At 44.7% G+C, this 71,876-nt stretch overlaps 2 protein-coding genes across 2 annotated transcripts in view; both read right to left on the bottom strand.

Moving 5' to 3' along the window:
• Nucleotides 1-32,962, bottom strand: part of LOC142560062 (vitellogenin-6-like) — a 50,095-nt gene extending 17,133 nt beyond the window's left edge. The window contains exons 1-17 of the mRNA XM_075671839.1: nt 32,887-32,962; nt 27,146-27,288; nt 26,351-26,485; nt 22,855-22,992; nt 21,826-21,993; nt 21,034-21,173; nt 18,387-18,570; nt 13,756-13,952; nt 13,295-13,463; nt 12,053-12,217; nt 10,756-10,956; nt 9,510-9,727; nt 7,143-7,249; nt 6,294-6,568; nt 3,675-3,795; nt 2,241-2,460; nt 287-590 (exon numbers count right to left, since the gene is read on the bottom strand). Coding sequence (XP_075527954.1) covers nt 287-590; nt 2,241-2,460; nt 3,675-3,795; nt 6,294-6,568; nt 7,143-7,249; nt 9,510-9,727; nt 10,756-10,956; nt 12,053-12,217; nt 13,295-13,463; nt 13,756-13,952; nt 18,387-18,570; nt 21,034-21,173; nt 21,826-21,993; nt 22,855-22,992; nt 26,351-26,485; nt 27,146-27,288; nt 32,887-32,929 — 2,928 coding nt within the window. The 5' untranslated portion in view covers nt 32,930-32,962. The remainder of the gene's footprint in view (nt 1-286; nt 591-2,240; nt 2,461-3,674; nt 3,796-6,293; nt 6,569-7,142; nt 7,250-9,509; nt 9,728-10,755; nt 10,957-12,052; nt 12,218-13,294; nt 13,464-13,755; nt 13,953-18,386; nt 18,571-21,033; nt 21,174-21,825; nt 21,994-22,854; nt 22,993-26,350; nt 26,486-27,145; nt 27,289-32,886) is intronic.
• A 12,022-nt stretch (nt 32,963-44,984) lies between these two features.
• On the bottom strand, nt 44,985-69,256 carry LOC142560061 (vitellogenin-6-like). Its single transcript, XM_075671838.1, has 25 exons — nt 69,119-69,256; nt 67,491-67,633; nt 65,669-65,803; nt 65,368-65,505; nt 63,888-64,055; nt 63,142-63,281; nt 61,255-61,441; nt 60,344-60,540; nt 59,854-60,022; nt 58,852-59,016; nt 58,107-58,307; nt 57,424-57,641; nt 56,880-56,986; nt 54,981-55,255; nt 54,233-54,353; nt 52,998-53,217; nt 52,013-52,316; nt 51,306-51,515; nt 50,277-50,540; nt 49,489-49,626; nt 48,706-48,945; nt 47,608-47,908; nt 47,012-47,169; nt 46,380-46,616; nt 44,985-45,396 (listed from the first exon to the last, which is right to left on the bottom strand). Exons 1-25 carry the CDS (start codon nt 69,159-69,161, stop codon nt 45,232-45,234), a joined length of 4,644 nt encoding a protein of 1,547 aa, XP_075527953.1. The 5' UTR covers nt 69,162-69,256; the 3' UTR covers nt 44,985-45,231.
• Nucleotides 69,257-71,876: the final 2,620 nt, after the last annotated feature.

The following is a 71,876-nucleotide window of genomic DNA, read 5'->3' as shown; positions in this document are numbered from 1 at the left end:
ATCTACAATTCACCTAACTGTCCATCATCTTGGAATTCGTTACAACATAGTTAGGTCCGATATATGCCGACACCGCGTTAAGTCAGCTAAGAAGACATTTGTGTTGAACAAAACCCTTCTCTTTCGTTGGTGGAAGCTCACGCGGCGTCGCATGCGCTTTCACCATCGGAACCATCTTCTGCAGCACCGCCAGCATCTGTGCTGCGGATGGTGACGGACGACATAAAACTGAGGAACGACCTGGGAAAGATCTAACGTTTTAAACTTATTTCAATTGCAGTTTCACCTCGGTCAGTTCTTCCGGTCGGTAGAGAGACTTCATCAGGTTGGGAAACTCGGCCAGCGCGTGTGCCGGGTCCGCGTTGATATCGTAGGGCATGGCGAACGTGAAGGGGTGGAAGTTGTGGTTGATCACGTTCCAGGGCAGGTGCAGGGGTCGGCGCAGGCTCAGCTTGCCCTCGAGCGGTGCCAGGGTCACCTTGAGATCGAGCGGCCAGGAGATGACGGTCCTCGCGGCGCAACCCGTTCCAAGCGCCAGCCTGGTGAACTCCGGCACGAAGCCGACCATCTGGTACGACGCGACGTCGTACCTATTCAGAGGGATGAGGAAATTCGAACAAAGCGGGATTAATGTTAGGTGTGGCTGCTCAACATATATCAATCCCTTTTCGTGAATAGAAGACTACTTGATATGTTCTCTGTGCGCTTTTCACTTGATTAGATTTAGCTGCAACCCGTGAGCGACTAACCTGAATGTAAGAGGGAACGCCACTGATCTGAAGTAAGGTGCAATTAGCCTTTCTACAGCTATATCAAGAAAAAGAGAATTCCACCGGATAAACACTCATCGCAAAAGCTGTTTGGTCTATAGATATTCAAGTTTAAGATTCGGGCCTCAAGTGACGAGTAATCGCTGCTCTGCAATACATTCGGCGTTTTCCCTTGTATTGGTGACTGGTATGCAGGGTGTCCCAGTTAACGTTAGCCAATTTCTGAAAAATAAAATACAGAATATACGAGGAAGCTTCCAGTGGTTTTCTGTCAGCAGTCACGTACCATACCAGGATTATTCTTTTTCGTAAATGAACCATCGATATTTAGACGATGTGAATGAACGATCCTTTAATTACTGATACGAGGGTACGAATTTTCATAGAAAATTAATAATTCTGTTTCGAGGCACCCGATTCATTTGTTGTCACTGTGCTATGTCCCGCGTAAATGTGCTTCCCGCATTATAAAGAAACGCTCAAAATAAGAAAATGGCCGCATGATTACGCCTCCGCGCGTCGGGACACCAGCGGTCCCAGGCGTTAATCGGAGGAATTAACCCTGCTCAATGCCTGGCTGGGCGGCCGCGTGAAAGTGGCGAGGCGTCGGTGTTCGCGTTGGCCACCGCGAACTGCGAGCTGCCTTTTCCGCTTGAAGCGCGAAGTCAGTGCAGTGCGCAGCGTCATTGAGGAGGAGGAGGAGGAGGAGGAGGAGGAGGAGGCATTGAGCAGAGCTAATTCCTTAGGGTAACGCCTGGGACCGCTTGTGTCACGGCTCACGGACGCATAATCATGCGGCTATCGCGCGTTTTCTTTATGACGCGGAAAAAAATAATTACGTGAGACATAGCGCACTTAAAGTGACTGAATAAGATGCTTTAAAACACACTTCTTACTTTTCTAAGAAAGTCCGCGCCCTTAATTCAGTAATTAGATATGTCCGTTAATTATTTTCATCAAATTATTTAAATTTCGGTTTTGAAAAAAATATCGTCCAGGCGCGGTTCGTCACTGCTGACCGAATGTCTTTGGTTGCTTCCTCGTGTATTCTGCATTTAATTTTCAGAGCTTGGCTAACATTAGCCGAGACACCCTGTATACTTCCCATCTTTGTGCACCACATTAATTTAAGACCCGTCAAGCTCTGCTCGCGGCTCACGCGTATGCTATGCATTTCCTGAAAGAAATCCAGCCGATGGTGGCATTCATGCTCAATGACCTGATTTTCTACCTGTACGCCACATTGCCGACAAAAGAATATAATGAAGAGAAACGTAGCCAACACGGACCCCGAGCGCATTCTTCAACGCCTTTATCGCACCGCCTTCCTGCAATACTATAGCACACTCAATTGTGGACGTCTAATCATTTAAAGTGCGTTGCATGGCCACACACGTTCACGCATTCCATACCCAACGTGGCGTGAATTCGGACCCGCTGCCCTGGGCTTAGTCGCGGAAGCGCACTTACAGGTAGTGGCGCTTGATGTCCAAGTGGAGTTCTGCGCTGTCGCCGTGAGTGAGACCCGTCTTCTCTCGCTTTGCGTAGATAAACTCGGCCTGCTTGAAGTCGAGCATGACCGGCACGCCCAACTCACTTGGCATCAGCAGTGATATGTCTGTGGTCATGTAGAAGTACTTCTTGTGGACTGCAAGGCCCAATAACTCCTGAATAGCCTGGTCTGGTTTATCTGAGGGAGCGCGCAGTGGGAAACAACGTGGCACGTATTAGATTCAACCCGCGGAGCATCGTGAAATTACCATATTCAAGTATGCTACACGCGTACTGCAGTCCCGGGACTACGCTCGACGTACAGCACGTGTTTTAAGTGCTGAATTTATGTGCTGTAGGTTGTATCCTGGTCTGGACTTCACGAAATTCTAAATTTGAACGCTGCTCGTTCGAACGTGGCAGGTATGGATCACTTTTCCCTATCACGGCGTGTTTAACATGATACGCACACATTGCTTTATTCTCATTGTGGGTTGATTGCCTGTACACTTTGGGACTGGTACTGGTTGCTTTAAGAGTTTTCAAGAACGTTGCTTGCGAAGCCGTTCATTTTAATTTTCTGAAAATCTGTATGGCTAATAATTACGTTTGACTCACACTTGTTGGACGTTGATATCAAAGTGCAAATGGTAGTTACAACAGTTGCTGAATGTTTTGCCCGTTCCTCTTCGCGAGCAAGACGATTTGACTCCTTCTATAGGAAGTCTATAGAAGTCTATAGATATTAGATTTTTTTCAGCCAGAATTCATTTTTGGCGTATTTACACCGGGTGCATGTTATATCCGGGGAAATATGCTGCTTGAAATAGTGGCAAAAATAAAAGGAATGTGCATTTCTTCTGGGGTGTAGCCGCGGAGAGCCTTAATATATGAACGTACTCGTGATAATTAATTGAGATCGCAGACATGGTAGCATTGACGGTCCCCATGCCGGGCTTCCGCATCCGTACCGTATTCTCACATGTTTATATCTCGGCGATATATCTAGTCATGGAACTATAGCTGTAACTATGATATAGATTAATCGTAGTGACCCACATTTCAAATGAAGCTGTCTGGCAGTGTTGTAATACTATAGGTTAGAGTTGGGCACCTGGCTAAACTTCGCTATACAAAGCCGCTGAACCCAAACTTCTGAAAGTATTTGTCAATGTACACCATTTTGCGCAAATATTTTATGCTTACATGGTCTCGCGAATTGATATGATAATCTAAGGTACCAACCAATTCAGTTTTCAAAAGATGAAGCGTTAACAGTGACAACACACTAAGAAGTTGGCGCTTCATCTTTTGAAAGCTATGCACCAACTAGCCCCACCACGTGTTTTACTCCGAACAATTCAGGTTTTATGCACACAAACATATTTCAATTTGATAGGTGAAACGGCCAACCTCTCTGCATCAGTGTGGCCAAGGTGCTCTCGTCCATGCTAAAAGTGTCCACGGTCTTTCCAAAGATGGACAGGCTGAGACGTGCAAACATTGGGTCGTACTCCCGGTCGGTGATGTGCAGCTGCGCATTGCAAATTATACAATAAGAACCACGTTTCACTGGGCCACGTGGGGAGGGGGATGGCACGGAAAGATTGGGAGTCAGCAGTCAACACAGTCAACATGCCTACATTTTTCCAGAGAAAAATGATGTTATCACAAATGGTCATTAACGCACGTAATTTCTACAGAAGTGAACGAATAAACGGGCCAATAAACGCGATGGACAGTGCTAATGCCCGATAATGTGTGCTAATTATTTGAACGTGTTTGCTGGAAGCCTGAAACAGTTCATTCTCCCAGTGAAGCCCGAATAGACGAAAGGTGGCTGCAGAGCACCTTAAACCTCTAGCACAGCTGTTGCCATTGCTCGGCGTAAACAGAACAGACTGGCAACACATGTACCATGTCTTGATGGACCACATTATAGAACAAAGTGGTGAATTTACAACGCTGTTCGTTATCAAGAATTTTATTTGCGTAAACTCCATGAATACAGAATAGCATTTTATTCGGCACTAGCTGCTTAAAGGAAGGCTTTGTGGGAAAATAACGAGTGTGAACTTAATGCATTTCGGAACAATTCTAAAGCCACATATATAAAAGCTGGTGCCACTATAATTGTGCGCATAAGGAAACATACCGTGAACAGCAACTGTGTTCATAACTGTTTCGGTTAGAGTTAATGAGTGATACACCACATTTGATATGGTCGCGTCAAAGAAAAAGTTGTATGTCTTTCCCTTCTTTTTTTGGAGCAACAATATTTTTGGTGGTCATAAAGAAAATGGCCTTGTTCCAACACATAGAAGTGTGCGCATACAAACAGAAATTTATCTTGAACACTGAAATCTCATCTGTTGTAATGATAGGACGACAGATCGCGGTGTGAGAAAGTCTTCCGTGTGGCAAAAAAAAATTGCCAGGAGGAATGCAACAGGTTCCAAAATACGCCAAACTTAATTTGTCATGACAAAACTGGATTTGCTTTAACAACCTGTCCACATTGCGACATAAACTTCTGTCGCTACGACAGAGAGCACATTGCTATGACGAAAGAAACAGGCAGATCACACCCTGAAACTTGTCTGTCGCTAAAGTTGGCCTATCGTTTTAACGCGAGAGCGTTAAGGTACCCGTGTCGCAGAAAATCCAATGTCGGATGTGGTTTCGGCAAAAATATTTTTGAACCACCCATACCCAGGCCCTCCACGTGGTGCAAGGAAGCTACTGAACTAATTGAATTTCTCATCAAGCTAAAATACGTAGAAAAATCGTAAAGTACGACTTACAGACAACCTGCAGACAGGATAGCGTCGGATTGTATTTTGACTATACGAGAAAACATAATTCTGTTACGCGAAAACTCAAGGAAACCCCTTTTCCCGTGTTTCTACCATACATAGACTAGCCACGCGTCCGCCATTTACACGCGCCGGCGTGTGAGTATCTTGGAGACCACGAAGCGGCGCACCCGGTTTCTTGCAACACCAACCAGATGGAGCTCGCACGCTAGAGGCCGTGCTCGCACGCTAGAGGCCGCAGACAGCGTTTCCCGGTAGACATTACGGCTACATACGCTTCAGTTGCCGGGAAGCGTGAGAAACAGCAAGGTTTCTTTGAATGCTATCGCGTTCCACTCTTAAACGGCAAAGCTTAAGCGTCCTTCATCTTATTAAATGTTCAGTTAAATAAAATTTTCATTTGTTTCCTTCTTAAGGTCCCCATGCTGCTCAAATAACGTGTAATACAGCAACTAGATAATTAAGCATTACTACTGAATCGAAGAGGCTCCACTGGCGATCATGATGCCAAATTGTCGGTGAAATACGCGCTTCTTCTATTCATACACCGTTAAAGCTGTCGATTAGGATCTTTGCGGCACTGCCAGATCACCGTGAAAGTGCCAGCAGTATATCCCATTAGTATGTTGCGATAACAATTATATGAATACTCATGGCAAATTTTAACCGACGGCGTCTCCGTGACGTTTCGTATAAAGACGAAGCACAATCCGTATGCTGTAGGTGAGAGGAAAATCATGCGAGTGCGAGCCAAGAAGGATGTTGGCTTGATCTCGGTCTTGGAGGTAACCTACGTGGGTACGAGAGCTACGCCACCCGAGAAGTCTGCTGGCATCGCGTTCGCTGTGTTCTCGCGCACCTAGGTCGCGTCGAAGCGAGAGGCAGGATGACGGGAACTTCGCTCGCCGCTGCTGCCGCTCTTTACCACGCCAGCGTTTTCACACCGAACATCCGCGCAAATCGAGTGAGATGAGCTCATGTTTGCCTGTGCTCACGCGACGAAACGTTTGCTAATTTATTTATTAGCGAAAGTTTACAGCAGTTTATACGACCAATAAAACCGCTAACATTACTTCGTACACTTGTCTAACAATTTGCAATCGCCATCAATGCTTCGTCTTACGGGCGTAACTGCGACTTTTTGCTGAAACCCCCCAGAGATGCAAGTAGTTTTTCCCTGCTCTCGTTCAGTTAGTCGGTGGCTTCAAACACTCACAGAATCCTCGATCTCCTTTCGCTCTTTGGCCGACGCATCGCGCGGTATGCGACGACGGCCCATGAAGTTCCAGAGGTTCTTCGTGGATCCCGGCTGTGGACCTAGGAGGTGACTAAGATGCTTGTCCATGCCCCAGCTCTCGAACGCAAGGGTGACTGTGTCGTACGAGTGGCCGGCCATGTAGTCCATGAGCTTGATGTACATGTTCCGGGGCAGGTAGCTGTCGTGCGAGCGGATCATCTCCGAGGCCGTCATGCTACCATAGTCATATTTGGCTGCATCGAAGAATGGCGTTATGGTCGTGTAACTATACACATACACTTTGGTCTTGTAGGCGACTAACACGTAACACAGAAAGACGTCTGTCCGGCAGTTACTTGTGCTTTTGTTACTTGTTCTTATTCAACGGAAATAAAAGTAATGCTTCTTGAAGCTGAGCGCTTAAAGACAAACAAAAAAAGTGATTTTCTAAAAAAAAAAAGACTGTACGCAGGCTCTATTAATCATAACGCTATGGTGAAATATTTCAGCGATCACAAGGAACGCGTGCTACATAGTATAACCGAATGTTACAAGGTAAATCTCTCTTGGCGAAGACTTTCCTGACCATGGTTGCCGCTTTCTTGCCGAATGGCACATGACGTACACCACGTAGCACGTGCGCGAACGACATTCACGCGAGAGCTGTCGACTCTGAGATTTAGGAGGGTAGGTGTAGCAGCGTAACTGCAGTCTTTAAACCGCAGCATGGTGGCACCAATTGTAGAATAGCAGTAGAAAAACGTCTACTGATATTGTCAGCGGTTTATCAGAAAGCAACAGCGTTGAGAGATGTGTAAGCGAACTAACGGTTGTATGTGGAAGAGATGATGAGGTGAGACGAAGCCTTGTCTATGGGCCTCCTGAACCTAGTATCGTGGTCCCACTCTGGCAGCACGTAGCGCATCTGCTGGGCACTGCGGAAAAGAAGGGAGAGCAAATCTTGAATTGAATGCGTCTTCATTCGTGCGAGGAGTCATTAGTAGGTTTATAAATGTAAGGCATGAGTGTGAGATCATATCTAAAAGCTCATTATTTGGAAGCTTCCTTATCGCGAATGATTCTGAAACACAGGCATGCGTTGGCGTTTGCTTGACGGTGCCCTGTGAGAACGTGATCATACACTGCCGCTTATGCAGGTAAGACAGTAAGACAAAGAATGAAGTGCCAATAAATGAATGTGAAAATAAACCACACCAGGTTATGCACGCAGCGTATAAGGGAAACTAGAACAATACAGCATTCCCAGTGTGTCATATATGATAGGAGGGTGCATATATAGAAATTTTTGAACAGGAATCTAATACAAACACTTAACACTTTGAATATAGATTTCCCTATTGAATAATATTATGCACACTTGTTTTTTACTACTTTTCGTTAATATAACATGTTGGAACATCGCAAATATGTCCAACAGTAAAAGCTAGAATAGTAAGCCTTTGCTGTAAGAACGTATTTATTCGGTCCTTCATGATAAGTTAAAAAATTCGCACTCTGTTTCCGCGGACACCGGTGGATTATGTAACATCAGATGTCCATTAAGTCGGAGGCATTTGGTCCTTTGTCAGTTATAAGTCGGGTCATTTGTTGGCAAGCAATACAATCGGGAGCGTGGGTGGCATTGAAAAAGTAATTAGTATCGCGAGAGGCAAAAGCTGCGGTTTTGCTGCGACGCACCCTAACATCGGGATTCACTGTAGTGGATTCGCTCAATGTAGCTAGAATTCCTTGAAAAGCATTGTTGTAGCGTTTGGACTTCTTTGCTTCATAGACACCTATACCCCGTGCAACGCAGTTGTTAGAGTTCTCGTATAGCTTTGTCGCCTTGCGGCTGCGCTTAGCCCACGCGCTAAATTTTGTCTTGATAGGAGCGTGTCAAGCTGCACAAAATAGGACCCATGGCTGCTATTTATAAAAAGTTGTTAGGCTAGAATTGTTCGCAGGAGAAAACTTCAGACGATCTTCGTGAGGGACATATCATCAGTCAAGGCGCTTGTTCAAAAGCGAAGAACACCTACGAAAAAACAAATCCGAGGAGACTTAAGCACTTATTATGAGTTGCGAATGCGAAAGCATTACTGTCCAATTGAACCCCCCTGAGCGGTCCTTCAAGTTTTGCTTTCCCAGCCAGCAGGCAGCAGCAGCCTGCTGTGGCCAACGCCGCATTCCACCGACGTCTTGCGCGACAGTACACCGAGGAAACAGTAGCGACCGCCAAGGCAGGTAGGCGATCGCAGTACATGCTGCCCGGGCCAGCCAACAGCAGCGAACTGCGGTTCTCGCTCGGGGACCACGCGCCAGCTTCCGAGCGCGACAAAAAGGCTGACGTGGCGTCGCGGCGATGCCCCCTCCTCTCACGCAACACCTGGCGCGCTTGCGCGGTAGAAGTGTTCCATTTGGCCCACTTCGCTCCGTCGAGGCAAGCTCGGGACATGGCGTCGCAGCTAGTGGGAATTTAGGTGCCGTTTTTCGCTTTTCCAATCGACAGACACCGGTGTTTTCGCTGAGTGGGCCATTTGATGGTTTCTAATCAGATAATAAATAAGCCATCGGCATTTATGCTTATGGGCTAGCCTACATTACCGACTTAATGGTGGGGTAAATCAGACGTGCAAATTGACAAGTGGAACGTCAAAAACATCGACTGTTTTCCTTCTTGTTCTTCTTGTGTCCGTGTTTACATGGCTGCCTCACCGCACCATGAGTTGCTACTGACTTGCTCAACTTTCATTCATTCTAAACATAAGGATTATTTACTTTTCGCTGAGTGACTCGTGGTTCTGGAAGACAGAGGTACTAAGACTTGGCTAAAGAACGAAATGGGTAGGGAATTCCTAATAGGAAAGGAAAGCAACTTAGACCATGACGATCTTGTATGCTTTCAACTAGGGAGGTAGAATGTTCAACAAATTTCTCAACTATCTCTCTTCCTTTGTACTTTTCATTTTCTGTTACAAGCTTCTCAATGATGAGTAGGTTGCCTTGCACATATTACAGCATGAAGCTTGCTCCGTATTTGTTTCGCCTCTGTAATATCATCAAACGTGGTATGACAACAATTTCGTTTTGCTTATCTCTCAGCATTAGTCCCGTTGTTTTGAGGTTTTCTGAAGGTCTTGTAAGCTTAAGGCTTGTATACGGAAAAAAATATACTGTTTTCTCCGTGCCACTCACAGTTCTCGATGGCAGGGGTACTTAGACTTGGCCAGGGAGCGGAAGGCACTTGACACGAACGCCACCAGCTGGTCGCTAGGCTCAGTTACCATTTCACGAGCGATGTGACGCAGTAAGTAAAGCTCTGGGTGGCTGAACAAGACGACAAGGAATGAGGCGATACGAATCTCGCTTGGTTCGCTTGTGTTGTAGAAGACGGGCAAGGCGATGGATTGAGCCTGCGAAGAAGGAAGGAAAAGGTCTTTGCTAAAAAAAAAACATATTTTATAAAACCGCGGGTAACAGAAAGTGAAAAACTGGGTATCGGTGTATGGTAAATTGAGGCATGGAATTGAACAGTCAGGAATTATCAGAACAATTCGACCTATTTCGTATAGACTCCGGGTATACGTTGCCTAGGCCCAAGAAAACGCCGTTAAGGTTCAGGCTTCAATTTGAACTTCGAAGACCTGCTGCCATATCAAATCAAGCATAAAATCAATGCAGCTTATTGTAGATGAAATGCGGTGCTTCTTTATGACCAGCCTTGTTAGCAAAACAACAGTGTTGGAGCAGGTGTATTTACCAAGAAGTTTCTTGAAGTATCTGCCAACTTAAATAAAGAAAGCAAAGTAGTCATAAGGCTCCGATTAGGCATAACGATATAACAATATCCATAAAACGGGCAAATCAGGTGGTATATGCGACTCCTAAGTGGTGAAGGGTCACGGTACACTAGATATCTCCTTTGGTTAGGTGATAAATCTGCTTGTCATTTGCGACATAATAGGAACGTTACTCTGTAAATTGTTATATCTTGAGGTCTGCATGTCACATTTTTGCGAATCAACGTGAATGTCATTGCGTTTTCAGAGTATAACTGTCGTTATCAGCCTTCCGACAGGAAACAAACGAACTTACAATGTCATCTGCCCTACAAAACATGATGCCGACTTTCTATGTGAAGTTAGACGAGTATGCGGTAGCTCGTGCTGACTTAGCTTCCGAAAGGTTCTCCGATATACGGACACACTGAGAACTATATCCGGTCACCAAAGAGGAGTGGTGTAGACACATATTCGGCAAAGTTTAGCCTTCACAATGTTTGCTAAAAACGACTGGCTTTCAAGCTAGTGATGAGTCTTTAAGGAACAAACTATCGTGTCCGCGTTGATTCTCAGCTGTCCTATGATGTGTTTATGACATGAAGAGCTTGCATCTTCAGCACGTGCAGTTCACGGAGAGAGGGAGTTTAGTAAATGCTAACCAATTCACGGTGGTGCTTGGAGGCCTGCTTCAGCGCCCACAGGGCGGCCATCCTCTTGTGCTCGCTCGCGTGCCACTTGGGGCAGATGAAGCGCTCCAGGTAGTGCATCGCTTTCCGCGTGCCCAGGTTGCCAGCCACCCGCAGATAGACGGTGCTCTCAAAATCTGGCTCGTTGTGCGTATCTGCTGGCGTCACGGAGTACTGCGCGGCATGAACCAGATGATTGTTAGGAAGATGGAGAGTTCAGAACACTCAATCAACTTGCAGAAACTAGTGGAAAAATGGGTTAAATATCCATAATTATACTCAGATTCAGATGAGATATACATTTTTATATACACCAAGGAAGGTACAGAACGACAAACCGTCGCATTAATTATTCGCGAAAAAATACAGATGCTAGGGGTACAGCAACGCCTGGCAGAAGCCTTTGTACCTATTATACGAAGAATATGACGCTGAAAACACAAATCAAATGCGTTGCGGCTCACGTAACTGGGAACCGCATTGCACAAGCAAGGTAAAGTTGTGGCATAGTTATGCTCAAAACGCCAGTGCTATTACCCGTAAGCTTCGCGAGGGTTGTCTACCACGCGGCGTCATTCTTAGGACTACCACTAGGATACAGAGTGGCCCAAAAAATTTACAAAATGTGTGCGCCGCGAAAAAGTTGATTATGAGCATAGATCTAGACTGCAGCCATTCAAACAAGAAAGCACAATCTTGGTCGCCTACACAAGTATAGGTTGTTGGCTCTGGCTCGAGAAATATTGCCTTTTTCCCCGATCTCCCATAGAGTCACGCATGTTTTATTAAGCAGGAGTAGGCTTTATTCGTCCTATTGAGGCATTTGCCTTTAAATGAAATAATAAAGGTTTAGCGAAACATTACGTCATTATTTCTTATTCAATATTACACATTGCCTATTGCCAGCACCTGCCAGTATGCATTGGCAAATACGCGGCATTATCTTCTGCAGTTCATTGGCTTTAAACGTAAACTCGGCCTGTTTCGGTAAACTGGCTAGCAAGCAGCCTCGCTCCTAAGCTTACCCACAAAACTCGACAATCTTGGTAGCGATGTCCATCCCCCCACACTTTCGGAGTGACTACACACATCAAACATATTTTGCTAGAAGTGAACTTGAGAAGCAGTACGACAAAGATCTGTAAGTTAAATCACACGGTGCAGCTTACCTTATGGGTGAAAGTTGGGACACCCATTTAAACAGCAAGCTGAAGCATAAAATATTGACTACCTGTGATGACATAAAGAGTGCAGATATGTAGCCGCTCACGTTAAAGATGTGCGAGACGATCTCGGGGTTGCAGGTGCCATGGTCCTCCTCATGGTCATCGTGTGCGTGCTTGCATCCCTTGCCGCTTGCGACTGTGCTGGCAGCGAATTTGCAGGCACTCCATGTTCCTCGGTGGATCTTGACGGCCACCGATTTGCACGAGTCCTGCAATATGGCGGTGTTCGCAAATGCGTTGTTAACGTTTCAGCTTTTGCTTACTTGAAAGTGTTCCTGCCAGCATTCACTCCGCGCGACTTACTCAGACAGACCTGAACACGTAAGCAAGCTCTCAGCACCAGCAAATATAACTCTGTGGAAACGGGGCAGAAAGAGAATCAGTCGGCTCAGTTAAATAAACGCAGTACGGAATTGAGAATACCGAATTTCTGCAAGAAACAAACACATCATGTTCTTTTGCTTTGCAGTGCTTTGCGGCGTAATGTTGTAGAGGTTGCGCATGAAATATAGACCGTGCTAGGAAAATTTTAAATAATGCTTTGGTGGAACTTGCGTCTCCATAGGAAGTCCTGAGGAGAGAAAAGCATGTGCATTTTGTAGTATCTTCACAGCCTTAATGTAAAAATAAAGCTTATCCTCAAACGGCTCTCTTCGTATTGCCGATTCAATTGGTGCATTTGGCGCGCAGTGGTTCAGGCAACAACGGGAGTCTAATTATAGATCTCCACAGACAAGTAATGGCGCTCACAAATTTGGGAACTCCTGAAAGCCGGTATTCGTTTGTGGCAAGTAAAGTGTAAATGTACTTATTAGTAACTAATGAAATTACTGCTTTGGAGAGCCGGTTTAGTTGCATAAGAGAGTTAACAGTGAACAGACACCACTTGTTTGTTTTTTTGTCCACTTGGATTTCAACTTTACCTAAAATTTCAGTATAGCAGCTGATTTGTAGCTTGTTCTCATAGAAACACACAAACCGTGGCTATAAATCAAACGCATATCGCCGTATGCAGCAACATGATGCCGTAGGCACAGAAACACGAATTCCTTAAAAGAAAACCTAAGTTTCCGGCACCAACATGTGGCTGCTATAATTCAGCAGTAAAAAAAACAGTATCGGGTACATAAATACACCGGTGTCCTTGCGATGACGTTACGCTTCCGTTTACTCATTCTTGACTTTGCTTCGGACGCAAGTATACAACTTATTATCAATAGAGAAATTGGAGTTAAACTGCATACAATGCTTTTTGTATGACTCCATTTGGGCGGGAAAACACTCACGGCAATTTCGCGGATCAAGGCGGAGTTGACTTGCTTCAGGTTCAGGTGGAGTTTCCCGTAGAAGCGATGGGCGTCCAGCGGGGTCAGCGCGTTATTCTTGATCAGGTTCAGTCCAAAGGTAACGTGAGGGTTCCTACCGACGGCGGCGAGGACTTCCAAGAATGCGTGGCTGCGAGGCACGATGGAGGCAGAACAGGCTCGCATCATCATGTCTATTTGTTATGTTTCCACGAAAATAATAATTAATACAAGTCAAGAAGAAAATAAGACCATCTCCTTGAGCCGCAGTTTGTGTCCGCGTGGGATAAATAATAAAACAAAAGCCTTCTGTTTTTGTTCGCTCGGTTTGCGAAACGTGTCTCTAATGCACTATATTTATTAATTAGACGGTCGTCACTGAAACGTTCTTCATAAGTATTCCGCGTGTTGAACAAAAGCAGGATTAGGCAGGGGTCACTCACCGGACGCGATCCTTGAGCTCGTCCGGTGCAGAGAGCACGTGATTCTGGTATACTTCGTTGATCTCGTCGTAGTCGAAGCTCGCGAAAGAGTTAAACAGCACCATGAATAGTTGGCTTCCGCTTGGCTTGTTGTCGATCTCCTTGATGTCGTCATCTGTGTACTCCAGTTCTGCCAGCTTGTGCAGGCCTTCCGCGAACTGCGCAATTGGGGTAGCCAATTGAGAGATTTGTGTTAGTCGATAATCGTTATTCTGAGTACTTTTCTTTTCAGGAACAATGACACAATTTATTGGTTGAGCAGCACTCTTCAAACCACAAGCGCCTTTGAACGATTTGGATTCCTAGTCAATCTCTCAGCTCCTTAACTCGCACGCTTCTTTTCTTTCAGAATAAAATAGTTCCTTCGCAGTTGTTTTTTAGCATAAAAATCGTCCCTGTTCCCTGATTACGGCTATCCTTCTATTTGATTAAAAGTTCAGGGTAAAAGAGAAATAGAGGTCTAAATTATTACATTTGCTAATGCTAAAATGAAATAGAAGCGCGTCAATGGACAAGAAGGGTTAAAGATTACCCGGAAAGGTTTGCATTGAAACAAAGTCCGTGATTGTTTTGCGCACGTAAATTGGTTTGGGGCACAGAAATGACGCAGTCGCAATGAAGCGCGAAGGTGACAATTACTGAGTCATAACCACTAGCGATTTAAAACGCTTCACAATACAAATACGAAGAGCATTCCAACGTTATGCACAGAGTCTGTGTAAGCTCACCAACTGTTAAACTATATTGGATGCCTTGTTTCATTATATGAACAGGCAGCTCCGTGCACTAAGTGTTTACAAGTTCACGAATTGCTAAACTAAGTTAGGGGCCCTTTACTTTCTTGAAAAGCAAACTGCCCTTCTGTTAAAGGCTCCACTGACTGCTTAGATGGATCTTTAATATTTCACTTGTAGGTCCAAGCAACGGACGGATTCATCCATACTTTAGAACGCGGTAACTTTCGCTTTGGTTCCCGACGCTGGACCTTGTGTTACTCTTGCAGGAATGCATTTGCGGAATAAAGTGGTCTGAGCACTAATTCGCCATACCGGGAAAAATACATTTACATCCAGAATTGTATTATCGTTTTTTTTGTTGTTAAGTTACATAGCTGTAAACTTGATAGTTTCGTTTTTCGAAAATGTTTGATTTTTGCCAACTTTTTTATGAAACGTTGAGCACCTAAATCAGAAATTTGAAACCAACAGCCACTAGATTTTATGTTTTTCTTTTAAATGCAACCAACCTCGCCAAATATGGTGCAGTGGTTGCCGAGAAAAACGAATTCTCCTTTTACATGTATTTAGATAGGAGCACCCGAGCTAAAGCTTCCTTTCACGGGAGTAAATAAATTATTTACGGCACTATAAGCAGCGGTGGTGTAGAGGTAGAGCATCCGCCTGGCGTGCAAGAGGACCGTGGTTCGAATCCCGGTGCCGCGCAATTTTCCACCGGATTTAAAAAGAACCAGAAAAATATCCGCGTGTTGATAAAATTGCACAAACAGGCCTGGAGTGCGACCTGATCCCAATGCCCTCAACCGGTAACGCACTCCCTCACCAGAGCAGGATTGGCCACCCTGGTGCAGTACTTGGCCACAACCTCCCATATGAACACAACAATCAAACCCCGGCCCTCAGTCCCCAGCAGCTGCGAAGCAACTGACCACGGCGGTGGTCAAACCTGCGACGCATCAGAGGGTGCTAAGAATCCCTGGATCCGGACAGGCCACCATTGGAATCTGAACGTGGCAACGTTTAACGCTAGAACGTTATCTAGTGAGGCGAGTCTAGCACTATTGGAGGAATTAGAGGGCAGTAAATGGGATATAATAGGGCTCAGTGATGTTAGGAGGACAAATGAAGCATATACAGTGCTAAAAAGCGTGCACGTTCTGTGTTACCGGGGCTTAGCGGAGAGGCAAGAACTAGGAGTCGGATTCCTGATTAATAAGAATATAGCTGGTAACGTGCAGGAATTCTATAGCATTAAGGACAGGGTGGCAGGTCTTGTTGTGAACCTTAATAAGAGGTAGAAACTGAAGATCGTACAGGTGTACGCCCCTACATCCAGTCGTGATGAACAGGAAGTCGAAAGCTTCTATGAAGACATGGAATCAGCGATGTGTAAGGTCAAAACAAAATACACTGTACTGATGGGCGACTTCAATGCCAAGGTAGGCAAGAGGCAGGCTTGAGACAAGGCAGTGGGGAAGTATGGCATAGGCACTAGGAATAACAGGGGGGAGTTATTAGTAGACTTTGCAGAACAGAATAAGATGCGGATAATCAATACCTTCTTCCGCAAGCGGGATAGCCGAAAGTGGACGTGGAGGAGCCCGAATGACGAGACTAGAAATGAAATAGACCGCATACTCTGCGCTAACCCTGGCATCATACACGATGTGGACGTGCTCGGTAAGGTGCGCTGCAGTGACCATAGGATGGTAAGAACTCGAATTAGCCTAGACTTAAGGAAGGAACAGAAGAAACTGGTACATAGAAGTCGATCAATGAGTTAGCGGTAAGAGGAGAAATAGAGGAATTCCGGATCAAGCTACAGAACAGGTATTCGGCTTTAACACAGGAAGAGGACCTTAGTGTTGAAGCAATGAACGACAATCTCATGGGCATCATTAAGGAGTGCGCAATAGAAGTCGGTGGTAACGCCGTTAGACAGGATACCAGTAACCTATCACAGGAGGAGAAAGATCTGATTAAGAAACGCCAATGTATGAAAGCCTCTAACCCTACAGCTAGAATAGAATTGGCTGAACTTTCCAAGTTAATCAACAAGCGTGAGACAGCTGACACAAGGAAGTATAATATGGATAGAATTGAAGCTGCTCTCAGGAACGGAGGAAGCCTAAAAGCAGTGAAGAAGAAACTAGGAATAGGCAAGAATCATATGTATGCGTTAAGAGACAAAGCCGGCAATATCATTACTGATATGGATGAGATCGTTCAAGTGACTGAGTTCTATAGAGATCTATACAGTACCAGTGGCACCCACGACGATCATGGAAGAGAGAATAGTCTAGAGGAATTTGAAATCCCACAAGTAACGCCGGAAGAAGTAAATAAAGCCTTGGGAGCTGTGCAAAGGGGGAAGGCAACTGGGGAGGATCAGGTAACAGCAGATTTGTTGAAGGATGGTGGGAAGATTGTTCTAGAAAAACTGGCCACCCTGTATACGCAATGCCTCATGATTTCGAGCATACCGGAATCTTGGAAAAACGCTAACATGATCCTAATCCATGAGAAACGGGACGCCAAAGACTTGAAAAATTATGGACCGATCAGCTTACTGTCCGTTGCCTACAAAGTATTTACTAAGGTAATTGCAAATAGAATCAGGAACACCTTAGACTTCGGTCAACCGAAGGACCAGGTAGGATTCCGTAAAGGCTACTCAACAATAGACCATATTCACACTATCAATCCGGTGATAGAGAAATGTGCGCAATATAACCAACCCTTATATATAGCTTTCATTGATTACGAGAAAGCGTTTGATTCAGTCGAAACCTCAGCAGTCATGGAGGCATTGCGGAATCGGGGTGTAGACGAGCCGTATGTAAAAATACTAAAAGATATCTATAGCGGCTCCACAGCCACCGCAGTCCTTCATAAAGAAATTAACAAAATCCCAATAAGGAAAGGCGTCAGGCAGGGAGATACGAACTCTCCAATGCTATTCACAGCGTGTTTACAGGAGGTATCCAGAGACCTGGATTGGGAAGTATTGGGGATAAGAGTTAATGGAGAATACCTTAGTAACTCGCGATTCGCTGATGATATTGCCTTGCTTAGTAACTCAGGGGACCAACTGCAATGCATGCTCACTGACCTGGAGAGGTAAAGCCGAAGGGTGGGTATAAAACTTAATCTGCAGAAAACTAAAGTGATGTTTAACAGGCTCGGAAGAGAACAGCAATTTACAATAGGCAGCGAGGCACTGGAAGTGGTAAGGGAATACATCTACTTAGGGCAGGTAGTGACGGCAGATCCGGATCATGAGACTGAAATAATCAGAAGAATAAGAATGTGCTGGGGTGCGTTTGGCAGGCATTCTCAGATCATGAACAGCTGGTTGCCTCAAGAGAAAAGTACATAACTGCTGTTTCTTACCAGTACTCACGTACGGGGCAGAAACCTAGAGGCTTACGAAAAGGGTTCTACTGAAATTGAGGACGACGCAACGAGCTATGGAAAGAAGAATGATAGGTGTAACGTTAAGGGATAAGAAAAGAGCAGATTGGCTGAGGGAACAAACGCGAGTTCATATCTTAGTTGAAATCAAGAAAAAGAACTGGGGGGGGGGGGGGGGCATGGGCAGGACATGTAATGAGGAGGGAAGATAACGGATTGTCATTAAGGGTTACGGACTGGATTCCAAGGGAAGGGAAGCGTAGCAGGGGGCGGCAGAAAGTTAGGTGGGCGGATGAGATTAAGAGGTTTCCAGGGACAACATGGCCACAATTAGTACATGACCGGGGTAGTTGGAGAAGTAGGGGAGATGCCTTTGCCCTGCAGTGGGTGTAACCAGGCTGATGATGATGATGATGATGATGAAACTAAAAGCGAGCTTACTTTCTGCTTGTTGGCGTGCACGTCGAATTCCTTGAAAGCAGGGTGTGCGTGTCTGAGCTCATCGTGAGTCTTCAGGTCCGCAGTCGTGTGCATATCCTGGGCCAGCGAGTGTTCCTTGTCGACGTCCTCAGGGAGTGGTGTCTCCGTGGTGGCGTCGTGTTCCTCCAGGAGGTCCAGGGTGCGACTGCAGATGTGCGTGGCCAGTCGAAGCAATTGCAAGGTGACGCGAGAAGTTCGCGAGAGAAATACTTAACCACAGCTCTTCAGCGCCGGCTGGCGAAGTAATTATGTTTAATGCAAAGTCAGGAACAGCGGCGCATATATGCGCACGTCACCTCGAAAGCGAGCTAAGGCGTGGCTGTGTTTTTAATAAGCACTAATTGTGGTTTTATCAAACATACAAACAACTATGATTTCTATTTTGCCGTTGTAGTCAGTCGTGAATATTATTCAAAGTTGAAGTTTTGGATAACATGTTTACCTGTTCGCGAGTTCTTGTATCGATAATGACGACGCATAACGCTCTTGCTGTGAGCACGTGTTGAGCCGCCGTCACTGTTGAGTTGCAACGCAGTTGTAGGTAATGCGCTGTCTTGCGTATTTATGTTTACATGTGTATTCTGTATTTGTCGCTTCTGCACAAAAACGCGTGTCTATAGGCGAACAGCCATTGGCTCCAGCAGAGGCTGAAAGCTCGAGCATAGGACCCGCATGAGACGAGCCTGCTTCAAAATTAACTCCTACCAGTTCCTGTTAAGCTTTGTGTTTTCTCCGATATTGCGCAAAAATATAAAACATACTGGGTTTTACGTAACAAACCACGGTGTGGTTGTGAGGCACGTGATAGTGAGGGATCCCGGAATAATTTTGGCCACCTCGGGTTCTTGAGCGTGCAACTAATTCTGTGTACACTGGAATCTGCGTACACAGCATGGTTGGGAATCGGACCTGCTACCGCGTGCCCAGCAGCGCACCGCCATAGCCACTAGTTGAATTGAATGATGGAGTCTTGCCTGCCCTAACCACGATTTGACTATGAGGCACGCCATAGACGGGGACTCCGGAATAATCCTGACGAGCAAACTGTCTTTGACGTGCTCCCAATGGACGAGATACGAGCGCTTTCTCTCTTCTCTTTTTGTTTGCGTGTTTGCCTAAATGAAATACGGCCTCCGCGGCCGGAATTCGATCCCGCGACGTCGTGCTTCGAGGCGCAACACCATAGCCGCTAAGCCACCATCACGGCGGGTGCCTCCCGCTTGCTGAAGGGTTACGCTTGTTGCAGAGCTGCGCGAATTCGACAGCCAAGCTGGTTGAAGAGATACGTTGATCGAAGAGCTGCGCCGTCTGATTACTTACGCCTGGTGAAGACTTACATGACGCGAACACTTGCTCTGGGTTGATGACACGCGGGATTTCGCAAAAGCCTTAGCATGCATTAAGAACTAGGTGGCCCATTGTAAAGCCGTTTGTTTGATAAGGTTCTTTGATCAAGAAGTAGCCGGCTAATTAGGCTGGTAATTAAGGTGACGATAAGTTTGGTAGATGTTTTCATGCTGCGCTGTGCTTGTTATCGTTCAGCGACGCGACCTTCTTTAAATGCGAGCTTTCTTTCCTTCTTTCTTGGCACTTTACCGCAGGCTGCTAGGCAGGTAGGTTCCTGTCTCGTCTCGCTTTAGTAAAAACAAAACAACGACCAACCAATGGTTGGTCGTTGTTTCGAGCATACCAGTACGACCGAGCTCAGCAACCCCGGTACATTAACTATTAGGCCAGGTTCGCTTTTCTTTCTTCCTTTGAGCTTGTGCTGCTCACTGTGGCATTGGGCCACGAACGCACGCGTATTTTCGTTCAAAAGCCAGACACAGGTCTTCGAAACTCTCGGCGCGTACCCTCATATGCCACTTTCTCGTCTTGAGACAGCTCGTGCTCGAAAGCACCTTGTTAGGCTGCACAATTTTTTTTCTTTTTAAAGGTAAGTACGAATCCTGCAATGAATGTTACCTTGCCTACACTTCAAACCAAAACAGAACACCCTTTTCTTGGGTGTTTTCTTGTAGCCAATAGACAGTACTATTGGTTTACCGCCGCAATACACTGGTTCCGCGTTAGTTTGTACAGCTGCGGTGGTAAAGAGCAGCCAGACAACGCAGTCTGCATTGGAACAAGGCCACTCTATGTAGCACAGAGCCTGTACATTCCGTTTTATGACTTCGTGCTGCTAGGGCCCGAGCGCTACAGAAAAATGGGAATGCTGCCGAGCAGCCGCTGGATTTCGACATCACCGCTTTCGTCACGCCGCTGACTTGGCAGCGCAATTTTCGGCCCTAGTAGCGTGACGTCATAAAGTGCAGTGCAGAGGCCTTGTATTATTTGGGTAGCGTTGGCCCCAAAGCGCCTTTGTAACCAGGCAGTCGATGATAACTCGCAAGCTGCATCACGGCAGGGTCTTCATACACACGGTGCAGAAGCGCCATAGGCCGTCTTCTTCACATCGGGGATGAATCGTCACTAAGAACCACCAGCAAACGGACTTCTATTACTTCCAAAGGGTGCAAGCATTCGCTTGTGTATCTTTTGATGCATCAGTTGCTCAGATTGATAAACACCTGCAAAGGAGGTCTTGTTTCTCTCGAGCTATGCTTACTTCAGTTTCACGTGAATCTTTTTGCCCTCGCCGTGAGGCTTGAACAGGTATCCAGACTCGGCCCAGGCATGGACGATCACGTAATGCTGCGCTGTTCCCTTGAGTTCGTAATACACCTCAGATGAGGAGGAGGACGGGTGCTGAAAAGAAAGAGAGAGGCGTAAACACTACCATGGTAGCCAATCTAACCGTCACCGACGTGATATTACTGATAAACTGAAGCACAACCATAATGTGGCGTGAAAGTTTCCAGAACTTCTCTTCCATCAGAATGTTCGAAAAAGTTAGGATGCGTTACGCGCCATGCGGATGTTCCAGCGCTGAAATTTCGTCGAGTGCGAAAGACATACAAAACAAACTTTCTTCCACACGAGTAAAAAGGGTTTCCGACGAATAAGTTGCCACTCGCCGTGGTTGCCAAGCTTTTTCTGCATCGCGCTGCTGAGCTCGAGGTAATGGGTTCGATCCAGACCACGGGGGCCGCATTCCGGTGGCGGCGAAATGCAAGAACGCTCACGTTGTTAAATAAGAAACCTAAGTGGTCAAAATTATTTCGGAGTACCCCACTATATGGTGTGCTTCCCACGTGGTTCACCGTTTTGGCATGTAAAACCCCAGAACTTAATCCTCAAGGACAATTTGCCGGCCTAAAACAGTTTATCATTTTCTTATATATAGTATGTTATATTTGCGAATGCGCTGGGGCTTCCCCGTCGCTTGGGTGTGTATTCTTTTTAACGCGCACGTTCAACACAAACTCAGCAGCCAGGGCGCAGCTGACGTGTTACTCACCGTTTCCTCTGCCTCGCACTTGACGCACTTTTTAGCAACCTCCCGGCCTAAGATGGCGAAATTGGGATGGTCACACTTCTCCAGGTTTTTAACCTTGGTCACCTCAATGTAGTCGTGCTCTTCTTCGTGCACGACGTACATCGTCTCGCAAGGGCCGTGCAGACCATCCTGTAGGAATATTGCGCGAAAAACATTGGCATTACACGTCAACAGTAAGATAAATTGCAGAAGGGCTTGGTCTGCGTGAAGCCATTTGTAATTATAAACACATCAGTAAGTTAACACTCGCGAGGGCAAGTAAAGGCGAATTTACGCCGCTAAATCGGTATTGTACTCTTGTAAATCATGTTGGTTCTCAGCTTCATGATCGTGGCGCCCGTGGTCTTCAGAATATCGATATCATCGACTGCGCGAGCTCACACTTGGAGTTTTGCAAAATTTGTAGCTTAGTCTCGAGCGACATAACCTTAGGTTTTGTCGGCCACCTATAGGAGGCCGACAAAGGTGGCCTACAGGTGACCTATATGGCCTATTGGTGGCCTATTGGTGGCCGCGGAAGCACAGGTATACCTGCCGTTACCTGCTAGATTAGTAAATGTGTTGGCGTATGAAGCAGCGCGATTCTACACTGATAATATGAGTACATGGTGAAATGTCAGGAGAAAAATGAACGAGGACCAAAGTAAGACGTGTTTGTGTACCCTAGTCTTCCTTTCGTCCACATTTATCTTTGGAGCTGAAATTTCACCATGGATACATTCCAACTCGCACGTAGTATATCCTTATTCTAAGTACAATCAGAACTTTAATCTTGCGGGCATTGGACCTTGATGTTCCCGCAGTGCTTTACTATCAGTGCCAGTAGGACGATAGGGTTTAGAAATTCTCTCGGGGCTCATCTGTAATGTGAATCGCGGTTGTATGCAGATAGCCCCGACGATGAAGTACAGATATCTCACCAGTCCCACACGTCAGACTATGATGGAGGGCTGCCTGCCCATCCTTATAAAGCCTCGGCTGCCAGCCTACCTCCTTGACGTGGTACTCTTTCTCATCGTGGTGTTCGTGACGTCCTTTCACGAGGTCCAGTTGGAAGAGGGACAGCACGCCCTTCTTCACGTTCTTCACCCACACGGGTTCGCTCTTGCCGATCTCGATCTCCTCGATCTGCAGAAAGTTGTATACATTGACAGGGGTTAGCGCGAACAATTGCTAGGTGCGGGGTCTGCTTGTCGGTTCATAGGCGCTGGTAAAGTCGTGGCTCACTGCCTTTAAGATGAAGCTCTAGCACGGGGCCAACTACGATTTCCCTATTCAAATACTTGTAAAACGCAAAAAATATTTTTATAAGGCAAATGCTGGATGACTGCTCTGAATGAAATTTGTTGCACTCTAGAGAGAAAGTTACATTCTGCAGGCTCTGAAGAAGAATTTTCACTAAGGACTGAACTTCTTACAAAAAATTTCTAAGGGTGGTAAGCTTAAAGATATACATGAAGTACAAGGTTTACAAATTCCTAACTTTACCAAAAATAAATGTCGCACTTGTGCAAACTGCATGTGTTAGAGCATTCAAAGCGGACAATTATTATATAGCTCTAGTAAAAATGTTTTAATACTTACTAGGATTTTCTATGGATGTGCTCACAAATTGCTGGTATGTTTCAGAGTGGCTTGAAATCAGCATCGGGTTTATCTGCTTTAAATGTATCTATAGGTACTGTTTATAGAATTGGGATATCGTTATTTATTTCGAAGTTATAGAATCGAAAGCTTTGTACTTCCCCCATCCAGTTCGCACTATTATGCTCACCAATGACTCACACAATGCGATTACCGATACTGAATGCACTGACACTTTTAACTCAGCATTTGCAACAAAGAAATCAAAACATATTTTTCTTTACCTTGTACAATATCGAAGCTCACATTCCATGCATCACATTTTATGCTGATGGAATGCCATATATAATGCAGAAGACCAGGCTCTTCTTAATTTGGCGTTGATAAAGTTAACTATAGACTTATAAGAAACACATGACACATGGCTGCATCATACTTGTCCTTATTATCCTCACAGTCACTCTGTTCAGGAACCATGCCGGATGATTGGAAGGTGTGAAATGTCGTTCCAGTCTACAAAACAGCTAACAGGGATTCTCCATTAAATTATCGAGCCATCTCACTAACCATGTGCTGTGCAAAATCATTGAACATGTTTACTCTCAAATCATCGCCTTCTTAGACTATAAGCACTTTTTTCACCCTACGCAACATGTTTTTCGCAGAGGGTTCTCTTGCGAAAGCCAATTAGTTCTTTTTGCTCATGACTTGCGTACTAACCTTGACACCAATGTACAGACTGATGAAATCTTTTTTTGGATTTTGCCAAAGCATTTGATAATGTATTTCACTGATGTATGCTACTAAAACTCCAACTGCTGAACTTGGACCCTAACGTTCTAATCTGGATAACGGAATTTTTGTTTAATCGCACACAAATGGCTTTATAATCAACAATCACCTATCAAGCCTCCTCCCCGTAACCTTTGGCGTGCCCCAAGGATCTTTCTTTGGTCCCCTGTTATTTTAAATATATAATAATGATTTAGCTAACCTGTCTACTGTAATATACGCATGTTTGCAAACGACTGCATTATCTACCGCACTATCAAGAACTCCTGTTACCAAACAGCTCTCCAGAATGATCTTAATAGTACCTTATAATGACGCAGCAATCCACTGAAGACCCTAAACGCTAGCAAACGTAAATACATGTCCTTCTCCCGCTGTCATAACTTTTTCTTCTTCCCATGCACAATTAATTACAGGTCACTAGAACCAGTACAATGCTTCAAGTATCTAAGCGTAACCCCATCTCACAATTTGTCTTGGCCCGCACTTGTCGCTAGCATTATCTCGCAGTTAACAAAATGTTAGGTTTTCTAAAACGTAATCTGCATAAAGTCCCACCACATGTGAAATTACTAGCTCATTACTGCAGCTTATAAGTCCCTTGTTAGGCCGAAACTAGAATACGCGTCAGCCATCTGCGACCCGTATCAAGCATATATCACCTACGCATTAGAATCAGTTCAAAATCGTGCTGTTAGATTCATTTTTTCATCACGCTCATACGACGTCAGCATTTCATCTCTGAAACTGGAATCCGGCTTATCAGTGCTTTCATGTCGACGTAGCATTTCCACTCTTTCCCTGTGCCATGAGCGCTCTTTAATCAAGCACCTTGCATCAGAGCAACAGCACACATATCTCACCGCACCAGCAATCCACTTCAAGTAGCTCGAACAACCACCTTCACTATCTCCTTTTTCTTCCGAACCGCCACAGACTGGAAAGGCCTTCCCCCCAAGATTGCTACTACCACTTGTCTATCTTCGTTTGTAGAACTTGTAACAGACCATTTTTGAATGATTATTTATCACGATGTTCTCGATATTTTATAAAAAGCCACCCCTTACGTAGTGCCCCTACAGGGGACCTTTAAGGTAATAAAATTAACGCAACTGCACACAACTATCTACAGTTTGGCTTTTTTTCCAAGAATATTTGTACAAAGCTTGATGGTCTAAATAAAAAATATGCTTCATATAGTTAGTAGATTGTAAATTCAATGTAACAAACCACCTCAAATTTAGTGCAATCTTTGCCGAGAAAAACGATTTCTCCAATCTCATGTAGCTATATATTAGCCCCCGACCTAAGCCTTCCTGTTAGGGGTCGGAAAGGAGCAATATTGAGTTGATTGGCAGACTGGCGATGCGAAAGTCTATCCAAAGTTGAAATGCTAGCTTCTCGCGTCATGAAATTTGCATAGTATCTGCTCGGGAGTATGCGTTGCTTAATAAACAAGAATTGTAATTCTCACACCATGTCTTAGTAAACCTGTAATGCCCGGCATCTCATATATGCTATGCTCAGTTTTTGATACCTCAAACTGCTGATTTCAGCACGATAAACTTAACGCGTAGCCTATAGATGCCTTTTTCATACGTTGGAGTGACTTTTCACTGGTGCCTAGTTCAGTAAACCATGGAAGTCAACGGAAATCAAGTTTATTTTGATTCATCAATAAAGGAATTCGGAGCCGCCTGATGGTTGCGCCAACGACTGATTCAATAATATAATAATTATAATATTGCAATTGAGCTTTAAGCCATATAAAGCCTTATTATTTCTTGTACAAATGTGCTATCTGTGGCCAGGGAAGACGTCACCTCGTTGTTCTCGTTTTCCTTGACGTGGAGCTATGTTTGGACATTACGTGGTTCATGGCCTTGCAAGAAAAAATTTGAATGTCTTGAAGGACTTGTGCGGACTTGTGTGTGCTCAAAACATTAGGCATCCGAGTTCAAGTGCAATGAGTGTCGTGGCTGCGTTCGTTGCTGTTTAGCGTTCTTATTCTTTTGCTTTTGTAATTATGTGTATGTCGCAATCTTAAATGACGTTAACCACGGCGCTGTTTCCATGATTAGTCTTGTCAAAAAAAAAAAGAACACTGTACCTTCCCGTGGTCGAACTTGCCGGCAAAAGGTTGTTCTAGAGCGCCGACGAGGTGATCATTCGACGCGTAGTGGAACTCGTGATGAGTGAGGTCGATCTCCTCCGAGTTGAACGAGTCCGTTTCGAAGTTCACGATCTGGAAGAGTGATGATAACGGCCTCTGATATTCGTAATGCTTCAGTGATATCTAAAAAGGAACCTGATTCATTATGACACAAGGAGAACAAGAATTCTGCTGTTATATTCATTCCTCAAAGTTAAAAGCCCGTTAAGCTTTCTTTCCCGGTGACTATTTGTGTGCTTGCGTCTCCGATTAGGCGAATTCTTTAGTTTTTAAGTTGTTTTATAACTAAAAGTAAGAACAAGAACTTTGAACTGTTACCATATCAAAACACAGAATGGTGGCTTAATAACAAGAGCAAATATAGACATGTCTGACCAGGTTACTCAACTAACATGAAGTTCATTGCCCCTGAAATACCCAATAGCCGCCAAGCAGTGTAGCACCGTGCAGTTGAATTAGGTTCTGTAAGGTTTTGCTTCGAAGACATGGAGGCAGAAAAATTATCCGTGGTGTTGCAAGAAAAAAAGTTAGTCGCACCGTAATTGTGTAAAACTAAAACAAAAAGATCACCGATCATAGCAGTGAAAAGAGTAATTGAGCACAAATTTTAGGGAATTCAGAGGCTCTGCACTTTTGTCACTGCCACCAGCTGTGAGATGTTGTGCCAGCCGTACGTCTTGCAATTTCGTGCTAATTATTACATTAGTCGATCAGTAGCTTCCTTGAGGTTACCTTAAAGTGCGTGTGATCTGGCTTGGGCTGCATGATGACTTTGCTTCGGAATCCAAGGCCAGTCAATTGATGCCGGTGCTCAGGGTTTAGAACGTGCATCGTTCCCTTGTACTCGTACACATACTCCTTGCCGACCTCGAAACCTTATGGCCAGAGAAAGAACTGTGTGAGTGTTTAACCTTTACTATCCAAAGAAAAGGAGTGTGCCCAATGACAAATAATGTGTTAGAAACAAACCTTCTCAATGCATTCGCTTAAGTAAATATTGGCACATGCCAGCACAACTAGGCAGATCTGCCACCAAGTTATGCCTTGGTTGGCACCCCGCACTTGAGGAATTTTGAACTCAGCGGAATTGTGATGGTTGGAAGAACTGAATTATTTGTTAATGAAAGTTCGAAAATGTTGTTGCTTTAACTACGTGCATTTCATTTCACACGATAGGGAACCTTATCTACATAAGCTGTAGCTATAGCCAGAGAAACATGTAAGTTCGATGAAACCGATTCCTGATTTATCTTCTGGAAAGTACCTCGCTTACAGCAGCTGCATTAAGTAAACGGGAGCAGTGTCTTTAGCCCAATTCCTTTGCGGTGCGAAAAAGAACCGCGAGCTCTTAGGTTATCATTATGCTTCAAAATGTTGTACTTGTTTGTATAGCGTGAAGCTTACCTTTCGCTTTCTTTGTCCTACTCCTTGTAGTTTTGTGTGGCAGTATTTCGACCGTGTTAATTGGGCCTTTCATGGAGACAATGAATTATTGAACTTTTTTCAATACCGGAGGTGCAATAGTCTGAACTAAAGCAACACCGTAGACTGTCTAATCTAGGTGGTTGCATGGTGGATCACTCCTGATATCAGCGCACGTTACGGGTAGCCACAAGGGTGCTTTGTTACGCGAGACACTCCTGGAAGCAGTGCCACTCAACGGCGTCGGTGGACCGATTCTGGTAATGCTATCACTTTCTACCCACTCATGTACATCACATGTTACCGAACTTCAGTGCTTGTTTGGCCCGATTTGGTGTCAGCGTGTTACCAAGTGCAAATAGCGGGGGAGAACTTGAGGCGAAGGGAGGCGTCGCTCACACGGTATGACGTTAGCGTAGAAGTGTTCGGAAAGGAAGCACTCCCGTACAGTACCGCTCGTTTATACTTTACAAATTGTATTCTTATTATGCACTGTGACCACATAGGACATTTGCCAACGTCTCCACTCAGAGGTGCAATCAATCGAGGTTTTGCATGGCTTGTATGCTCGTTTAATAGCACCAGTAATTTTTCATATTTCTCAGCACGCATAAACCGTATCACTTGCAGTTCTATGGTCGCGGTCAACATCCTCTTGCAAGTGAGAAATATCTATGGAGGAAAAGCGTACACGAGAACACTCCTGAAAATTTTTCCACATTGTCATTCCCTTAATTCATTTGAGCTGGGAATGAGAAAACATACATACACATCTCGTTTACCACTGCAAAATAAGGCAACATACACTACTACGCGTTAAATTTCTCCTGTTCGTTTTACTTTTATCTTACGCGTTGAGTGAAATGCGACCCTGCCGCACGTATGAACTACGCTGATTCAGTACCTGACCCAAGAAACCTAAAGCACTCGCAGAATCCGGGACTACTTAGCGCAGTAACAGATGTGCACAAGTTTCCGCAGCTTTCATTGCTGCAGAAAGTTGTCCGCGCCTATATCGGCACCGCCAGAATAAAGGCGTATCGGTATTTAGAGAGCGATGGAAATCATCGTCGTTGCGCTATTCTAATGTGAAGCAGTGGCGTTGCTTCACTTCGTTTCTGGAATAAATCAGTCAAAATAAATGCCCAGCGTATCGGGTTATGCGTCCAGAAGCGTTCGAAAGCTTTATATGCCAGTTTTCATGGCTGTTTGAAAAATCTAGGTCACCCATGAAGCTTTTTTTTTGCCAAAATGTGGAAAAGTTTCGGAGTAATAGACACGAAGAATTTGAAGTGTATGTAGCAGTTAGGGCTTAAAATGAAAATGGCCAAGCCCTTATTTTATGGCCAGTTTGGAAGCGTTAACCAAAGCTTCACAACTTTCCACGCATTCCCGAGATTACCAAAAGTGGCAGAAATTTCATATCTAGTCTAAATGGGTGCTTATCTTTCAGTGACACGTACCGAAAGTTTGAAGGGCTCTGGTTTCACAGAGTAAATAATCACAGAGTATTCGCCTTAACTCATGTTTATGCGTTATGCAAGGCGTGTAATGAGTGTAATAGCTTTTGCGCAGTCTCCGCGGTGAGCGGGTTCCGGAGCAGCTGCACCTGCACGGTGTTCAACCGTTGCCTACTCTTCACGCAGTGTCTTAAGCGGGGACATTGAATTCAAACCTAGCCCCAAGAATAACGCATGAAGATCGATACTAGCTACCTGATTAACCGCTAATTCCACCTCTGACGAAACTCAATAAAATAACGATCAGCGCATAGTTGCCGAAATTTTCTATAAACTGCTTTCACGGCAGGAAAAAATGACTCTTGACTTCTCTACTCTTCGTCAGACCACCAGTTCTCGATTTCAAGACTTGGATCGGGTTGCTGTTTTTGAATCCTTCTCACCTAACACAGGTACTTTTGATGCCACTGCAGATTCTCGATGTGATATGTCATTTGTTTACTCAGAAAGTAGATTCTCTGATGGTAGAGGTGACCACTTGAGAAACAACTTCCTTGAGTAAAGAAGTCAAGGTGACAGCCCTGGTTACTAAGATGACTCTGGTTCGCCTCCCTGGTTTTCCATGCATCCTCCTCTCTCTCTCTCTCTCTCTCTTGAATCTTCTTAGCCTTATAAACCAAGTGATGTTGTTATTCCCTCTGTTGTGTCTTTCAATGTATTCTAGTCCTTAAGTAACACGGTTACCTGCCGTGCTGTCTTAGCGTTTACGGCGTTGCGCTGCTGAGCAAGAGATCGCGGGATCTAATCCCGGTTCCGGCGGTCGTGTTTCGATGGAGGCGAAATGGAGGAACGCCCGTGTACTGTGCATTCGGTGTACGTTAAAAAACCCAGGCGGTCAAAATTACGTTGCAGTAAAACTTTGATTTGGGCGAGCTGGTTCATGGGCGATTTTGGGCGAGTTTGGTTCAATTAACCTGGAGTCCCTCACCACAGGCACACTGTAGCGTGAGTCTACAGACACGCACTACAGGCAGGCCTTAGAAATCGATTATTCTCGTTGCCGTGCATATAGAAATCGATCCAAGTTACGTTTAATGTGTAAGGTCATGGGGTCTGAGGTATATTTGAGGCCTTTGCAACTAATTACGTATACGAGTGCTTTGGAGCATTATGAGTGTGTTTTACGAGTGGCGTCACATTCAGCCAGCTCCCGTGATGTTAGTTAAGATTCCAGCATGATGAAATTTAGGGAACTTGGGGGTAGCGCCACCGCAAATACCTGTGCAAAGGTACACGCATTTGGATCAAATAAAGTGATGGCAAAAAAAAATTTTAGCAAGTGCTGAAAAGTATCACGTTGCCGTTTTTAGCTACGTTTCCTGTGTACAGCGATAACTCTACAATCTACAAAGTGCATATTTGGTGGTAAAGGCGGCCATGGTAACTGCGATGTGTCACAAGTGCTTAATGTTCCTGGATTAAGCGTTGCAGAAACGCAGAAACGTTGCATATAATTATTCAATCGTTCTTTTATTTTTTTGGTATCTCCATGCGTGATACAAGGTTTGTGGTCAGTTTATCCAGTGTCGTCAGGGAACTACACAAAGCAGTTTTTTTATATTTCTTGAAAAGGAGAGACAAGTTAGGGGTAAGTGTAGAGAAAATTTCGAGTTGCTAAAAATGCGCTTTTTAGCAATAAATTATGTATACAAGTGCTCCGGAGTGTTATCAGTGGCGTAAAATTTACACTGCTGCTCTGGCATAACTACAATAACCACCGAAGTCAAATTTACTCAACATATGACGAAAGATATGGCAAGATTGGGTGTAACGTAAAACGTTTCTTAATAAAAAAATAGTGTCGCAAATAAAAATTGCCTTAAGGAACAGTTCGAAAGTGTCACGATGTCGTTCAGAGCTATGTTTCCCAATCTCCAGAGAGACCAACGCGTTACACAAACTGTATATATAAATGAAATGGGTGGAGGAGGGGGGGGGGGGTCATGTAGCCTAAGTGCGATGCGTGGCGAAATTTTAATGTTTCTGGCTTAATTAAGAGAGTTACAAATAATTATAAATCCTGGCTTCTGTATATTTCCATGCATAATAGAAAGTTCGCCTGCTGTTCTCAATGAACTAAATAAGGTGCCTTGTTCATTCTTAGTTACAGACACGGCCAAGTAATGGGTGATGTATAGACATAGTTCCAAGGGGGAGGTTTAATTCGGATCTTGGCTATAAATCACCTATAAAAGCAATCTGGAGCATTATAGGTACGTCATATAAGTGGCATAAGATATAGCCAGCTGCCCTGACAGAACTAAAATTGCTACCAAAATCAAATTTAGCGAGAATGGGTCGAACTGTATAGGAAATCTTTGTGTGAAGCTTAATTCGTGTGTATGTATATATGCAGTCTTCGTAAACAGTTCGTTTAATCGCGTGTTCGTGTTTTGCGGATGCTGTCATTGATGCTTTGTAATGTCCCAACTTAACTGTAGGCCATACCTAGTTTAAATCTAGCGACAAGGGTGATGATGGCATGTGCAGTGTGTGACATGAAGTTTCATGTTCATGACCTAATTCGAAGCGTTGCAAATAATTGCTGTGCCCTGCATTTCCTTTTATTTTATTTGCATGCTTCATACGATATCTGTAGTTGCTTTCGCCGGCGTAATCGTAGAACAAGGCACCTTGTCTATATTTGATTAAAATAATGGGGACGTTAGAGATAATACGTCTATGCAGAAGTCATAGTGTGCGACCTTTGCAGTAAATTACGTATGCAAGGCAGCCCGAAGCGTTATCAAAATGTGCTATGAACAACCAATAATTTATCTCGCAGTAAACTTTAAATGTAACCGAGATCAAACTTAGCTAGTTGACACTATGGTCAATGTTCTAGCAACGTAAAATATGTGTGGATGAATGACTGCCGTTGGTAAAATTTCTTAAAAAATTCTCGAAAGCCTCGTATGCTGGCAAGCTTTCAAACGGATGTCATATAAGAGGAATGCTTCTAAAATATGCAATTTCATTACGGACAACCGCAAATCTTAGTTCAACTGCTCCATAGACACAGCTTCGTAGGAATTCGGGTTGTGCTTTTGCAAGGTCCCATGAGCTTGTCTTTCTCGCGTGTAGCTTCGCCACAAGCAAAGTCGTCACATGCAACTACATAACGTAAGCGTTACATCTTCAGAGTGTTACATAGTATCTACATTAATCGGAAGTATCATAGTGTCAACACATTTAGCATGGAAATAAGCATATACATCGAACAAGTTTCACCTCCTCCGTTTCCCCCAGCTCAATGGAATAGTTTTTCTAGGACAATTTTCCTACGAGCAACCCTAACTGCCGTTACGGTGGCTGTTGTAGAGCGCTGATTTTACTCGAGCAACGTACAACAGTCTTTGATTAATTGAATTTAGGCGGCACGCAAAGCCCTATGTGCCTGCAGACAAATTTCGCATGCAGTTTACGTAGCGACATCGTAACATATGTTAAACACTCAGCATACTGGCAAGACGTGGTGTTCCTTAAGGAGCTTCCTTGGCGCCACACGGAATTCCAGCAACACCAACTCACCGGAGGCGGCGGCAGCCAGCAGCAATAACCATATCACTCTCATGGTGGCAGTTCACTAGCTCACGCCCATTCCAAGCGGAGATCTGAGCATCCACTCTTTCTTTGGAGGCCTTAAGTACCGAATAGCATTCGCTGTAGTGGCGCTGCTGTGCTGAGCTTAGGGCCAATGAGAAGGAGGGTAACTGAACTTTGGAACAAGGGTTCGCTGGTGTCGAGAGGAGGAAGGTTGCTGGAGGCATCAGAGTGCGTAAAGAGAGAGAAATAGAAGAGAGGAAAGGCAGAGAGGTTAACCAGACGCACGTCCGGCAACTCACTTGAGCAAGTCACACTTCACAAATCTCGTTCGGGGCTCAGATATCTCGATTGCGAAGCGTGCCGTCTTCCTGAGCGTCGTCGGTGACAGTAGTAGACGCTTGGGTGTCACACGTCGGGCTACTAGGAAGTCGCTCTTGGAAGTCATACGACCCCGACCATTGCGAATCCGACTGCCCTGCTGGTTTTTTATAGAGCTTGTGGCTGGTTCACGCGATAGCTGGCTGGTGCAAAGACGTCACTTGATTTCGAGCGCGTCGGCGGACAAATGGAATCCGGAATGTTTTCAAACATAGGGTGTCGAAATATTCTGAACGCTAATTTGGGGGTCTGTGGTGATAAAGTGACGAGCGTGCCAGTGAGTGGGCTGGCTAGGAATACAGGGAGGTATTGAACAAGCGATATCAGTGCGTAAGCGCGTGCGTGCTCACGTGCTACCGTGTTTCTGTCTGTAGTTTCTGTTTCACTTTTTTAAGCCGAAAGCCTTTCAAGGCTCATGGTGAAGTTTGTGTCAGCAGACCTAACCGCCGGAGTTTACGCCGAAGCGTTATCACGCTATATGAAGACAGATTAAAGAGATTAAAGAATGAAAAATGATTGACAGTGAGGGTTAGTGCATGATGACGTTATAATAGAGATTCGTTGAGCTTAATAATGACTAGTAATGACTAATAATGACTGCTAATGAGTCGGATATTACCAATATGTCAACGACTGCTCGTAATGACTACAATTGATTGGAAATGACTAGAAATGTCTAGTAATGAGCAATAATGACTAAAATGGCAACTAATGACTTGTAATGACCACTAATGACTACGGAATGACCAATATGTCTGACGACGGCTTGTAATGACCACAAGTGATTACAAATGACTAAAGATGCTTACCAGTGAGCAGTAATGACTAATAATGACCGAAATGGCTTGTAATGACTAGTATTGACTATGAAATGACCAATATGTCTAACGACAAGTTGTAGCGACTGCAATTGATTCGAAATAACTAAAGATACTTGGTCACTTTAGTCAATTTTTTTAGCCAATGCTGTTCTCCCATTGAATTGTGCACTCTGCTTATTAACGCCCTTTATGCACTTTGGTTTAAATATTCTATGTACTTTGAAATATGCAGGTTGAATAATTAGAAATAATATTTATTTACTTTGGTTTGTTATCCGCCAATATTCTATAGCTATACTAGTATATTTTGTTTGTGTGCTGATGCTCTTATGCATAGTTTATGAACTTATTCCCCTCTACGCTCTGTAATGCCACTGGCCCAGAGGGTATAATAAATAAATAAATAAATAATGACCAGTAATGACTAAAATGACTATTACTGACTTATAATGACTACTTATGACTACGAAATGACAAATATGTCTAACGATGAATTGTGACGACTAAAATTGATTAGAAATGACTAAAATGCTTAGTAATGACCAATAATGACTAATAATGACTGAAATGACTTGTAATGACTACTAATGACTAAGATATGACCAACATGTCTAACGATGGCTTGTAATGACCACATTTGAATACAAATGACTTAATATGCTTAGTAGTGAGCATTAATGACTAACAGAAAGAAGAGAAAGAGAAGAGGCGAGGAGAAAGAGGCGAAGGATAAGAGGAGCAAGAGTAGGCTTTCGCTGTTTACCTCTTACGAGAGATCTTAAGAGACCCTGTAATTTTTGGAGCACAGTTTTGGCTTGAGGGGGGGAGGGCGAGTCTCACTAATCACGATTGACACAAAAGGAATGTGTGGCGATTTAGCAGTAAACGTCAGAGAAATGCGTTAGCATAATTTCGCACCTTTATAAGGCCCCGAATCCATGATTTAAACCGCGTTCACATTGCAAAGTAACATTCAGGAGCTCCCTAGATACGTGTTCTGCCTCTGCAAGGAGTGAAGTGCAACTTAATTATGGTGGTCCAGAGCAGACCGCCGTGACTAACATACATGCATACATACATACATACATACATACATTCATACATACATACATACATACATACATACATACATACATACATACATACATACATACATACATACATACATACATACATACATACATACATACATACATACATACATACATACATACATACATACATACATACATACATGTTTACGCAAGTTTAGCGTAGCCCTTAGGCCGTCTAAGAACGATAGCCTTGAGAAGAGCGCAGACAACGGCGTTTGATGGTGCACATCAGTGGTGCTCGAGATGAAATTGAAGGAAATGCGTTTCTCACAATAAAACTTGTTAATTTTGTTTATGTTTATCTGGACGTTCACTCTCCGTTCAACTCAGGCGAATGTGTGTGCGTGTGGTATGCACGCGGATGCCCGACAGGAACGCGAATGCATGTGTACACCGCGCTCATGCTGCGGGAGCAGAACGGAAGACAGAACGCTGCAGTAGCTCTGCTGTAAAGCCACGGAGCACAGCGCAATGGAACTCTAGACCTCTTCTAGACCTTTTCTGGACCTCTTCTAGACCACCACGCGCGAGCGGCGCTTTCGCTGTCGATAGCGGAGCGGCAGGGCGTCGAGAACTCGCCCATATAGTTGTGCGGCCATAAAAATGCTATCGAACGTGTTCACGTAACTGCGATTGTAATGGATGTCAGACAGGGCTTTATTTGGCACTGCAATGACGACAACAAACGCACAGCGTACTTCATGCGCATTTAATAAGCCTGGCGCTTATCAGGAACCATGGCGCTTCCTTTCCCTGTGCCACCGCCAAAGGTGCTGACGCTCTGTGAAGCCAATGCCTAGAGCCGCGGCCGCTCACTTCGCCACGATCCGGGCCCACGATTGTTTCGCATGAACCGCAATGGAGAGCGCTGCAATACGACAGCGCATGAGTGCAGTCACGTGGTTTTATTTGATATCTCGTGGACTTCTTTTAAAACGCCGAAAGAAAATCACCACGCAGCATGCACGTTGCCATAAAAAATTGGATCCGTCATTTCTGAACCCCCTCTACGAGGCAACGAAACCCGCTTGACCCTAAAGTGAATAATAAAAATTTTGCAATATCCATCTTAGTTAATTAACAAATTAAGCAGAATATAAAGAAGAAACCCTAAGGAGCGCCACATGACGGCAAATCATGTGCCGTTGGTTTCATTCAGCTGCAGCTAACCACCTTTTTTTTAAATCCTTGGCACTAGTTGGCAGTAAACATGCTTGGCAGTAAACATGCTGTGTAATAGTAGCTTCGTATTTTTTGGAGACTTGGATTGTGTAGGTTGTAGGTAGCTTAATTTCGCACTGCATTTTTTACCTATGTGATCGATGTGCCTGGACCGTGACATGTTATGAAAAAAATAATGACACAGCGACACTTATAATAAGATACCCTACTGACCGCACGGTTAGTGAAAGAGTAATGACAATGGGGGGGGGGGCAGAATAGAAGGACGTGGCGACGATTTTATAAAATTCGTTTTCACTTTCCAGGTGTTGCGCCAGCTGCATAACCTAGCAAATGAGTCCTGGAGGTGGTAATAATCATTAGAACAGTTAATCATTTCATACTTCATACTGTTTCATAAGTGATTCCGTTCGCGTTTTGTAATGACCCGGCTACATTTGAACGTATGATGGACACTCTCTTTCAAGGATTTAGGTGGTCAATCTGCCTGTGCTACCTCGATGATGTTATTGTACTTTCACCAACTTTTACCCTGCCCCTCCACCAAAATGTTGCGGGGAGAAGAGAGGTTTAAATGCATTTACAGGGCATTTACAAACCATTCACTGGCATACAAGATGGAAGCCAGTTCGTGTGACATCAGCGACAGTCATCGTCTTCTGTCCTCAGCTTCGTCTCTGGCAGTGTTTTATAACAATGTAAAGTACAGTCATTAAGATAAAGATGAATATTTGGAGAGATGCCAACATGCAAATCGTTTATGTAGATAAAAAAAGCCGTGGCCGAGAACTGGAGGCTTGGAGAACTCCAGATGTCAGATCAATAGCAGTAGAGTCGGTCGAGCTGTAAGCGACGAATTAGGAACGAAGGGAAAGAAATCTTGGAATGCGCTTAAATATTTGAGGAAAATTTAGTACAGCATTAAGTTTAGCAAGGAGGTCAGAATGTAATACTGTGTCGAGTGCTTTTGGGAAATCTATAAAAATAACGTCAACCTAGTTGCCAGCATCAAGGTTAAGGAAAGTGTCATGCGCAAACTCAACTAACTGCCATGTCGTGTTAAAACCGCTCTTAAACCTATCCTGTGTGTTAGATAACAGATTATGTGATTCCAGAGAAAGCACTATGTCTTTATGAATGACATGTTCTAAGATTTTGCTTGACTGTTTGCTATTGAAATCAGTCTGTAGTTCGACAAAGGCTGCTTATCATCAGATTTATAAAGAGGAAGCACTTTAGCTACCATACATCAGGAAGGAACGGTGGCAGATGATAAATATTTGTTGACTATGACCTTCAGATATCTTGATGACTACAAGGAATAGCGAACCAAGATTGCATTGTGTATCGCGTCCGGATCGATGCATTTCTTTGTATCCAAGTTTAATGTTAGATGAAGAATGCCTTCATTGTTTATGTTAATGTCAATGATTGCTTCAGAACAAACTATATCTGTGAAAGAAAAAGTGAAATTGTTATTGGGTACAAATGCGGCCTGAAAGTACTTGTTCAAAGCATCTGATATTACCGGCGGATCACTTTTGACGCCATTAGCAATTTTTAATGAAATGCGTGAAGCATCGTGAGGTAAAATAGAAGACTAAAATTTACGAGAGTTAGTTTTTAACAGATCAGGCAGTTAAAGGCGAAAAAAAGATATGTTTGGCCGTTTCCAACTTAATATTAAGTTCATGTTTTGCCTTCTGAAATTTGTCTACTGGTATGGGACCATTGGTTCATTCAGAGGACCTAAGCCCACGAACACGACAGGATAAATTGAAGATGTCGCGAGAGATCCAAGGAGCCTTCGCCTTGCTTTGCACATTTTTAATGGGCACAAATAGTTGGATACATAACTTAATAAGATTTTCAAACAACAATTTATATCCTTTCTGTCTGACAGGATAAAAACGTGTCGGAATGATCAGACAAGAGATCAGTAATGAATGAATCCTCTATCCCAGAGGAAAAATAATGCATTTTTTTCTGCACACAGTTATGATTGCGAACAAGTCTGTGAAGTTACTCACAAGCGCATTTTACTACATAGGAAGAAATAGCGTCAGTACATTGTGCTCACTCTTGACAAAGTGTTACATTAATTGTCTAATGTAAACGCCCATGGAGGAGAAGATACATGAGATAGGTAAATGAAGTATATATATATATATATATATATATATATATATATATATATATATATATATATATATATATATATATATATATATATATATACTTTACAGTGCAGGTGTTAATCCATATATAGGCACTCAAAACCTTGTACGCCAGTTTTTGTATATTTCTAAAAAAAACTTGGTCATTCGTGAGCTGTATACTTCGATGAAATTCCGGGATTATTAGGGGGAATATGCAGTCAAGTTTGGAAGCGTGTGTCGATCAAGAGTTGAATAAAATTGCGGTGCCCTCAGAGTGTGTTGAAATGACGTATGCAAGCGGTTCGGCACGTTATGAGTTTGTTTTGCGAACAAGACAGACTTTATCGCACTGCCATGAGAGAACTGTATGAACGCCACGGTTATGTTTTTGCGAAAAATGGGTGGGGTACGTTTTGCCCGATGTGTCTGAGAAACAATTTGCATGGCTTATTTACTGCCTTTTTAAAAATTGCTTAACAATTGCTCGACATGGTTATATACCGGCGAGGTTTCACAAAGGCCAGTAATAAACGGGGAACGTTTTAATTTGCGCAATTGAATTACAGGCAGCTGAAGTTTTCATTGCAACTGTTCGAATGAAACAGCTTCACTGGAAATTGTATTGTTATTCGAAAGGTCGCACGAGTTTGCAGTCTTCCTTTTTTTTGCATCAGGCATTCACCACGCTTGTGGGCAACATTGCTGTTCTTGATTATATGCATAACGAACTGTCGCCGTTGGAGACCTACTCCGCGATAGCGGTGGGTCTTAGACCTTAGTGTCGGCCTTCAACGTATATCTCGAAATCCGAGTTGTTTTTCGAACTGTGTAACTACTCGCGTTTCCAGCGTTTACGGGGCAGTGGCCCTCACACTCATTCCCCAGGAATCTCCTTGTTGCCTTAAACAGCCTGAATGTCCTACCCCTCTACTACGTTTCAGTGCAAGCCGAGATTAGTTCTGCGAGCATCACCGGGTGTGTGCCCCTCCGGCGAAAGGCCTATCAAAAGCAGAAGAACGCGTCCTTTTATGGCGCCTCCATGTTAATACGTTGCTCTGCCCAACTATAGTTAAACGTGTCGATCCACATATCAATGGGCAATGCCAGCACTGTGGTGATTTAGCAGATATATATCACATGGTCTGGGCTTGCCAAGAGAATCCCAAGCTATTCCCTATTTCCCACCCTACTCGAGAGGACTGGGAGGCGACCCTGCTCGGCAGCTCCGGACTAAAAGAACGACGAGCTCTGGTCCAATGGGGCTCGAGCGGCGCCTTCGACCAATGACGTCTCGGACTAAGGACGACACCTAGTTTAGTAGAGCCCACAAGCTTCACCTTCGCTGTTGATTAAAAGTTTTCACCACCACCACCACCACCACGCGGCCTACAAGAAGTTACATTGACGTTGCATTTAGTGAACGCGGGTGGCGCGCAAACGCATGGGTGCTATTCTCTTTTTGTGCACTACGCGTAAAATGTTAAAAATGCTTTCATTGTGTGTAATTGTGGCAGTTTCGTTCAAGGCTTATTTTAAAATTTTGTATGTTTTATGTCCGTTTGTGGATGTTTATAAAACGTAGAATGCCACTAGGAAAGAGGTTGATGCACTGTACGGAAAAGTACGGCATTAACCAATTATTTCCAATAATTTAACCAATAACCATTAACCAATAATTTCAAGCAATTCCATAATGAACTATTCACACAATTCATTTCCTCCTTGTTCATCCTCTTCTGGAGTCTCCTAGGCACGCCAAGCCCGTGCCTCTTGCTGTACTTGTTCAGGTCGTGGCCGTCGCACGTCGACGAGTTCGGTCGACTCGAGCTCGGCCCGCCACCGCTTGCGTCGCTGCTCCGTCTTCCTCGCTCGACGCTCGGCATCTCGACCACGAGAAGAACCCGATACGTCCGTAGCGCGCACAGAACCCGTGGCAACTGCCAGAGGAAGTCAGTCCAGTGCGCCTCCGCCTGCCCTCCTCCTCCTCCGCGACCCTTACCCTCCTCTCTGTATCCACGCTTCGCTCAATGCCACCTACACATTTCTCAAGGGCACGCTGCTTGGCCCCGCGCTGATAGAATGTGAAGATATCTGCCCAGCGGTCGGTCGATTTAGGCACCACTGGTATCGTTGAAACCCCTGGGTTCAGCGAGAGCAGGGGGAAAGTGAACATGTTCGCAATAGAGTTTAAGGTTAGTAGCGCCGCTCAGGACGAGCAAAAAAGGAAAGAGGTAGGGGTAATCAAAGGGAGCGGGAATCTCCTTCCTTTTTTGCTCGTCCTGAGCGGCGCTACTAGCCTTAAACAGTTATGACATACCAACTCGCCCAAACTGCCACGCTTTCGCAAAAGAGATTAGTAATAGGCGATTGGAAGATTGGTGGAAGAAAAGTAGGGAAGCGACAAAAAAACGGCGACGTACAAAAACAACGTTCACAATAGGGGATCAGAAAATTTGGTTATGAGAACTTATCGTGCTTTTTTTTTGTTCTCTTCTTTAATCTAGGTAGGACACTGGGCAGTATAATAGCAATATCTTGGTGGTGCAACCCACCGCCCCCGTTCCAAAGGCGCGCTCATAACATCCATCCATCCATACTCTGCGCTCTCCTCCGTCTTCCCTCCGGCGCGCGATTCTCTCGTGACGACACTCCTAATCTCGTTGACTTTAGAGACGGTGCATATACGTCTGCGCGTGAAAAGAAGAAAGCAATCAACGGAACTTTTTTCGTGCCTCCCACCGTTCACTGCAGAAACTCGTAGAAGAAAGATGGACGCTTGTCCTACCCACACACATGCGTCTCCAGCAGACTTGCTTCCGCTCGCTCTTGCGCCTTTCCCAGCTTGCTGACATATGTCGCAGCGAGCAGCCTTGCAATACACCGTCGGACGTCTTCATAACAAAATGCTTTGGACCACCGAAATAATTCGTCATACAGGTCACTTCCTTGTAGAGATCGCGGAATACAGGGTCGTATTCGCGCTCGTGAATGTGAAGCTGCGCCACAAAAAAGAAAAGAAAGAAAGAAAGAAAGAAAGAGAGAAAGAAAGAAAGAAAGAAAAAGGCTTGTGGGAGCGGCGAAAATTAATGTTATGACAGCAATTCCTATTAAATCGCATAATATAACCATCTACCACGTTTGGCATCGCGGGCTTTTCTACGCAAAGCCGAAATAACTCCAAACACAACTTTATACATTCATAATACTTAGATTCGCGCTTCTGCGAAAGAAATACGAGAAAAGTTGTAATAGCAATCACGAGCCACTAAAAACCAGAGTTACTGCAGCCAAAATTAATCAGTGAGACCGTATTCAGCACCTCGGAGACAAAATCCATCTTCTGCTTTGCCTGGAGTGCCGTTTGCCTGAACGAAGGAAAGTAACTGGCGAAGAACTTGCTCTGTTTATTGAGTTTCGCATCCACCGCCTACGCTGCGAGCTTAGCGGCAACCACACTCTGAAGGCTGATGATATCTAGAACAAATGCCCTATATTGATATATCATTATTAATCAGCGCAACAGCCGTTGCTGTGTCTTGCTGGCCATAGACCCTAAACCGCTGCCGAATACAAAATGAAGGCGAAAGTGAAACGCGTCCTCTATGGGGCGCAATGAATGGTTTTTGCTGAGCTGAATATAAGTGGAATTATGACGCCCATCATCGAATGCGGATGCAGTGATTGCGACACCGAATCGAATAGTAAACGGGCCAGGAATGGCTTCGAGTTATATTGTTTTCAAATAGCTTTGGAATAGTTTCCACACAATGCCTATCGTATGACTTGATAGTTCTGCGGAAACCCACAAGGTGGAAAGAAGTAATTAATAAATGGAAAATCATACAAACAACCATTCGTAGCAATTGCTACAGAGGAAACCCTCACGAGTTCCTCGAAGGAAAGGCCCCACAGTTGAAGAAAAATTCGTCCTGGTCAGGGACCGGGTTCGTGTCCCGCACCAAGACAAATTTTCTTCAACTGTGGGGCTTTTCTTTCGAGGAGCTCGTGAGGGTTTCCTCTGTAGCAATTGCTACGAATGGTTGGATGTCTGATTTTCCCTTTATTAACAATGCCAATCCTAGGAATCACTTGAATATTACTCGGGTGGGCTTAATAAGGATCATCCTTTGATCCTAGATTCAGCAACACTATCGAGACATAACAGTCATTGATTAGACAAAACATCTACAAATATTTTGAATGTATATTCGAAATTTCAGACGTCAGTTTTCAGATTGGATGAGTGAAAACACATTAGAATACTAGATTGCCTACTCCAAACCTTCTACGCCATCTTGCATAACCTTAGCGTACTGCCTACATTTATTTGGTTGGGGTGACGCACATGGTGTAGCCAAGACTTACGACGTCCTCGATCTCCTTTCGCTCCTTAGCACACGCGTCACACGGGAAATGGCGGCGGCCCTTGAAGTTTCAAACGTCCTTGGTCGACCCGGGCTGCGGTCCGACGAGATGGTTGAACAGTTTGTCCAGGCCAGAGCTTTCGAACGAAAATGCCTGTTAGACGGCGCCGGCTACTGCTCTTCTTTTAATTCACAGATGAGCTCAAAGTTTTAAAAAATGAATTGGGAAACAGCAATAGCGACAACTTTTTTAATGTTCACAAACACACCGCTTAACACCTACACATACACACCACCTAACACTTACCATCACCTAACACATACACACCACAGAACTGCTGTTGGCAGTTCACAAGTGTTCGAGTATTAAAATTGATTGCAGACTGTGACCCTTTTTGATGGAACACACATATACGCGCGCGCAGCAGTACCACGATAAGAATGACCATCCTGATAATGCCATCATCGTCCTGCTGTCGCATCATTTTCGCCATCATGTCATTGTCATCATAAACTGGTCGTCAATACATTGCCCTCATATCGTCGTCATTATACCATCGTCACCATTTAGGAAACGTCATCTACTAATGCGTTCGTCATACCGCCTTTGCCATTCCATCGTCGTGATAACGTCGGCGTTATACAGTCGTCATGCCGATGCGCCCTTGTAAATGAGCGCCATGGCCAAGTGGGATGACGCGGGAGTAAGTGGCATATAGCCGGGGCAACGGAAGTCTCAGAGTGACCACGCATGGTATATAACCGTGACTCCAGAAATACGGCGTGCCGCTACATTGCTGGATTGCTAATCGCGTGAGAGTCGACCGCCATCGTGAGACGTGTTTCCCCGCAATTCTTTATTTCTTATCGACACCCTTTTATTAATGTAGCCCAATCAAGTATGAACGACACCTCGTGCTACGCTCTAAGAAAAGTTTACACCCTTTGAGTCGTATCTTGCCACATAATAAACGTAATCTGCAGAAAATTAATCTGCAGAAAACTAAAGTAATGTTTAACAGTCTAGGAAGAGAACAGCAGTTTACGATAGGTAGTGAAGCACTGGAAGTGGTAAGGGAATACATCTACTTAGGACAGGTAGTGACTGCTGATCCGGATCATGAGCCTGAAATAATCAAAAGAATAAGAATGGGCTGGGTGCGTTTGGCAGGCATTTTCAGATCATGAACAGCAGGTTGCCGTTATCCCTCAAGAGAAACGTTTATAACAGCTGTGTCTTACCAGCACTCACGTACGGGGCAGAAACCTGGAGGCTTACGAAAAGGGTTCTACTTAAATTGAGGACGACGCAACGAGCTATGGAAAGAAGAATGATAGGCGTGACGTTAAGGGATAAGAAAAGAGCAGATTGGGTGAGGGAACAAACGCGAGTTAATGATATCTTAGTTGAAATCAAGAAAAAGAAATGGGCATGGGCAGGACATGTAATGAGGAGCGAAGATAACTGATGGTCATTAAGAGTTACGGAATGGATTCCAAGGGAAGGGAAGCGTAGCAGAGGGCGGCAGAAAGTTAGGTGGGCGTATGAGATTAAGAAGTTTGCAGGGACAACATGGCCACAATTAGTACATGACCGGGGTAGTTGGAGAAGTATGGGAGAGGCCTTTGCCCTGCAGTGGGCGTAACCAGGCTGCTGCTGTTGATGATGATGATGATGATGTCTTGTCCACATTTCCTTTCTTTAATGCTGCGAGCCCGGTGCTTCCCAGTAACGAATGGCGTGCGCGTTATCAGCATGACATAGCGTTGCGGACAGGAAAGTAGCTGCGCGGCGTTTTCAAGAAAGGAAACGCAAGCAAGGCGGGTGATGAATATTGTTGTGTGGCAGCTATACACCCCAAAGGGGTGTAAATTTTTTTTAAAGTGTACATTTTTCATCTGTGGGAACTCTTTACATCACCTCCGCTACGTACCATTACCGAGATAAAAGAAAACAAGCTAATCTGAACGTGAGTATGTTTGAGTTGTTTCAATGCTGATCGCGTTCGTAACAGCCATTTCCGCTAAATATGGTCACCGCCAGCGTTGTCTCTGCATAGAGTGAAGCTCCATATGCATCGAATATGACTCTTCAAACTTGTTTATTTATACATTCAAAAAAAATATACAGTCCGTTCATGGCAGTGTGCTCTGAAGAATACGTGCGATACTGCGAGCTCCACGAGGCCTGCTGCTGCCCTTGATCATCTTCAGAAATGTTGATGGCCGGAAGGCGTTTTCCTTTGCTTCTTCACCTCTTGAACTGCGGCCGCGCGCAGTGCGTAGGCTCGGGGCTGATGGTTACGCAGTGAATGCGCGAGGAACGGTCCTCTCAGTGGGTGGGCGGGTGGCAGTCGGGACTGGGCACCACGTAGCTCTTGGCAAACTCAAGGGTGCTGTTGTACAGGTGCCCGTCGGGTCCGGACAGCTCGTGGTTCCTGTCAAGGTTGTAGTCCCCGCACAGGCCGCACAGCTTACCGCGGTAGAATGGAGCGGTCTGCAAGAAACGAAGGTCAACTTCACATGTAAGCCACTGCGATTGCTTTCTTAGAGAGAAATAAAAGACCCAGAGTTTCCCACAGAGAGAATGTTTACAGGCATAAACTCCAAATATAACAAAGGAAAGGTAATGTATCTCAGAGTATCTGTAACAAGCACTCGAAGAGCCGTCAGCACATGAATCAGCATATCAGGGAGCACAACAGAGCCATTCAAGCGGCATCTTTTAAAGCTATAGAGCAGGAGCCTAAACAAGAAACGCGGACAAGGGTGTAAACTTCGAGGTAACATCGGTGTCATAACAGCCCTGAAATATTAGTTGCCCAAAAGTACTCTTCAAAAAAATTAGGTTACGAACAGTTTAAAAACAACCACAAATCAGTCCCTTCAAAGATACGGAAAAGAAGTGAGAAAACAGTGCAACATACGTGCGCTGTTCTGCCTTTTCCAGGATGCTTTCTGATATACCATCTGCTGCACTATCTTGTATCCAGACTGCAAACCATATATCTTATTGTCTGCTGCAGAACCTCGAAACAACTCCGCTAAGGACATCCTTGACCTTGCGCGTTGTAGCCCTAAACTGGTGCGGATAACAGGACTGGTGTCTGCAATGAGCGTCTCAAACTCGGTGAGGCAGTGCAAGCGCCAGCCGTGTCACATGGCAGTCGAAAAGCATACGTGGAAGCAGATGCTCGTATTGTGTCTACGGGAATGAGTAATGTCTGGTCTCGCTTAATATTTAGAGGAAAATCAAATGTCCTCTTGAATTTTTTTTTTCATTTAGGCTACGAAGAGTGAAGGATGCTCTAAGTAACAGTTACCTCCACAAAATACAGTTTCTGATTAAGGTGCACACATATTAAGTAAACTTGCTGCTGTATTGCTTAGAGTGTTCAAGGTTTCTCACTCGAAAGCTTCTTCGTTTGCTGCTTCCGTATCTACTTCAAGTAGCGAAATGACATCGAAAAGGGTACTAACCTGCATGAAGAGCAAGTTTCCATTGAAGGTCAGGTAGAGCCCGTAGGACTTGGAAGTCACCTCGAACCACTTCTCTCTAGTCCTGACTTCAAAGAGTTCGACGTCGTGGTCGGTGTGACTGTAGGGACGCTCGGGCACAACGTCGACCTTGTTGCCATCGACGCGTACGATGAGGCCGGAGTCTTCGGTTACGGGTAGTATCTCAAGTTTGGTTGTGTGGATGAACACCTTCAGAGCCTGGAAATTTTCAGGAAGTTACGAAGGCGCATAAGATCGCAGCCGGCAGAATGTGAATGCATTTCTAACATAGCGTTATTCGCTTTGCAGACAGCGAAGCTAGTGTGGCTTTCAGGTTTTTCTACTTTTATTGAACGAGGGCGTCGCAAACGCTGACTTATTTATTTTTATCGTGCTAGTCTGCCTCGCCATTCAGGCAGCACGAGAAGCTGCGCAGTGAACTTTTGTGCGTTCTTTCGTCGCCTGCCTCCTTGATCAAATTTCCATAATTTATCATTCATTTTATAAGCTACTAAAATTGAGTGTATAGGCCCATTGATATTCCTTGCTTGTCTAACTTAAGATTCTATGATATGCATCTTGAGTTTGAGATAATCCTAGAAGTATGAGCTGACCTTGGTGAGTGAAGGGTTGTTCGTGGACCGGGCCAGGACCAGGAACCTCTTGTTGGGAGAGCAGTCACGTGTAACCACTTTGTAGCAATCAGTCTCCGGGAGTTGGACGAGGGAGCCATCAAAGGTGCGCAGGCTGAGTTTCTGAAGGTCACAGTGCCCTGTGGAATGCGAGAATGTTATGAAGCACTACACATTTTCTCTAAGTAAATTTGAAAAAGGAAAACCTAGTTTGCTTGTGTTTTTCTGAACGGGGCCGTACGTCAGAACTTGTCTCGTTTTACTAGTGGTCAGTGTTAAGGATTACATGGCAATTATCGTAGTGAGAGGTGTACGTGTTAGAGCATTTGTTGGAAAGTTATTGTCGAGTGATCATTAGATTTCATTAGGCAATGAGCTTTATAAAAGCTGTACCGAAACGCGATGCTTCATTCTAAAGGTACTCCTCACAATTTTTTCAATATGCCAAATGCACAAAAGTTGTGATGTGCTGAGGGTAAGAAGCTTTTTTCGTAAAAGAAATTGATTACGCGATAGCACTTATGAACCAGTAAGAGCGTTTTTCGAGTGTCAGAGAATCACTCTGGAGGAGTACTCACTGTGCCTGTACTGCTTGGCGTACTCTGCAATGTTGGAGTATCCGAGCGATGAGAAAGCCCTGGGTTCGAGCATGTGGCTGAACGTGGGCACGTTCCAGTGCTTGAAGTGCTGGCCGTCCTCGGTGGTGATGACAATGTCGGTGTGCGGCTTGTCCTTCAGGTCCCACCAAGGAACTTGAGAGACCAGGTGCAGTTTGCCGTTTTCGCCAGTGAAGTGTGAGCGGATGATTCCGAAGAAGCCGCCGTGTTCTGGCCTCAAGGCGTGGTATTTGGTGTGCAGGGGCAAGAGCTTGTTGAGCAGCTGGGGGGAGAAAATGAAAGTAAAAGATGGTTCGAACCTTTTCGCAATCTTGAATCGCTGCAGAGAAGTAACTTGCGTATGTGAGCATCTGCAGGATTCCAGTACCATTTTTTTTATCCGACAAAGATAAATCAACCCATCAAAACGCCGCCCCGCCTCTTTGAGACACTTCGTCGCTGTTCATAGAATTTGTATACCACATTTCTGAACATGCTTTCCCAGATCTTTTGTGCTCAGTAACTTGGTTTTACACACCGCAGTAGCTCAACGAAAGAGCCGTTTGGCTGCAGAGTACTTGGTATCAGATGCAATCCTTGGCCATGCAAGGCACTGTTTGAAGGTGTCCGAATAGAAAAATGCTTATGTACTGAGCTGTAGTTTCCCTCTAAGGAATCTCCGCTAAGGTTTCCCGCTAAGGAATCACCATTTATCTAGATGCATCCAATATGAAGGATCTCATAGCCCTTGCGTTGCTTTGGGAAGTTGAACCGGCATTGTCGGGTTTTTAAGGAATACATACTTGTGTAAAGGGGTAGGTGCTTCAAGGCGTCAACCTACGTCAATGCTGCCGGCCAATTTTCGGCAACAGTCTATCTGTTATCTTTCACCCGTGTTCCAGCGTATCAAATCAAATATTTCTGTGCTGAGTGGCTTCCGTACCTTCCTTCTATTTTTCAACTCCTTCCATGAACCTCATTGTTCAGTTCTATATCGTAAAAAAAAAGTTCACAACGAAGAAGCTGCGGTTGCCTGTGAATTGAGTCAGCAGAGAAGTCACTGCTGACAGTAGCCCTTACCGGCTTGTAGTTTTTCCACTCGACGTCCGCGGTGAGCTTGGCCAGGCGGCTGGAGTGTCGCAGGAACTTCATGCAGTAGTAGTTGAAGGGGATGCCGTGCTCGCGGCCAGCGTTGCACTGGAGGGCCATCCTGTGGAGTCCGTTGTAGCGCAGGTTTCCGGTGATGGGCTTGCCGGCGGCAGCGTTCACCAGCTGCTCTTCATCCTTGTCAGTGTGCGTGTACTGGCCGTGGATGCTGATCTGATTTTTACGAGAAAGAAGACAGCGAGGGCTTTAAGGGAGACACCTTTACCTTTCTGAAAGTACCTTCCGTAAACGTGTACAAACACTACATTTTCAATAGTCGCTCATATCTTTCATTTTGAAATTAGATATTAGTATGAGCCTATTCTGTGCGCCCACTGGTCCCCGATTTTGCATGGCAGTAGTTATTCCTCCCGTATTTGCAAAAAAAAAAATTTAGCGAACGTGGTACTCATCCGTTATGTGCCTCTATCGGAACATCATTAATAAATTATTTATATCGCAATTACTGCTATTACGATATGTGGTTTTCTATAAATTTTCTACTTTTATGCGGACCTTTATGTATTTCATGTGCCACTGTGTTTAACATTTGGGCGCGTGGTTCGGCAGAGTACGTTCAGAAGCAAGTACATTCATCTAATGGCATGGATGGATAGTCTGAGACACAAAGCACGTTAATCAACTGGTTGCGGTCGATTACGTAATAGACAGTCGTTGTTATAGACGTTGTTAACAGAAAAGACAATTTCTTCTCACGCTAGACTGGCCCTCGCAGCTGCTTCCATAGTGGATGTCAAGGTTGGCGTCGATGTGTTTGCCCTGGTAGAAGGTGGCCAGGTTCTTTACTCGTGACCAGTCAGGCTTGGGGAACTTCGCTGAGGCTTCCAGGCAGATCTGCGTAAAGCATTGAAAATCATCAGATTGGCGCCCTTTTTTGTTTTTGCTTTGTCTTGTTTTGCTGTTGGTTGATTTGATTATCCTCCTTAATTACCGGCAACAGGGAGGAAGGCAGCTTATTTGCCATTATATCACGGTTACTTTGCAAGCTTTCCTAAATCTTCGCAGGATGGACCAGCATCCGTACATTGCCTATGTGAATCAAATGCTCACATTTTAGAAAATCGGCAAACAAAACGATAGTAAGTGGTATGTGATCTTTTAGTAAACGGCCTAACAAATTTAGTAATCTGTAGGTAACTTTTCTATCTGTCCTCAGTGCCTGTGAAGCACTGCAGTACAGGTTCGCGCTACAAAGGAAAACGGCTATGAAGTAAATAATTTAGCTGTCAACATCGCATTCTAGGATCGATCATTTTGAACAGTCAAAGCGTGGCATCGTAGCAACCAGCGCTCGAATAACGTGAAGTCGGAAATCTTCATAAAAGCGACAGTTTTCGACACTTATCGCAGTTTTAAAAGGAATCTGTTCCTTTTAAAGCAAACTGCGCGCCAACCAATATATTCTCCAGCACGGCTTACAAGTGGGAAAATTGTTAACTTTAATGTTCGCAGAATTTAGCGGGAAATGCCGTAAAAAAGCTCACCTTCGTTCCTTCTTGGTCATTGCTCCTGAATGGCGTTCGATCGTAGAAGAACTGGAGCTTATGGTTGAATAGATCGTGGTTGAACGAATATCTGAACTCGGTGGCGACTTTGCGCTCCTTGGTGTCACCCTTGAAGTTCACGTCGATGTTCAGCACGTGGGTAGAAGGCACCTCGGTATCATCACCGATCTGGTCGTGAACCTTGAAGTGGCTGTGACGTTCGTCGTCAGGCTCCAAAAACTTGTACGCGATGTCGATGTCCATCTGCGCATCGGAATAGGATCATCTATTAGAAATGTTGGTCACCTTGTTTAATATTGCGCTTTTGTCAACTCTGTTGAACGCAATAACGGTAAAATACTGTTAGGTTCTTCACATGTTATCCTGTGTTATCCACGTCATCCTGTTGCGTGAGAAAAAGTTTAATGAGCCAAGTTGTTTACGTTTGGTATTGTTTATTGTTACTGCAAACTCTCAGTTGAACTAGATTGAACTAAAGTTAAATGCTTTCGGTTTTCGTCTACCGAGACTAAGACTAATGCCATCACGTAAGAAGTGCGTCACTCGAGCTCTCTCTGCTGCGTGTAACACAACGATCTGAAAGGTAAATCATGTGCATCTAAAAAACACGCCAAGATATTTTCACGAAAGATTAAAGGCACACCATACACATATCTATGAAGGGTAGAGGCTTGGGCATGCTGGTAGTTCATGTTAAAATTAGAACACGAGAGACAGGGACAAAGTTGTGACAACTTCAGACAGTTTTCAAAGTCAGCGCTGTGCGTTTTCTTCGTTTGTCCCTGTCTCCCCGTCCCTGTCTCTCGTGTTTTTCTTATTTTAATATATGTACGACTTTCGTAGAACTGTACGCTATTCATAACGAGTCTGCCTGGCAGATTCTACACGTCGAGTAACCGTCATGCTGTTTGGGAATGTTATGCACACTCTTGTTGTAATAGTTTCCTATTCTAAGTGCTCAGTCTGCCTAATATCTATCAATAGGAAAGATGGAAACGGAGAACTTACTTCCTTAGTTGGAGCATCACCGGCAGGCTCGAAGTAGAGCTTGACGTTACGCGGGTGCCAGTGGGGGTTGATGGTGATGTAGTAGAGGCGTTCGCGCAACGTCATCTGGTGGTAGAACTCGTCAAGTCCGCTGTGCAATCCCCGCTTGATGAGGTGGCCCTTGACGTTCATGGCCACGCCGAAGACGTCGCCAAAGTAGCGGCGGTCAAACTGCGAAGGGCGCGAAACGATCACTAATGACGTCTGGGAAATCTTGGCGCAAGAAATCCGATCGCCATTTCATTAAGCAAGTGGCTGCTTACATCATTGCCCGTTAAAACAGTCAGAACCGTAGTTTGCTGTATGTGTCCTTAGCTGTTCGAGGTGTAACCTTTATTCTATTCCTCTTATGTTGTTTGCATTCAGCAATAATGTTTATGCCATTGAAGATTAGCTTCGATACAAGCAACTTTAATACAGCACTTTACTTTGCTCAAGACTTGTATCATTGTGCACCGATAACTTTTTTTTGTACGAAGGACACATGAGACATGTCAAATTCTGAGAATGTACACAGAATATCTCTTAGGGATATCAGACGCATACTTTTCTCAATGAGCTCCGAGCACCTGCAGGTTTGCTAGTGCTTAATGGAAGTGTTATGCTGCATGTTATTTCGCTATATCGAAAACATTCAATTCGTTAGCGAAGTTCCCTATTGCTCTCACTTCAAGAAGTTCATCCTGGCGGTACAGGGGCTTCTGGTTCGCCGTGATCTCAGTGATGGCATTGGCGTGGTCTTGGGTGAGGTCGTAGGGCATGTTGAAGGTGAAGGGGTGGAAGTGGTGGTTGATCGCGTTCCAGGGCAGGTGTAGGGGACGGTTCAGGCTGAGCTTGCCTTCCAGTGGTGCGAGGGTGACCTTGAGGTCAAGCGGCCAGGAGATCACGGTCCTGGCATCGTATCCAGAGCCCAGAGATGACCTGGAGAAGGTCCATGCGAAGCCGAGCATCTGCTGCGTACGGCTCTCGTACCTGTTTGAAAGGTGATGAAAGAACGGTGAAGAAGCTCAGACTATGTGCCATGATTGCATCGTCGTAGAAGTAACACAGAGCTTTCGGGTGTCCGTAAACATATTACCATTTACCGAATGCCGTATGGCCGAATGCCGTATTGCCGGAGATCTGCACGTCAGCTACAACGCTAGTAGCGACATCTTGTGGCAACGGTAATACTGCAGCGACTTATTATTTGAATTCTAATGACTTCGCTGTAAGACATTGATAGCGATGTAATTGTTAACATGGAGTCCTTTCATAGTTTTCCTTCGACTAGGACACTCACTGAAAAGTGATTCAAATATGCTGCAGTTGCATAACGCATAACAAGATACCGTTGCCAGCTTTGTTAATGCGGGCAACGGCCACGGTTACCCAGCATGTTTGTCCCTCTCTAAATTGGCTTCTTTTCTCTATGTGCTGCTTAATGGCCGCATAATAGAGTCAGTTAACAAGCGATCCGTTTTACGAATCCGCAATCTCTTAGTGTTCTGAACGAAGGATTCCTGCGCTTTCGTCTCAAGTTCTCATTGTCACAACTGGTCAAAGCGCTAATTAGTGCTTCATGGCTTATTCAAAAATTGCAAGGCTACCGTTACTGCTCGCTTTGTGTGCCGCCGCTGACGTAGCAAGTTTTGAAAGGCAGGTCCTACTCACAGATAGTGCCTCTTCACGTCCAAGTGGATCTCTGCGTTGTCGCCGTGGGTGACGTCGATCTTCTCGCGGTTCGCGTAGATGAACTCTGCCTGTTTGAAGTCAAAGAAGACTGGCACGCCAAGCTCAGTGGGATTGAGGTACGTCATGTCGTGGCTGAGGTAGAATGTCTTTTTGCGAAGTGCCTTGCCCAAAAGCTTCTCGGCCGTCTTCTCAGGTGCGTCTGCAAACATGAACGATTGAATTAGGTTTACACAACCGCTGTCAGGTGCCATGAAAGAGTTCGCTGGCGTCAAATACTAGGCGCGTAAAATTAACTTTACAGCGTTCTTTGTTGCGTTTTGTTGATACTTTAGAATACATTAACATTTTCATACACAGAACTATCGCAGAAATGGCTACAGCCACCTCATATTTCTTGATGAATGACATTTTGACAGTGACCACAGACTTCGAACACCCTCAGAAGCACTAAGGATCCCTTTCATTATGTTGAGACAAAATAAATTTGGTAAACATGACTGGTTGACGTCTACGTAACGCGAAGCGTTCATTTATTTGTAGAGAATGCTTGTGATTTTTGTAGCTGTTGCATACCGAATGGTTATGTGAAGCTTAGATTATATGGCGTTTTCATTTAAAATCAGTTGCAGTGTTTCTAATGGCAAAATATAAAATTGAAAGCGAGCTAAAACCCAGGGAAACGTACCCTGTGGCCGTAATGCATATGCCCCGTGCACATTCCGAGTGCACATACTCATTCGTCCCAGCGACCCATACCCAGTGCACATACCCATTTGCCAACAGTGGAACATGCCATAAGTCCCTTTGGCACATAATTTTTGTCAGCACTGTCACCGACATAGACCCCCCAAAACGGCGAGGTATCCCACTCGTCCGCCCGCGAAATAGTAGCTTTACTCAGGGAACACTATTTAAAGTAAGAATTGTCAGGTTTATGGACATTTAGACGACACCACATCCCGTCACATCGAAGTCCGCGTAGTTTGTCTCTTTGTACCTGGGATCACTGTTTTGACGAGTACAAGCTGGCTCTCATCAGACAGATGGCAATTTTGCGACAGTCCATTGGCCTATTGTGGTCTTTGAAAGTTGATTTAGGTATGGTTAAAGAAGCGCAGGCGTACATAACTGTTATCCTGATACATTAACATTTCATATAGGACTCACGCGGTTTAGAAATATGCTTAAATGTCAGTAGGTATTTTGAGGCCCACCTTTGGACTTGATGGCGTCAAGGATGCTCTCGTCGAAGTCCCAGGAGTCAACGGCCTTTCCGAACACGGACAGGCTCATGCGTGCGTACACGGGGTCGTATTCGCGGTCGTGAATGTGAAGCTACACACAAAAAAAAAAGAAAAAGAGAAAAGAGAAGCTTTTAGGAGCGGGCAAAATGAAATGTTATGACAGCAATTCGTATTGAATCACATACTATTACAGCCTTCTTCCACGATTCGCATCGCGGGCTGTGCTACGTAAAGCCGTAATAACTTCAAACACAACGTTATACAGCCGGAATACATAGGTTAGTGCTTCCGCAAAAGCAAAGCTAGAAAACTTGTGACAATAATCACGACCAACTTAATACCATGGTTACTGCAGCCAAACTTAATCAGTACCGTCCAGTCGAGTTGTTTCTGAATAGCATTGGCATAGTTTCCATATACACTGCCAATATTTCGAATAACTTGAAAATTACGCGGGCTTGCTTTATATTCACGATCCTGTTATCGATATTTCGGCAACACTATAAAGACATAACGCTCATTTGTTGATACAATAGATCTACAAACATATTGAATAAATATTCAAATTTGCTGACATCAGCTTTTATATTGGAGGACTAAAAACATATTCAATATTTTATTGCCTACTGAAAATCTTCCGTACAGTCATGCATAGCCCTAGCCATACTGCCTACATTTATGTGGTAGGGGTGATGCACAGGGTCTAGGCAAGACTTACGGCGTCCTCGATCTCCTTTCGCTCCTTAGCCGAGGCGTCACGCGGGAAGCGGCGGCGGCCCATGAAGTTCCAAAGGTTCTTGGTCGATCCGGGCTGTGGTCCAACGAGACGGTTGAAAACCTTGTCCAGGCCCCAGCTTTCGAACGAGAAGGCGACCGTGTCGGTGGAATGTCCGGCGACGTAGTCCTTCATGTTGATGTACAGGTTGCGAGGCAAGTAGCTATCGTGAGATTTGATCATCTCCACGAGGGTCAAGCCGCCGTAGTCGTACTTGGCTGCACACAACGAAGAGAAAGATAGCGTTGCAGTGGGAAGAGATCTATCATTTTTCTTGACTCACTAACGACGATGTATTTGAGACCTTCGGATATATTTCACTGCGACTTATCAGCTTCGTTTTGTTTCGTTAACGCGCAGCAGTGACATAATTGGTCAGATTAGTGTGTCGTAATCACGACAAGAGCTTGAGAAGAAAACAATAGATAGACACGTAGGACACCAGTTTCCAGCATCAATCTTGTGTTCCATGTATCGTGCCGCATTTACACTCGCTGTCGTACTTATATCTAGTGTACTTGAGTACTGCGTGGTAGTTCCATGATGTGCCATATTTGACATCCAGCGCCATTTATTAAAATATAGGCTGATGTTAGAAAATAGCGCAATTTCTGTGCTGATGACGTCATCTCCTTCAGTCTAAGCCAATATACCAAAAATGCATACGAACAAGCAAAACAATGGAAGCGCAGATGAATGATTCCAGGCATATGTCATGCTGCAGAGCATAGCTTTTAGTCCAGTGAAGGTTTTAAAGATTCTATTGAAAAAGCACCATGCAAGAAAATTGTGTTGAATAGCTGATGTCAAAGGCTCAAGGAAGACTCATGACGGAAGGTGATGCCAACCCTTTGATCTTCATTTGTTCTAGCGCAATTTCCGCTACCAATAAAACTTTTTCGGGAATTTATCCTTAGTTTGTTATTTGTGAAAATATTTTAGACGCCCTGCTGACAAAAAGATTAACTCGCCATCCCGTCCCTGCGTAAGTGGATGTCCAGCAACGCTCTTGAAAACCATCACGCGTGCTGAGGGGGGTATACTATGCTTTATTGCTTTGGAGTAATCGTAGTAGCAGTGGTAATTAGAGTAATGAGAATGTTGAGATCACGCCGCCATCCATAGTGCTGCTGCGACAGCATTGAAATCAGTTCATAAGCTTGCTTTTTTAGATACAAAAGGCTAGGGAAGTGACTCGCCACTTCGCAAGTTGCCGTCGGCGTGGAAGCTTCTGAAACAAAAATGTTTACCGGAAAACGTATACGAAGAGCGCTAAATGCTTGGCTTTGTTAGGAGGAGTGCCTTATTATCACTTATGTGCTCGGATAATTCTTTCTTGCTTGTTCTTTATTGTAACGTATGCTGTTTTGTATGTTGTATGCATGATTCCAAAAATTCTATGCACTGTTCACTTCATTTTCCTGAATGGTTAAAGCCTTTTCGTTATGGTGGTACGAACCCCTTCTCCTGACCCTGCACCGTAGCCGGCATCGGCCCACATTTAAATTCCGACCAACCAGAGGCTAACAGCTTCGCTGTAGAAAAGAAAGATGTCACCACATTGCTTTTATGCATATTACAGTAAATAAATCATGTAAGGTCAAATCTGTGCCTCATTTCTCTCAAAGAAACAACCTTAGGTCAAGCGTATGAAAAGCCAGCAAGCATTTTTGAATGTTGGCATCTGCGCTGCCAAAACCACCGCGTATCTCCACAAGCCTTTAATCGGTGGTCCGGAACTTTGCTTGAACCCAGCGAGTCGGTGCAAAGTTTATGGCGTACTGGAAAGTTTGTTTGACCATTGCAATGCATTTCCTTTCGTGCTCAGAAAATCGTACTCACGGTTGTAGCCAGAAGAGATGAGAAGGTGGGATGAGGCTCGGTCAATAGGCTTCCTGAACCTCGGGTTGGTCTCCCACAGTGGCAGAACGTAGCGGAGGTGCTGAGCGCTGCGCGATAAAGGGGCACAGTATTCACCTAAAACTTTCGCGTGTTGTTGTTTTGTGTAAATTTGCATCATATACGTAAGCGTAAAAGTGGTCTCAGTTAAAACTTAATTTTCTCAAATGTCAGATCGCAACAAAACACTCTGATTTATAGCTTGTCAGAATATTGTGCGAGATAATAGGTCGTAGCTCAGTTCGGGCATGTGCACGATATCCCTAGCGCTGCGTGCGAAGGCACACGACTAACTGACGCAAAATGAAGAACTACAGCTGAAATAATCAGGACATGCTGCAGAGAGAGAGAGAGAGAGAAATAGAAATCTGCACCAATAAGCATATTTATTTCATCTATTCACTAAATTGTTTCAGCTAGGCTCGTCTTCTGCGAAACGATGGCGAACAGATGGTGACGCCGTTTGCTCTTCCGCAAATATACTCACATTTCCTTGTGGCATGGGTACTTGGAGTTGGCCAGGGCGCGGAAAGCGCTGATGACGAAAGCGACGACCTGGTCGCTGGGGTCAGAAAGGACTTCGAGGCCGATGTGGCGCAGAACGTAGAGATCCGGGTTGGTCACCACGACGACGAGGAGAGCGGCGATACGGACCTCGCTAGGTTCACTCGTGTTGTGGAACACGGGCAGTGCGATGGAACGAGCCTGTAAGCGACATGCAGACATGGCCATTGGAATATGTCCAAAGGCTCAGATTGTTCGAGGAAGTAAAAGATCGATGCTATTATAACAGACTAAAGTCAGAACAAATCCAAGCACTTCAAGCAAATCCGAGATAGGCTTGCGAAGAAACGAACACTTGAAAAGATGGTACTGAAAGCCATTGAGCACCAAGTACTTCATGTAAATGTCGTGGCGACCGTGCGGTCAGTTTTTTAAGTGGGCTTCTTCCGTAAAATTTTTGCCAGTTCTGATCACAAAACTAGAACAGGATCATGCTGCAAAGTTTACTCGTTTGCTCAATCTTTTGAATAAAGTGGGCGCAAGAAGAGTAAAAACCTAACATTGATGAGACGTACTTTTTACAGCTACATTTATGCCTTGCTGCAATTCTATGTAGCTGCATGAATGTTACAGAAAGGCTAAATTTATTACGACAGGGCAGCTTACCAGCTCAGGGTGGTGCTTGGCGGCCTGCTTCAGGGCCCACAAGGCGGCCATTCTCTTGTGCTCATTCGCGTGCCACTTGGGGTAGATGAAGCGTTCCAGGTAGTGCAAGGCCTTGTGGGTTCCCAGGTTACCGGCCGAGCGAATGAAGACCGTGCTTTCGTACTCGGGCTCGTGCTCGACGTCCTTCGGTGTGACCGAGTACTGCCGGAAGAGCAAGGTGAAGCGAGTAAGAAAAATTGTTCCTGCCTTTCTAAGACTTTCACGCTTATTACTTGCCACATTAGGCAGGTATGGCGCTGTGGCATCGTGCTTCATTGCGAAACAAATCAAGAGAAGTGCCTCGTGTATTGACGTTTAATAATTAGAGCACGGTCATGACCGGCTCCTTCATACGAACATTCGGTTGACTCTGCTACTGTCACTTAGAATTGAGCGCAGGCAAGAAGGTAACAAAGCTATATATATATATAATATAGAATATTGTAAATATAGTTGGGAGTGTTTGAACATCGGAAATCTAGGGGAAACATTGTCAGCGAAGCATAAACATTTCTGCAACAATTTTGTGTAAAAATAAGAAAGACCTGTCAAAACGAACAAAACTAGATATTTTACACGTGATTTGGCTTCTTTCAAGCCGACAAATGACTATTTTGTTCACAGTCAAAGCCGCGCATAAATTGCTGAATGCCGAACGAGATGGTAGATTACGTTCGAATTGTGAGTTTTTCGATGAGACACTCACGTTGAAGAAGTGTGAGACGATCTCGGGGCTGCAGGTTCCCTTGTCCTCCTCGTGGGTGTCGTGAGCGTATTTGCATCCCTTACCGCCGGCGATAGCGCTGGCGGCCAGTTTGCACGAGGTCCAGATCTCACGGTGGCTCTTGACGGCATCAGACTTGCAAGAGTCCTGCGTGACGCCAGAATCGGCAATTGTATTAATGAGAGAGGGGTTTCACCATGCGATAGCTCTATCACCGTCCCACCACTGGTATTCCATCGAACGTAGCGTCTTTTCAGGTTACTTAAGAGTAAGGCGAAGTGCTTTTGATCACTACTTTTATTGTTTTAGCCTCTTGTAACCTCTCCTTAACTAGTACGTGCGAGGATTGCGAAATTTTAGGATTGAAGCTTAAAGGTTCCTACTCAGACTGGGACCACAGCATGTTCACTGAGACATCGTGGGAAAATCAAATAAAGGGATGGTGCCTCCTTACAGTGTAAATTAGGCGACTGTTGCGAGCACTCCCCACTTTTCAATTATAATTGTCGTACTTAACATCATTGTTGTGAAAGCATCAGATGTGATTCTAGTCACGCAAGAGATATGTTACTGGGGCTTCGGTACAGCCACATTTCTCAAAATCCGAAGATGTGCCAGTGCCGAACTTTCACAGTAACAAATGGGAAGCGAAGGATATTGAGGCTGCGATAGTAGTCAAGATGTGCTTGGGAACGTAAAGATCAGTTACTCTGTTGCAGCAATGTCCACCCTTGAAGCGTGTCAACCTACAAAGCGCTATCTCCCGGTTACTACACCTTTAGTGAAACACATAATGACCTGGAAATGTTTATTTCTGTTTCTGCTACCATCTTATCTTTACTATGGCCGACAAGTAAGTTACAACGAGCTAATCAACCACGCCACATAAGTTGTGCAAAACGGATTGTACAAGTTGAAACACACTCAAATAATTTACGCTCACTTGTGCTTACGAGTGCTTCGTTATTCAGCAATCACACTTACGGAGATTTCGCGGAGCAGGGCAGGGCTGACTTCCTTCAAGTTCAGGTGAAGCTTGTTGTAGAAGCGGTCAGCATCATCGACGCTCAGTTCGTTGTGCTTGATCAGGTTGAGACCGTAGGTGACGTGTGGGTTCAAGCCGGCCGCCGCGAGGAGGTCCAGGAAGACGTGTCTGTGAAAGATGCACCGAGCCAATGCCCCTCAGAATGCGTTAATTTTGGCCGTCGACGATCAACCAAAACAAACTCTTTCCGATATAATTGGTCTGGCCGAATTTTCACAGCCTCATTATTTTATTGCCAATAGTCTTGATTAATTAGACCTCCTTACGCCCTTAAATTCGCACATGAATCTAAGTAGGCGAACGTTTTTGTGATTCGTCCCCATCTAAATCCTCAGCTGCCTGGAGAACACTTGACCTCGTTCATAGCTGTGCAATGTCACAGCCATTGATCCACAACAGGTCATTAATTTTCGCTGTTGAACGTCTTACCGGAGGCTGTCCTTGATGTCCTCTGGTGCCGTGAGCACGTGGTTCTGGTAGACATCGTTGATATCATCGTAGCTGAACGTCAGGAAGTTGTGGAAGAGCATCAGGAAGAGCAGGCTTCCGCTCTCCTTGTTGTCGATCTCCTTGATGTCCTCATCACCGTACTCGATGTGCGCCAGCTTCTTCAGGCCTTCCACGAACTGAGGGAGGTGAGAAATGATTGGAATGGACCTCAATTGGTGAACAATGAAAATCTTAAATGAAGTAAACCATTGAATGACCTGAGAGATGGAAGGCAGTTCAAGAATACAATGTCTGAGTCTGTTGCGACCGCTTCGAAAAGAGGCATGCTTTTTTTAATTAATGCGGTTGAGCAATTTTAGATGATATCGAAAGCATCGCTTCCACTGAGAATACTGCTTCTGCAAACGGGGCAACTTTCGTTTATAAGGAAGAGAATTGGTGCCTCTACTGTGAAACCTTTTATGGAAAGTTGATTTATCTTTAGTTCCAATATTAAAGAAAGTATGGTTCGCAAATTTTGATGTTTTTCTTCAAGGAACCTGACTCATGCTATCTGTTCACATCCATGTGTCTACCCATTAGTGCGAGTTTTGGGCTATGGGGCAGAATTCGAATTCTATGCTAGCGTTTTTGTTTAGGAAATCGCAGCCTTTAGGATCGTCAACGTCGCGTATGAAACTTTCAATTCCACCATTCTTCATTGAGGATTTGTAGCGCGGAAAAAAATTCTGGGGGCCTCCAATTACAATTGTCTCGTCAACAATGGCAACTATTGACATAAGTTGAACGCGGGGATGCTTTTGAAACAGAAGCCTTTCACTCAATCACAGCTTAACAGTGTCATATGCACTTCAAGTTAACGCATAATGAGTTACTGTGGGCGTGCTTACGTTCTCCTTGTTGGGGAGGAGGCCGAAGTGGGTCACAAGGCGGTTCGGGCGCTTGAGCTCCTCCGGGTTCTCCAATTCGTGGGTCTCGGGGAATTCCTGGGCGAGCGAATGCTCCTTCTCGCCGGCCTCAACCAGAGTGGTGTCGGTCGTCGCGGCGTCGTGTTCCTCTTCCAGGTCAAGAGTGCGGCTGCGGGGGAGAAAGGCACGAAGTGAAAATATGATGTCAGTTTTTTATTGCGATTGCAATTATATTGAAACTCTAGGCGCATTTTTGCCGTCGCAGTGAGGTTCCGTATGAGTCCAAGGGCGATAGCACATGCGATATAAAGCGCGTGAGGGGGCGTCGACAATAGCAACTCAATCTCAGGCGCGTATGAGAGGAAGGCGGGGAGAAATCTCGCCGTCTTCCCTCGCGCGCAATGCTCCGGGAGGGGAAGGAGGGGAAGAGGGGTGCGCGTTCTACTCCGGCGGCTGCTGCGGCGGTGCGCGGCCACGGCAGACGTTCTATCTTAAAAGCAATCTCCGAGGGGCAAAGAGTCCACCATGGGCCGGCTTTGTTCACATTGATGCGATGCAGCACGCCGGTTGATTCGCTCGCTGCTGCGGCCACGCTCACTCCAGCTTTCTGACAGAGAGTTTCCCCGGTCATCGAGTCAGATGTGCTCATGTGTGCATGTGCGCGCCGGACACAAAGCTTGTCAGTTTAGTTTATAAGAGAATGTTTAGAAGTTTATGCGGCCGATAATATTACTATTCTTAAATTGTATAGCTGTCTGCTAATTTGCTCTTTCAAGCCATACTTCGCATTGTCGGCGAAACTACAATTTCTTTAACGCCACCAATATTAGCGTTATGCGCTTGCTTATAGGCGCACCAAAGACTCAGACTTGGGCGCAAGTCTATAATAGCTGCCATTACATCTTATATTTTGACACAACGCCATCAACTCATATAGGGCATATGTTTTTATTGATGTTTCGACCGGAGGACCGGTCTTCGTCGGAGTACGTACGTTATGGCATATGTCTTTACTCACGTACCGGCCGGAGGACCGGCTTTTTTCGGAGTGGCACTTCGACGAAAGCCGGTCCTCCGGCCGGTATGTCAGTAAAGACATGTGCCATGACGTTTGTCTTTCTTTTCTTTTTTGCATGTTACACCTTCGGGTCTGACGCAACCCTTCGTCTTGTATGCATATACATATAGCGGTAGCAACACGCGAATTATTGCCTCGTTTCAATTATTCGTTTCTACGTTGTCTCTCAGGGCTATGTTGTTTCTTCCACAACTTGAACACAACAAAAGGCACTCAAGCCGTATTAGGAGACAACGGAGACAACTGCAAACAATAGACAATATCTCGAGAAAAAGTTAGCGAGCATTGGTGAAGCTGTGTTTCTTTCATCCGTTTATGCAGTATGGTATGGTATGAAAAACTTTATTCAGATCCTTCAGGCCAAGCTAGATTCCTGCCTGTATATTTTAAAGATAGTTCTTGCGGTTCATCAGAATCTGTGGGAAAATTATGCCTTGATCACCTTGGCCAACATGAAACAACACTGAACTCCATAAATATATATGTCATTAAATTGTTATGGTGACGAAGTTGTGGCCAACGTCTAGCGATTCTTAACGAGCCTTCTAAAGAAGCCACAAAGAGCCCATTAGGCGCGTCTGCGCTTAACTTTAATCTTAAGTTTCAACTTTACATATGAATATTAACGAGAAGACGATCGAGTCAAAAGGAATTCGCGGGTGCCCGTGTGACAGGGCTACTAGTTAATGTACTCCTAGACTTCAAATTTGAGCTAACAATTCACAATGCATGCATTTGCGGCTCCATGTCCTTCAGCGTGAAAAATAGGAAAAATTGCACGGAATGCTCACTTGAGCAGGACGTGGAACTGCTTCCCTTCGCCGTGAGGCTTGAACAGCTGGGCCGACTCGCCCCACGCATGACCGATGACGTAGTGCTGGGCGGTTCCCTTGAGCTCATAGTACACCTCGGAGGTGGCGGTGTGGGGGTACTGAAGAGAGGAAACGAAGCATGACATCGATTAAGCAAGATTGATCCCACGTCTTTTTCACGAAGCGCGGCTCTCGGGCTAAAATCAAGGGAACAGTGTTATAACGTGTCAATCCCGCTTCAAGGGACAGTCAAGTGGAATGAATGCCTTATGGCAGTGACCTCAGTTGAGGTATCGCGTGGCCTAAGGAGCACCAACATTGTCCATAGCGTACGCAAAATATTATCGTTGATGGTTTCCTTTTTACTGCAGTATGGAGCTCGGCGCGATCTTTGCAGAATTTATCTGCTTAATTACCAAACCAAATACCTAGGAGAACTGCACATCTTTGATGATGAATGCAGTTTGCAGTAGTACGTTTCACAAGTCCGGAAATGTGAGGAAAACTCGTTTCTGTTAGGCTGGGTTAGGTTTAGATCTTACTTAGTCAGCAAATTGGCTTAGGGAAAAGTGATAATTCGCTGTAATATAATTACTTCATCAAAGCCTAAATCCTAATAAGCGAATTACAAACCGAATCATACGGTAAAGCTTTACCGCGGAATCAGACATGCATTTCGGTAAAGCCTTGGTACTGCTGGACTCCGAAGGTAGGAAAACACTCACCGTTGCCAGAGCTTCGCATTTAACGCACTGGTATTCCTTTTGGTGTCCGTAGAAGCTGTAATGCTCGTGGTCGCACTTGTCGAGGTTCTTGACCTTGGTCACCTCAATGTAATCGTGCTCCTCTTCGTGCACGATGTACATGGTGTCGCAGGGACCGTGAAGACCGTCCTGGGGTGAAGAAAGTGCAGGGATACTTAGTTCAACATTGAGGATGCGACTATGTAAACTGTCGCCATGGCTTACTTCTACTTCTTATTTTGAGAAATTGCGCTTCTACAGTAATGTTCCCCCTGGTTTGTTTTTATGGGTGCTATTGAACTAGGTCATTTTGTTTTCTCTGATTAGTGCCACTTGTGGAATCCATCGTTATTGGCGCAAACACACACACACACAAAAACGAAGTTCAAGAAAGGGCAGCTGCTTTGACGGTGTAACATGTGCATGAAACTTTTTGCAGTCAGATTCTTCTCGTGCGCCCGGCAACATCTAGCAGCTGCGAAGCTATGTTCGAGGAGTGATAGACTGTGCAGTCACGCCGACATGGGATCGTAATTTAAGCGTTCGATGTGGTCTTTAATGCTTCGCATATTCAAGCGCCATGAATTGTACCATGAAGTAGCACTTGCGTCGGCGCATATTTTGCTGCGAATGGTACTTTGTTCATCAAAAGGAAGAAGGAAGCGTTCAACGTCACAGCGACAATAACTGGTGGTCTTAGCTGGCCGCTTGTTTAACTTTTTCACGTTCTGCTTAACGGGTCACCTTGTGAAAATGTTTGTTTCAAAAAGATGACACTCCCATCTGTAGTCAGACTTCGCCCGAACAACCAAGAAGCAGGTCTAGCGGCTCAGTTCTATGGGACGGAGGCTTTGTAAGGAGCAAACACCGACAGCCTTGAAACGAAGTGCAATGTAGGCTAACATATTCAAAAGCATCCTCGAGCCATTGTAATCTTCTATTGCACGCTTACCGGCACTAGGTATCTACCGCGTGTTCATCCGTGCTAGTGGTGTTGAGATTAATACGTACGCGTATTTGTTAGATGACAATTCATACTTTTTCTTCCGATTCTTCATTCTGAAGCCACCCTGAACTTACGCTCTCACCTTTGCTATCTCAATGATTTCATACTACGAATTAGCGACCTTCTCTTGCGCAATGTCAAAGTGTAGCTCCATTAACGTTATCAGCAATTTTGTGTTTCATTTCGTTAGTGGTCAACTTCACTGCACCACGAAACATCGGTTCCTTTTCTTCGGGCCAACTTTTTTCAAAAAGTGCACACGCCACTTTCGCTGAATTTGCCCGTGTACGAAAATATAGAATTTAATAACGCAAAAGATGGCGGGTCAGATACATGAGATGGGTTGGCCACCCTGTTGAATCCTTCCCGCGTCCTAAGGACCAACAGCGTCCTGGACGCTGTTAACCATAAAAATGCTTTCATAACTTCTATTACATGTTACATGTCCTGGCTCACCTCCTTGACGTGGTACCCCTTGTCGTCGTGGTGCTCATGGCGACCCTTGACAAGGTCGAGTTGGAAAAGGGATAAAACTCCCTTCTTCAGGTTCCTCACCCACAGCTGCTCGTTCTTGCCGATGGAGAACTCTTCGAGCTGGAATAGAATAAATGAAACACGTGAATATCGTAAGCACCAAACAATTAATCTTAATTCACGTTGATTTTTTACAGAATGACTCTGTTTGGGTACGAACAACGTGAAAAGGCCAAGGCAATGAGTCACTTTCATGCAAGGCAATGTTTATGCATTGTCGTACCTTTCCTTCGTCGAACTTTCCGGCGAATGGGTGCTCTAGATCACCAGCGGCGTTCGGGTTTGCCGCGTAGTTGAACTCATGGTGAGCAACGTCGATCTGCTCGGAGTTGAAGGAGTCCGCTTCGAAGTTCACGATCTGAAACGACCAGAGCGCGTGAATTGAATTAGTTGTCGCTTTGTGAATTGTGGTAAAATATGCTATGCCCTTGAAATATAGCAGAGCATCTAGGCTTAGCAGAGCAGTAGGCTTAAATAAAGATTCTGTGTTCTTACGCGCGAAAACTACGATCTGTGCATGAAGGACATCTATAGTGAACGACTCAGGATCAGTTTTTACCACCCAGCGATTTTTTTAAAGGGGAGCTGTAAGAATTTTCTCACTAACCATGGAATGGGCTCACTTATTAAAGACGGCTTTTCATGAATCTCACTCGGAAAGTATTTTTCCTATAATTCAACTATAAGCCGAGTTATCCCACCGATACCAGCCTTTCTCGGTCTTTTCGTCTCAGCTAATGCGCTAGACGCTACACAGCGGAGAAGCGAAGAGGGCAAAGCCCTAGCCAGAAGTTGAGTATCGCGGCGGCGAAAGGTCTCATCGCGGCTCCTTGCGGCGGCCGCGGTAGGCCACGCCATGCAGCACGCTGCTTCCATCACGGACGCCACACTCCGTTGACGTAGCTACGCGCGGCGCCAAGTCCAAACTATTTTCTTTCTTTTTGAAAAGCAGACATGCATACTTTCTTTTTCATTTATGCTACTCAATACCAGCAATTATGCATTATTTATAATGTTCTCCTGGTCATGAAATCAGCCCTTAGCTTTGGTGGGTCCAGCTGCTTTCGATGATGTCTCATGACAGCATTGCGGAAGCGAGAGCAAGCGATTTCTCTCCTATTTTAGCGCGAACATGTAACTTGCCTGCTGCAGGCGTTACAGTAAAATTTGGCACGCTACCTTGGCTGGGAATCGCACCCGCGCCGTCGGGTTTGGCAGCTCAACGCCAAATTCACAATCCACCACGGCAGGTGCTTATTTAGATAGTCGCTGGTTTAAAGGGACTACGCGTTCATTCCCCGCAAGAAGCCATCGTTCGAGTTACAGGACGGTCTTTTAAATGTTCTCGTCTTATGTTACCATTGGTTGAACCAAATGTTCAAGGGCCTCGCAATGCCGCAACTCTGCCTCCGTGCCGTTCACCAGGGAATTTCGGAACGTCGAGCAGACCGAGGGGCGCTTGGCTCGAACACTGCTGTTTTCGGTTCCACTCGAGCTAAATGATTTTGGCTGCAGACACTTTAAAAGTTTGTGAACTTCTTGTTTTCGTTGCTCTTGGGCTCCAACTCAAGTAACCTTTCCGTGAATGAAGTACTGGTATTTGGCATATTATTATTATTATTATTATTATTATTATTATTATTATTATTATTATTATTATTATTATTATTATTATTATTATTATTATTATTATTATTCCTGTCATTTCCTGCACTATACTAAGCGAATACTGTGAAATAATATTCAGTCTGATCAACTGATATATCTTAATGGCGAGATAGTGCTAGCACGTTCTCTTACTACGCTATACTCTGATAAATGTTTAGTTCTCAAGCATGAAGAAAACTCGACCTTCGCTTTCTCTCTTTCGTTTGTTGCACATGGAACGCCATGGCTCACTTAAAGCTTGTTTCTTTCAAGTGCCTGCTTTTACTTCCCCTCCCGTTTCGTAATTCAACGACCCTATTCTATTCGCAATTCGTGTTTTTTTTTCCATACGGCCACCATGCATGCATATGCCACGTTAATTCCATGAAGTGTATTACCTTGAAGTGAGTTCCATCAGGCTTCGGCTGCACAATAAGCTTGGTTCGGAAGGCGATTCCTGATGCCTGCAGAGGCTGCTCGGGATTGGCCACGTGCAGTGTTCCTTTGTACTTATATACATACTCCTTGCCGACCTCGAAGCCTGGCAAAGAACAAAAGGATATGCGTCAAATATCTTTTTTTTTTCTTTCCTAAAGCAAAAGTTGTTTAGAGGTGAAGAAGGGAACGAGCAATCTGCCTCTTTTTTTTTCGAAAAGCAATTACTTTGTGCAGTTGAAGGTATCGAGCGCGATGTCGCTTTTATATATTCGAGATGCAGCGTTCGTATGAATACTAGAAGGTGCATGTATGAGAGAATCAGATTTTGGCGTTTTAGACTGAGGTAATGGCTTCAATTAGAGTTCATATAGTCACACCACAATGAGAAAGAAACAAAAGTAGTAGTGGCTAAGTGCCTTGGAAGGATTTGTATTCGTTTGCTTATGCGTATGAAAGGTTAGATGCGACAGCACCCTGCCGCTGTGGGTCAGCATGAGTTTTATCGAGCACTGCTGCCACCATGGAGTTGCAGCTCAGATTTTGAACCTGAAACGACGCTTGCGTGCCTTTCTGAAAGCTATGAATTTGAAGTGGGAGCTTAATCGGAACCAAATGCTGTGAATTTGGTTTGTAGATTAGGCCGGAATGTGGGGGGCACGAACAATCTAAGCAACAAAAAGAAAAAACCCAAGCCGAAACTCCAAATTGACATTTGCGTCGTGTCCAGTTTCCTGTTAGCCGTCATATATCCTCTGCGTGATTATGGGCAGTAGGCTCCTTTGTGAGGCGTCACAGTGCTCAAAGCATCAAACAAATTAAAATTTTCTTGCTGAGTAGTTGCAGTTCTCAATGCTGGACTGCCTCATTCACTCGGGTGTATATGCAGATATGTACATGCCCGCTTTGCATTACTTAATTTGAGAATGCTATGATACAATTTGATAAAGTGTCACTATAATTTCAAGGTTACAATAGATTTCGGCGCGCTCAAGACGCCATATAAAATTTGTCAAATGGTTTGTGCTATAAATTATTTCTATGGCACTTGATATGCAGCACATAGTCTAGCGCATCGATGAATTAGAGAATCCCAAGGAGTTTCTTGGTGGTTCTTTACATTCACCCGTCCTCAGTGACCACCTCTGACTGATTGAGAGACACTGGAATATTTGTATACGTGCATGAGGTATTTACGTTAACCTGCCATTCAACCTTACTATTTTTTCCTACTTAATATTCAAGACAGTGAAAGCTACAATGGTATCCAGAGGAGTAGCTCACTGCAGCCCATACTTTCCCATTAGAAAGGTGCCTTCCATGTAGGCGAGCACCTGCATTTCTTTAAATGTCACCACTAATATAAACCATAAGACTTCATTCCCCATTAACTTCGAATATCTTCGCAGGAATGGCTAGACACCAAGCACATGACTGTAACGTGCCCCGTGTAAGAATACTGAAAAAGCTTAAAGTCGTGCACACTTGGACCGACCGACGCCGCCCCCTTTGCCCTGTGCGCTTGAACCACAGATAGTCTCTTGTAGACACACTCGAGAGTTACATGCAAGGAAGGCAGATGTCCACTTACCGGAGGCGGCCGCGACGAGCAACGATAGCCACAGAACTCTCATGGCGGTCCTTCAAGAACTCGCTTCCATTCCAAGCGGAGCTCTAACTCGTGAAGCCTCGGGGTCGCCTTTAAGTACCACGGCTCGCCCGGTACTAAGGCGCTGCCATGCAATGGAGAGAGGAGGTTCGGCGAGTGCAAGCAGACGAGCATTGCGTTTCACTGCGATTCAGACGATAGGGGCCTCAGGCGGGTCACGTGACGCCGAGGCGGGAGAAAGGGGAGAGTAGCCTTTTGCGGTGCGCCGATTCCTAGAAAGCCCTATGGAGGCGGCCGAGTGGAACTTTTCTTTCGAGCAGTGCCTCGCGCTTGGACTGTTGGTCGTGGCTCCGGTTACACGATTGTGAAGTCGGCTCAGGTCTTCTTGAGTATCCACAGCAAGCGCTTGTGTGCACTGATATCGGGAGCGAGGGGGCAACTAGGAAGCTGCCCTTGCAGACCGTCGTGTGACGTCTCGGTGATGGACAGTTCACTCGATTTTGCAATTGCAGCTGCGGCTGCTGCTTCTGCTGACGCCTGTTTTGGCGGGCCCCGAGCAAGCCTCTGCGATAGCGCTCCACATACGATAAATGTTGCTTGTTCGGGAGGCATATGCATGGGGACCTGGCAACAGGGTGCATCTAACAAAACAACGGTTTCGCAAATCGTCACTCGCAAGATTGAGCGTCGGCGCTGCAGCTAACGTAGGAGGTTTCGCGTCTTGCGTTCCATATTTCGGGCGAGAATCTTCTCTGCTTTTTGTTAACGGCCATGCACTGGTCGTAGCTTTACTATGATTTGTGCACATAATACAATCATATTCACTTGTCATGCAAGTTTCTGATGACTGGACAGCAACCACGCACTCATATTCAGTTATCGCGTAGATCTTTGCTTCAGCCAACCTGTGATAAAACGTTCTATCATGTAGAGTACGATCTGTCGTCAATGACAAGGCTGGTTTGCTTATGCCACTTGCACCACAATTTGAAGCCTGTTGTTTACTGTAGAGATTTTGTTGCAACAAAAACGCTTATTTATCTATTACATTCCTGGTGATATGGGAACAAAGGTATGGTTTTTCAGCAGATCTGCGGCCGATCAATGTTTTGCACATATAAAGCAGCGTTATCAGGCCTGGACATATTAAAGCAGTGTTTCCGTAAATGTTACAGGAGCGAAGCCGTGCCTGCTCCGAAAATTAAAACACACGACTAGTACATTTCTAGGACGCGTACTAGAGGAATACTTCCGAGTATTTTTCCGCGGCTGACGCCGGTGAGATTGAATGGTCTGCCGGCATTCTTTTTTCATTCTGAACTCACCATTTCCGTCATTACCTCACATTATCCGTCACTCACACTATCAAGCACAATGCACATTGCATTTACTACAGCTTTTTAATATCGATTGAAATGACAAATTTCTTGCAAAAGCCACCTAGAAGAAGAAGCAAGGATTATATTTATGGGAAAGACGTTTCATACAAATATAATCCCGTTAGAAGCTCTGAGAGAGAAACGCCTTGACCACCTGGAAGTTTCACAAAGCTTTATACGTGAAACCTGGAGTTTGAAACACAGACAGGTACACAACCGTGACGTTGTGCAACTGTTTAACATTTGTCTTCCAGCAATCACTTTCTCTGTAATTTTGAGCATGTAACTTCAAATCCGAACAATATAATTCCAATTGTCCGGTAATACCTTATATTGCATTTGGCGTGCCTCATAATCAAATAGTAGTTTTGGTGCGTAGAACCCCAGAATTCATTCACATTGCATTTAGTGATAATATGGAGAACTCGAGCGCTCGACTTTTGTTTAATAACAATTGCATGAAGGCAAAAGATTACGAAATCAAGAGAAGTGCAAGGTAAATTAGTTAGTTTTTACTTAAACTTCGGAAACAAAAAAAAATACATCAAAACGGCTCTTGCCATCGGAGAAAGCCGAATCCACATCTCCCACATTACGCGTGTGATACTCTGCCAATAGAGCGACTGCACTAGCTTCCCTACAACGCCACACCCACATTTATTCAGAGCTATTAATTACAAATAAGCTCTCAGGACTGCTGTAGAGTAAGTGCTCCTGAAAGGTGTAATTATATGTCAAAATCAAAGCAATAACTGTACGAATAATCAATAATCAATAATTCGAAAGCGCGCAAAAATAAAAAGGATGCAAATTTAACCGTGCATTCGGTTCGACTCAATAAGAAATTCCTGGACTGTGTAGAAAACATCCGTTTCGCTGAATCCCAAAGCAGAGGCCCTCAGCGAAGCAGTCGAAGCCCAACGCTACACCTTAGTGCCGCTGTCAATGCTTCTCCCTTCGGGCGAAACTTCCACTTGTTTTTTTTTGTTTTTGTTAACTATCTACAAGGAGATATTAGTGCCTGTTAGACGGCGCCGGCTACTGCTTTTCTCGTAATTCACAGATGAGCTCAAACAAACTGTCAAATAATAGAGAGGTGACTACAGTGAAAAAAACAGTTCTAAATCTCACGTACATGCAACGAAAACAATTGTTGCTGGGTGGTTCACCAAGCATTCGAGAGTTCATGTTGACGTACATACGGCGGTCCTCATAGGTGGAAAGCACAGCGCACACAAACACACATACACAACAGCCGCAGGAATACGATAAGAGTGACTATGGGAAACGCGTAAAGATGAAAATGCCGAAGAAGGTGAACCACTTCGACAAATACAGATTCGTGATCAAAGCTACAATAA

Source organism: Dermacentor variabilis, chromosome 10, assembly GCF_050947875.1.
Source record: "Dermacentor variabilis isolate Ectoservices chromosome 10, ASM5094787v1, whole genome shotgun sequence".
NCBI lineage: Eukaryota > Metazoa > Arthropoda > Arachnida > Ixodida > Ixodidae > Dermacentor > Dermacentor variabilis.
This window is presented reverse-complemented; position numbering and strand designations above follow the sequence as displayed.

Bases quoted from the DNA above. Each gene is read 5' to 3' on its own strand.
- LOC142560061 (XM_075671838.1), bottom strand. From the start codon at position 69,161: ATGAGAGTTCTGTGGCTATCGTTGCTCGTCGCGGCCGCCTCCG. The intron at 64,056-65,367 runs GTGAGCCAGGAC...TCTTCACCCCAG, and splicing joins AGGGGTACCACGTCAAGGAG to GACGGTCTTCACGGTCCCTG. The intron at 52,317-52,997 runs GTGAGTAGGACC...CCTTTCAAACAG, and splicing joins GACGTGAAGAGGCACTATCT to GTACGAGAGCCGTACGCAGC.